This window comes from Haliotis cracherodii, unplaced genomic scaffold (assembly GCF_022045235.1).
Source record: "Haliotis cracherodii isolate W230 unplaced genomic scaffold, xgHalCrac1.p SCAF_10, whole genome shotgun sequence".
In the NCBI taxonomy this organism is placed as follows: Eukaryota; Metazoa; Mollusca; class Gastropoda; order Lepetellida; family Haliotidae; genus Haliotis; species Haliotis cracherodii.
Genome location: NW_027266265.1, coordinates 34,636,157 through 34,697,104, shown reverse-complemented (window position 1 = coordinate 34,697,104; position 60,948 = coordinate 34,636,157). Strand labels below are relative to the sequence as shown.

The 60,948-nt window shown below is 40.3% G+C and overlaps 4 protein-coding genes and 1 pseudogene across 4 annotated transcripts in view; 3 read left to right on the top strand and 2 right to left on the bottom strand.

Moving 5' to 3' along the window:
* Positions 1 to 2,256: 2,256 nt before the first annotated feature.
* LOC139449730 (growth hormone secretagogue receptor type 1-like) lies at positions 2,257 to 25,884 on the bottom strand. Its single transcript, XM_071231253.1, has 3 exons — positions 25,805 to 25,884; positions 6,783 to 7,104; positions 2,257 to 3,122 (listed from the first exon to the last, which is right to left on the bottom strand). The coding sequence occupies exons 2-3, from the start codon at positions 7,093 to 7,095 to the stop codon at positions 2,257 to 2,259; spliced, it is 1,179 nt and encodes a 392-aa protein (XP_071087354.1). The 5' UTR covers positions 7,096 to 7,104; positions 25,805 to 25,884.
* Positions 12,783 to 13,943, top strand: LOC139453741 (accessory gland protein Acp36DE-like). Its single transcript, XM_071235209.1, has 2 exons — positions 12,783 to 12,978; positions 13,282 to 13,943. Exons 1-2 carry the CDS (start codon positions 12,783 to 12,785, stop codon positions 13,941 to 13,943), a joined length of 858 nt encoding a protein of 285 aa, XP_071091310.1.
* LOC139453740 (golgin subfamily A member 6-like protein 7) lies at positions 14,050 to 15,354 on the top strand. The gene is made up of 2 exons (XM_071235208.1): positions 14,050 to 14,163; positions 14,254 to 15,354. Exons 1-2 carry the CDS (start codon positions 14,050 to 14,052, stop codon positions 15,352 to 15,354), a joined length of 1,215 nt encoding a protein of 404 aa, XP_071091309.1.
* Positions 25,885 to 30,039: 4,155 nt separating the features above from the next.
* LOC139453739 (uncharacterized) lies at positions 30,040 to 34,459 on the top strand (annotated as a pseudogene).
* A 23,642-nt stretch (positions 34,460 to 58,101) lies between these two features.
* LOC139449722 (growth hormone secretagogue receptor type 1-like) overlaps positions 58,102 to 60,948 on the bottom strand; it is a 3,911-nt gene continuing 1,064 nt past the window's right edge. Inside the window, exon 2 of the mRNA XM_071231240.1 lies at positions 58,102 to 58,967. Within this exon, the coding sequence (XP_071087341.1) occupies positions 58,102 to 58,967 (866 nt within the window). The remainder of the gene's footprint in view (positions 58,968 to 60,948) is intronic.

Genomic DNA, 60,948 nt, shown 5'->3' with positions numbered 1-60,948 from the left:
ATGTCATCTTTAATCGTTGTCTTCAAAGTATAAACTCATATGTGATGGTGGCTAGAATGAAACAATCAAGAAATGGTTATGAAATGGTCATGTCCATTGATTCGTTTTGGGACTGAGTCTACAATGTCTCGGCGACCGCTTTCCGCCTAGTAACGTTTTGATAACGTTTGTAATTATTTGATCAAATCCAACTTTCAAGTGTGTATTGTCTTTTGTCCGGCAGTTTAGATGGATTGTGACTCCACCCAAACATAGTCAACACTTTAAGGGAATATAGAATTTTAGTATTTTAAAAAATACATTTGACCAAATTGTCGTACAGATCTGAAAATGCCGGTTAGTATCTCCATCTCCATGATGATTGGTGTGCCCCTTATACACTCTTCAAAAAAAGAAACGCATAGTTAAAAAATTAGGATATTTTTTAAGCGGATGAAAAAGTATCTATACAGAATATGCGAGAACACAATCAAATGAAATTAGAGACAAAAGCATTGTCAGCATTAATTCAGTTCAATCATTGTACATGTGTAGCCAAAAGGGGGCGTCATGGTCAGTACTTGGTCACACCACCTCTTGCAGTCGTCGCTGCTCGACACCTCCTTGGCACAGATTGCACAAGTCGTCGGATTTTCTTCGCCATTCCTCCTGTAAGGCGTTGGCGAGTTGTGCCAGTGTGTGGGGACGCTGGTGACGTTGAGGGACGCGTCGATCAAGTTCGTCCCACAAATGTTTAATCGGGGTGAGATCAGGCGATTTGGACGACCATGGAAGGACATTGATGTTCTCAATGAAGGAAATTAACTGTTGCACGGGCTGTGTGGGGCCGAAAGTTGGGAGGAGGTGAGGACGCAGAATTTGGTCTAAGATTGTCCTGGACAACCACTAACTGTGATCTACCCGTGTAGGATATGGCTTCCCACACCATGACACTCCCTCCACTAAATCGGTCCACCTGTCAAAAGCAGTTCGACGCAAAACGTTCATGTCGACGTCGGTATACACATTGTCTTCCATCCCGTCGTTGAAGAAGAAAACGTGACTCATCGCTGAACCAAACGCGTCACCAGTTCCTGAGATCTCATGCATGTACTCTGTCGCACCACCAGACACGTCGTTGACGGTGTAGACGTCGCAAGACAGGTCCATCTTTTGGTCGTCTCGCTCGAATTCCCACTTCCCTCAGACGATTTCTGACGGTTTGGTCGGAAATTCTTCGCATACCAGGCACTTCTCCTGCAGTGTCCGTTGCTGTAGCAAATCGATTCCGAAGGTGATGCAACTGGATGTACCGATCCTGAGCAGGGGTGGTCACTCTTGGTCTTCCACTTCTGGGATGATCTTGAGTCCAATCTGCAGTTAATCTTGACATTTTTCGATCTCTGTTCACCTCAGAAAATTCGTAATGAACTGATGAATTTTGTACGGTCTTTTATAGTCAGTGTATCTACTCTTGTTTCGAAAATTTTGCACGTGCATTGTTGCTGAAAACTTTTTCTGAAAGCAATTTCCGTGCCTCCTTGCAATGCACAACAAACATGACATGATTAACGGGAATCAAACATAAGAATTGTCTTTATGACGATTGCTGGGGAAAAACATCTAATTGGAATTCTCAAAACACCCATGCGTTTCTTTTTTTGAAGAGTGTAGTTAACACAGGCGATTAATTAAATCAGATAGATTTATATTCTGAGTGCCTGAGGGGGGCTGGTTTTTAGAACAGGTCAAGTTTTGCAGTATGTTTTTTTTATTCTCTTGACGAGATTGGTTACTTGAGGAAGCAAAACTATGTCCTATCTTTAAGAAAGGATCTCATATCCCTTGCTTTGTATCCCCAGGGCGTAACACGGATATGAAACGTAAAGTATACATTCTCCAAAGTTTAGAATTGTATGATAGATTCATTTTAGATTTCATCAATGAATTAAATAGTGTTTACCAATGTGAATCGATGGGTGAATCAATATGGGTGAAAACCCCAAAGTGACGTAAGTGTGACGTAGGCGTTTCCCTTGAAACGAACCAGTGACCCGCGTCAATTGGTTCGACTAAGGGATGCAAAGTGTAATATAATCAGGGGAATGATTAATGGCTTGACATTTTTCTTGCCAAACAGACCAGCAACAAACAATTATGTAGATAGTTACGATTACTCTAACTCTATCACAGTTTATCATAACTTACACGTCTTTAACAAATACAGAGGCCTCTCGTCGATCATTTAACAAGAAAGAACTTATGATTGTGATAATGTCATTCAATAAGGTTTTCATACAACATCAGAAAGTCATTTTGCCGATGCCGATGCCGGTGACGTGGTGAAAGACAATGCGTGTGCTCCAGACTTCGCAGTTGCCCACATCCGAGTCTGTTTTGTATCTCAACGGCGAAGTTCCTTTTTCTTGCTTCACGAAAGTCATTGAAAGATTTTCTTCGGAAGGCCCTGCAACAAATTGAGGTTAAGGCACGTCGAAACTTTCTGGACACGAAGTTATACAAAAACGGATTTATGGCGTGGTTTAAGTAAAGAAGTATCCTGGTAAAGTAGATCAAACTTAAATAGCCGACAAAACCGAGATTCCGAACACTTTTTGTTGTGTCAAACAACATCCATAAAACAATGGCACGATATGGTGTCTGGCACACAAAGAACGCTAGCACCACAGTTAAGACAATAAGGAGAAGTTGTTTCTTTAGACGGTTCACCTCCTTCATCTGTGCAGGAATCTCCTCCATACTACTTCGTCTGGACGACAGAACCCTCAAACACATTTTCGAGTACAGAAACACCAGCACAACGAAAGGGATGAGAAAGAAAAGCACTGTCGATAACAGAACGTATATTTTATGCCATGAGAGATGTAACGTTGTTTTACAGACTTTGACAGAAGTTCCATCCAAGAGTAGGGCACTTTTGTACTTGGTTATAAACAGAATGGGGGACGCCACTGTGGCTGAGATGACCCAGATCATCACCATTGTCTTGACAGCAGCATTGCAGCTCCCGCCGTGTTGACTGAGGGGCCGGCTGGCCACGCGATACCGCTCTATGCTGACAGCCAGAATTGACAAGATGGAAGCGTTGGCTACCATGTTCTCTACGAAAGCCACCGTTTTGCCTGAAAAAAAGAGTATTTGGAGTATTCCTATTCGTATGTCACAAGGATTTTTTTAAATGTAACATTTCAAACTTCTTTAAAGGTATATTCAATGCAGATGAGTTTCGGTTTATTGCAAAGAAGTGTTCCTGTGTTGCCTAAGTTGCCGAAATTCTCAGAATTTCCTTTACCTTGGTGAGCCAGAAAGCTATGATCAACGTTTCAAATCCCCAATTTGCCTTCATTATATTATTTGGTTTCACCAAAATGGTGAAAGTATAAGGCCTTCAACTGCTCCTCTTCCGGAAGACAGAATATCAAATACCTTGTATAATAATGTCATTGATTAACTTTTCGAAATATGATTTGAGAGCCTTCTTGTGTCTATAGTTATTATGTAGCTAAACCCGGCAGCCGACTTACATTTCATAACTACATCCCTTCATATGGCGCTCTACAGATAATAGCATAAAACGTGTTTGCTAATATAATTATATAAAAATTAGATTGTGAGGAAATGTCATAAGATTGATTTTCATGTCGAATTAACCCAAAAAGGTATCTAACTGAGATAAAAATCCCAACGAGCTCTCATTTATCAATTAGTGTAATTATTACTTTAAAGATATTGTCGGATGAAGACTGTTTTAGTAAGAATAGAATAGTATCAAAGAGGTAATTTTTGTATTGAGTTTCAAACAACATGGAATCTAATGCTTCTTCTGTGAATAGTGGTAATGACGGGCATTAAGAAATGATTATTCATATTTAATAAAATATTTTAAGACAGATGCAAAGGTAACTGTGAAAGTCACCGGCAGATGTCTGGAAGTAGCAACAGCATCAGCTTAAAGTCTTAATGGAGTCATAGAGATGCATCAATTAATTATCGTATTGTGAATGGTAGGTATATGTTTTTGGCAACGTGTATGTCGGTGATCATTATGTTTTGTCGTATAGGTCTTTCAAGAAAATACTGAGTGTACGTACATATGTAAATGGTCAAGAATAGAAATTTTGTAAGCCACTTGTGAGTCAATATTTGCTTCTGACATGCATGGAGTGTTGGAAGTACGTTTGCTGGTCTGCATACTGTTAATCCAAATCCAAAACATAAGGGCAAATTTAATTGTGCTGGGTGTAGTTATATTGTAGGGTGTAGGGCGAAAGAAAGAATACATGTAGAAGTTCGATTTAACTTAAAAATTACAGTGAAACACTGCAAGCTTAGGCCCTGTCAGTTTAGTATTCTTCAGAATGAATCCATCGGGCAATAAACCACGAGGGTTTCTGGAATTAAGCATTGTGCTTCACAATACCTACATGAACAGCCAACTTCTCATGCCTGATAGTATCTAAGGGATATACCATAATCTCATGCTTCACCTTATCCGATGTATAATTCACCTTCCAGATGTACCGGTCACCTAACCCTGTGTACGGTTTACCTGACCCGATGGAAAGTTCACGAAACCGATATACAGTTAACAAAACCGATGAACAATTCGACTAATCCGATGTGCAGGTCATCTGAACCACTCATCAGTATCGATATTTTTTGGGATGTGTTTGGTAGGATGTCATTGGGACCTGACAGGCAACATGTCTTGTCTCATGATCTACCGTACCTCATGACATACAGCATGGCATATAACGACACCTTAGGAATCCCATTTTAGCTGGGGGGCACGGGTGGCCCAGTCATCTAAGGCGCCGCGATTCGCTGTGCAGAGTTGCGTCCCTTGGACACGCCAGAAACCTATGATAGTTGGTTCGAATCCCGTTTCGCCCCGACTATGTTTCTAGGTTTGTCAGCACCATACCCGTGCTCATGGGTTTCACCGAACTGGAAAAGGTCTGAGACCTGCATTACTTCGGGCTTTCCTCCCACATTACTCTGACACGACGTGATATAATTGAAAAACTGTTAAAACCCAACTCACTCACTCACTCACTCACTCACTCACTCACTCACTCACTCACTCACTCACTCACTCTCATTTTAGCTGTGAAATAGAAGAAATCGCTGTTGACATGAGTATGAGTGTGATTGTTTAGTTCTGTTTGCTTATAACTGATTTATGACAACGTCCAAAGAGGATTGCCATGTACAAATTTGTTTTGGCATAACACACTGCACAAATCCAGTAGCATAAAACAAATGTCGGTATTGATGTCTCTCTGTAATCAATTTTCTAAGCTCTAGAGAACATTGCGCGGTAACAGAATATGGGATAATATGTGACATACAGAAATAGACAATATTGATTATTGTGCGTAATCTCTTAGTAAGAGCAGATGCTGTACTGGTAATGGAGCCATAGGATGCATCAATTAATTGTCATATTTGACGGTAAGTTTTTTTCACTAAATCGGTGTCAACTCTAATGATGCATATTTTACCATAACTTGAACGCCACATCAATAAACTGTTACTGAGTGTACACGAAAAGGTCCTGGTCAAACTGCTGAATTGTCAATGACAAAGTGTTTTAAAATTCAGTTGGTTGTGAAGCAGACTGATGCTATTATAAGGTTTTAATAAATCATTGCTAAAGGAAGAGCGTTGCGATCTACTGTGACTTAGCACTAAGATCGCTTTGTTGAACATGACCTGGCTCGTTTACATGTTATACACAGTCTTCGGTACCGATCATAATGGTTTGGACTAAACTGCCGGGCAAAGGAAAGTATACACTTGAAAATTGGATTTGGCTAAAACATTGCGAACATTATCAACACTTTACTAGGCTGACAACATTCGCCGAAACAATGCAAACTTAAGGTCCTAAACACAACTCTGCCATCCTCGTCTAATATATTCATCGAATTACCATTTATTGTTTGATTCAGTTTTGGGCACCATGAAACATGGGTCTAAACTTTATTTGTCCGGCAATTTAGTATCAGTTAGGCAAGAAGAAACCTTTACTCGCTGGTTCGAATCCTGATGACGTTGCACCATACCCTTGGAACGTTGGTGAAAATACTTTACAATAATACCTATGGGACTGGCATAATTGTGTCTATGTGCAAAAATGCAATTAGAGGACAGACAACATTGATCATACTGCTGTAAGATAATTATTCGATATTGTTCAAAGCTTCGTTAAACCATGCTCACTCACTCAGTCTACACTAGTTTATGGGTATATAGACATTCATCTTTCAGAGGCAAAAGCGCCTACTAGCCTTTCTATCAAAGTCTTGTTTCCACTCTTGCCACGTCAAGCCCACTTTTCTGTTCTAAATATGATTGGACTATCGCACATATCTATAGTCCAATCAGAGAACATTTAACAAAATCAACATCCACGAATGGTACACCATCGTATGAATGTGATTTACCGCTGCCTGCCTTTGTTGACACGTCTTTTTCTTCGAAAAAGGATTGCCTATGTTTTTGTGTCAAGGATGAATTTGCGAATGATTTCGTTATCTCATCGACTAGATCTTCGACTACTGGGGTCGCCATCTTTGTAAAGCTATACGAGATAAGAACAGCGATCTTTTTGGATATCGCATTTACATTACAAGCGGGACAACTCGTGATCTATGCGAGGTGGCGCCAGGATCGAGCCAAGAAAAGTGGCCTTGATGTGGCAAGTGTAGAAAATAGGCTTTGACATAGGCAAGTGGACGCGATTGCATCGCGAAGAAGACAGACATTGATCTACGTACACATGACTCCTCCAAGGTACCACACCTCCATGGCATAGATATCCAACACCGCAGTCGGTCCGCTGATCAGCAGGACAAGGAAGTCAGCTAGGCACAGATTCAGGAAGAGGGAGTTGATGAAGGTGCGAAGAGAGCGACAGGACAGGAAGACGAGCAGCACGAGCAGATTCCCGCCGATGCCCAAGAGGAAGATGATGACGTAGAATGCCGTAGTTGCCACGAGGAGGTGGTCGGGAGGTTCCGGATATGGAATGCTGGTGAGGTTGGCGTACTGCCGTACTCTCAATGGCACTGTGGTGTCAGACAGGTTCATCTCGAGGACCTATTGAACAAAACAACATTTTGAGTACAACATTAATTCAATTATAAGTTCCATGAACCACTGTTTTCTTTTTATTGACGTTTCAGCTTCCCTTCACAAGATGACCCTTATTGAATTATATACATGGTTATATTATGTTAACATAAGGTTGGATTAATGTGCAAAAATAATGATGACATTTCCTGGCAACAAACCAAAGGTCTCCAGACCAATATCAATCACTGGAAAAAGGGGAACTTCAAACAAAAACTACTGAAATACAAAGATGGAAGCCAGCCATTCAGAGAGACCAATGCTTCAAAATTACGAAAGTTTCATTTCTATGTTATTGTTTGTTAGTTTGTTGTTTAACACCGCACTCAGCAATATTCCAACTGTATGACGGCGGTCTGTAAATAATAGAGTTTGTACTCGATCTACGCAATTGGGACACGATGACATGCATCAACCAAGTCAGCGAGGATGACCACCTGATCCCGTTAGTTGCCTTTTGCGACAAGCATCGGTCGCTGAAGACCTATTCTAATTCGGATCTTTACGGGTCTTTTATGTCATTGAAATAGTTCTTATAATCATGATCATGATTATGAGAGATACTCAATCATAAACCACTGAAGTTTAATGCAACATTTAGTATTCTAAATGTTTTTGTAAATGTAAATGTATTTTCTATCGTAATGGTAAAGTTTTACACGGCTAAATATGTTATAAATATTCTGGTAAATAATGTAATTATATTTTCTGCATTACAAAAAAACATTTTAAAATTAAATCCTTCGCCTTAACGCGTGTAATTTAATAACTATTTCATATTTTTCACTCTTTACGATGGATTAAAGCTCATTACGGCAACTCTTTTTCCTTCTCAAGTGATCTGACGAAAAATCATAAAGTAAATTATCAGCTTTAATTACGTATTGGATGTTATCTGAAACACCTTTTTCTGCGCCATCTGAACAGTGACAATAGGCCTTAGGTATATGCTTCGGGAGCGTGTACACGCCGTAACATGTTTTCACCTGAAGATCCACCGCTCAGCTCATGCAAATCAAGGGCAGATAAGTATGTTTTTAATAGAGCTTATAACTCAAATGTCACTGAACATACTCTGAAATAATGACAAAACACAAATGTATTATATTACTGATCACAACATGTATATAACTCTCTTCTTCCAAGTCTTCTGAGCGTATATAAACATGATGCATTTCTATTCTATATATAACAAGATCTTTAACGCGCTTTTCTGCATGACAAATGCCATTTTAGAATTGAAAAGTTTACATTAAAGGGTGTAATTCAATCCAAACTATTTGACTTTATCGCTACTTTCGTTGGTACTTTCTTTTTAGCGTTTTGGCCTTTTCAACAGATTTGCCAAAGAAATCACGGTATGAAATATCAGTTTTGATGTTACTGATTGGGTGTTATCTCAATCTACCCCACATGCCTACCAGTTATGTATACCCGGTTATGGTTATTATGTTCGTTCTAGTCTGTTGTGGGGGGCACGGGTGGCTCAGTCGTCTAAGGCGCCGCGATTCGCTGTGCAGAGTTGCGTCCCTTGGGCACCTATGATTGTGGGTTCGAATCCCGGTTCGCCCCGATTATGTTTCTAGGTTTGTCAGCACAATACCCGTGCTCGTGGGTTTCACCGAAGTGGTAAACGTCTGAGACCTGCATCACTTCGGGCTTTCCTCCCACATTAAGCTGGGCGCAGCGATATAACTGGAATACTGTTAAAAGCGGCGATAAACCCAACTCACTCTCTCACTCGTCTGTTGTGTATTGGGGTACAGTCCAAATAACTGTACTAATGCGTTCTGCTGAATCCATCACGGACTGGCGTAAGGTCCATAAAATAGTGCATGGATGGTTCATAGATTAGTGCATACATTATTGCATGAATTAATAAATAGTGGTTTATACAAAGCAGACGTGCATAAAATAGTTCCTACATCAGTGCATACATCAATACCTAAATTAGAACATAAAGTAGTGCATCATTAGCTAAAAAAGAAGTTCATGATTATTTAGTAGTAACATATAAGTAAATAAAAAGTTCATAAGGTAGTGCACAAATTCGTACATTGGACCTTTATGCTAAGCATGACTATAGAAATGATTTTGTTGCTTTTATTTGCTGCCGCAAATGAAGTAGTACATGAATTTGTTTTGTACATAAAGTGCATAAAGTAGTGCATACATAAGTGTATTATGTAGTACACAAATCAGTGCACTATGCGCTGAAATGTATTGTGTTTTCACATAAACTTTGTGGTTTAATGGAACTTTATTCATCTTACGCATTTGTCCTCACTGACTTCATGATGATAAACATGTTGATCACTTCATAGTCATTTTTCTAAATCTCTTGCATAATGTAGTGCACACATTAGTGTATTATGTAGTACCTAAACTTGCACAAATAGCAATGCAAAGTGGTACAACTATCTATAATCAATACATAAACATGTGAAGAATGTAATGCATAAAGTAGTGAGTGAGTGAGTTTGGTTTTACGCCGATTTTAGCAATATTCCAGCAATATCACGGCGGGGGACACCAGAAATGGGCTTCACACATTGTACCCATGTCGGGACTCGAACCCGGGTCTTCGGCGTGACGAGCGAACGCTTTAACCACTAGGCTACCCGACCGCCCCGCATAAAGTAGTGCATTCATTGATGCAAAATAGTCAATGATGTACTATAAAATGTATCAATGGTGTATTATGCCGTACATAAACGAGTACACGTTGTCAATAATGCAGTACATAAACTAGTGCATACGTTAGCGTATAATGCAGTACATAAATTAGTGCAAATAGAAATGCATGAAGTAGTATAACTAGTCCATAATGCTGTACATAACATTGTACAAAAGTAGTGCATAAAGTTAGTTCGTAGTGATCGATGAAAGTCGATAAGATCAGAGAGGAATAAGGTGACACGGAGGCGGTAGGTCGTTTGACAGAGTGAGATGTATCTTGGCGCTGAGTGCCCCTACAGGAAGTAAGGCATGACAAATCTGATGAGGCAGACTTATATTTCCAGGCAGTATGGGAAACTGAAAGACCCTTATGAGGTCCATCTTCGCTTGAGCTGAACACCAGTACACATCAAAAATAACAAAATACTTATCCGTTTTGGTGTTTTAATGAAGCATAAACAAAAACAATATACACACATGCTACAGTTCCCTAACGTTGGATATTCGAGATGACATCCTCAGCAAGCTAACAATAAGTCAAGTGGACTTAACGGGCTTCGTGTACTCAATTTGTCTTGATGTGTGCACGTGGGCATGTCATAAACGAATGATTGAAACTGACAAGTATGGCTTACTCTGCCCACGCGGATGTAGCTGGTGCAAAGTGTACGTTAAACTGCCTTTGATCCGTTGGAAGTTGTTACGTGGAACCAAACTGCCACATATCTGACATGGCATACGTAGACGCATCATCACATGACAGTTTCACCTTCGCATCAGGTTATATGCCTTAACGTTTTGTGTTGGTTACAACATTATACCACTTACGAGCATGAATATCAAAATCAACCAATTGGATTGCAGAGCTACACTCCCATTTTACAGTTCGTTATTCGTGACTTTTTTGTGTTGCATGTAACAGACGGTTACAGTCATTCTTAATTCTGTTAACCTGAGAGCAAACCCTTTTCCATCCACCAGAATAAGTGCATGGGTCAAATGCTGGACGTGATGTCCTTTCCACGAAGAAATAATGAAGAAAGACGAAGTACGCTATTTTATAAATCGAGTATGCTCGTTGGGAGTGATCCGTATTTCGGAATAAAACAACTATGGGAACAAGTATTCTCAAATATGTGCTTGTACAATATGCCAACACACTACACTTGAACCATCTCGCGTCTCAATCTTGACAACGGAACAGGCAAGTGCCTGCTGCATATTATATTCACACTTGTGAGATTTACCTAAGTTCCAAATAGCAGCCTTACATGTACATGTACATAATACCCCAATATAACTGGATACGTCAGTGTAAAAAAAACATTAATATATATTTTGGGCAATAATATATTTTAAAAATTCTTTTCAGGATAAAAATGAATATATTCAATACATGACGGATATTCTAATATTGCATGTTATAGAAAACATGTGTTGATGATTGTTATTCACTTATCTGCATCTGTAGTAGTGTTGGTACACGAAATGACCGCAGTTACGAGCAATATATCAAGACAAGTTATTATTCTTAATATATTTTACATTCAACGACAGAAATTTAAAACGTATTTTTTTTGTCAAGGCGTGACTCTCATACATAGACCAGATATGTATGGTCTATGATTTTAATCCCCCTGACTTAGATTTACGGTTTAACACTTCCATACCAGGTGGCAACGCCCACGACCTGCATCAGTGTGGCCTTTTCACGTCACTGTATAAGTGCATTAATCTTGAACGCTATCTTAAATCCCATTTCACCTCGCCCCCATAGCCTTCATTGTATTGCAATTCTATTTAAAGCGACGTTTAACCCAAATCAGTCACTATCCGATACAAATGTCATCTGTCTGTGTTAACTGGTTAAAACAGAGCAGTATTTCTTCACCACTCATTATTGATTGATGGAGCAATTACTCCATTGGGAAGATGAATCCAGTGGGTCACATTCGTTTTATTATTCTGTCATTTTGAGCTGATGAAATGCGTAATGCATTTCTGATAATAGTATCCTGGTAGTATTTGATCAAACTTATGATTTAAGATATCCATTTTCATGATTCAATATGTATGTACGTCTACCACTGATGGAAACACATGTCAGAGTCAGGTGAAATCATATTGGAAGCGTGAGTGAGTGAGTGAGTGAGTGAGTGAGTGAAATGTAACGTCACTTTAAACAACATTTAAGTAATTTCGAGTGTCAGCTCGATGTGTGAGAAAAGTTAAAACAGGTATTATACGTTTACCACTTTCGTCACACGGACGAGCCCGTGTATGGTGCAGACAAACCTAGATATCGAGATTTAAACCCACACCTATAAGTGACTCAGGACGTATATGACAAGGATAAGATGGTCACTGCGCGCCACTGATCCAAACATCCTCCATCTAAGAATTCCCACAACTCAACCTGAATTCCCTGTATTCCCACAGCACAGTGATACATCGTTTGCTACCAATACTATAATGAGAGTAGCACGCGCTGCTGTCCTCCCTTGGACCAAGGATCTTTAATAATTGGTTTGAAGACATGTTCCGTTCAATTGATAACCTCTGTCACGCATGCCATGTGGGGGCAACTGTCAATTAAGCTCAGAGATAACACTTGCAAATACCGTCATCCACTAATTACTTCAAAGAGAAATATTTGTCGCAGATTTTCTCTCCTGTCAACTCTAACGCACGATGCGTGTTGCCATTCACTGAACATCTAGTTGTTTCATTGCAGGGAAGACCTTTCAATCTGCTATGAGGTTCAAGACTTTAAGCTTAATTGATTTCCTAAAAAGGCAGTTGCTCTTTATCCTCGACAGATACCTAGAAGGTATTGATTCGGCGAAATGAGGTTTGAGGGCCTAATGTCAAATGAAAACACAAACGCATACAGGCAGATGGAGGGACGTAGAGAGGCATGCACACAGACATAGATGGAGGGACAAAGAGAGACATGCATACAGACCATGATTGAGGGACATATAGAGACCCACATACAGACCCAGATTGAGGGACATCTAGAGACCCACACACAGAGCCAGATTGTGGAACAGATACATACACAGAGTGAGGGACAAAGAGAGACATGCATACAGACCCAGATTGAGGGACATATAGAGACCCACACACAGAGCCAGATTGTGGAACAGAAACAGACACAGAGTGAGGGACAAAGAGAGACATGCATACAGACCAAGATTGAGGGACAGAAAGAGACTCACACACAGAGCCAGATTGAGGGACATATAGAGACCCACATACAAAGCCAGATCGAGGGACAGAAAGAGACCCACATACAAAGCCAGACTGAGGGACAGAAAGAGACCCATATACAGAGCCAGATTTAGGGACTTATAGAGACCCACATACAAAGCCAGATCGAGGGACATATAGAGACCCACATACAAAGCCAGATTAAGGGACATCTAGAGACCCACATACAAAGCCAGATTTAGGGACATCTAGAGACCCACATACAAAGCCAGATCGAGGGACATATAGAGGCCCACATACAAAGCCAGATCGAGGGACATATAGATACCCACATACAAAGCCAGATTGAGGGACATCTAGAGACCCACATACAAAGCCAGATTGTGGAACAGATACAGACCAAGATTGAGGGACAGAAAGAGACCAATATACAGATTGAGGGACATATAGAGACCATCATACAGACCCAGATTGAGGGAAATCTAGAGACCCACACACAGAGCCAGATTGTGGAACAGAAACAGACACAGAGTGAGGGACAAAGAGAGACATACAAACAGACCAAGATTGAGGGACAGAAAGAGACCCATATACAGAGCCAGATTGAGGGACGTATAGAGACCCACATACAAAGCCAGATCGAGGGACATATAGAGACCCAAATACAGAGCCAGATTGAGGAACATACAGAGACCCAAATACAGAGCCAGATCGAGGGACATATAGAGACCCACATACAAAGCCAGATCGAGGGACATATAGAGACCCACATACAGAGCCAGATCGAGGGACATCTAGAGACCCACATACAGAGCCAGGTTGATGGATATATAGAGACCCACATGCAGAGCCAGATGGAGGGAAATATGGAGACATGTGGAGGTACAGATACAGAAGGAGGGACAAATATGTAGACAAGTGGAGGTACAGATACAGAAGGAGGGACAAGTATGGAGACATGTGGAGGTACAGATACAGAAGGAGGGACACATATGGAGACATGTGGAGGTACAGATACAGATGGAGGGACAAGTATGGGAACATGTGGAGGTACAGATACAGATGGAGGGACAAGTTTGGGAACATGTGGAGGTACAGATACAGATGGAGGGATATGTATGGGAACATGTGGAGGTACAGATACAGAAGGAGTGACAAATATGGAGACATGTGGAGGTACAGATACAGAAGGAGTGACAAATATGGAAACATGTGGAGGTACAGATACAGAAGGAGGGACAAGTATGGAGACATGTGGAGGTACAGATACAGAAGGAGGGACACATATGGAGACATGTGGAGGCACAGATACAGATTGAGGGACACATATGGAGACATGTGGAGGTACAGATACAGAAGGAGGGACACATATGGAGACATGTGGAGGTACAGATACAGAAGGAGGGACAAGTATGGAGACATGTGGAGGTACAGATACAGAAGGAGGGACAAATATGGAGACATGTGGAGGTACAGATACAGATTGAGGGACACATATGGAGACATGTGGAGGCACAGATACAGATTGAGGGACACATATGGAGACATGTGGAGGTACAGATACAGAAGGAGGGACAAATATGGAGACATGTGGAGGCACAGATACAGAAGGAGGGACAAGTATGGAGACATGTGGAGGCACAGATACAGATGGAGGGACAAATATGGGAACATGTGGAGGTACAGATACAGATGGAGGGACAAATATGGGAACATGTGGAGGTACAGATACAGAAGGAGGGACAAGTATGGGAACATGTGGAGGTACAGATACAGAAGGAGGGACAAATATGGAGACATGTGGAGGTACAGATACAGATGGAGGGACAAGTATGGGAACATGTGGAGGTACAGATACAGAAGGAGGGACACATATGGAGACATGTGGAGGCACAGATACAGAAGGAGGGACACATATGGAGACATGTGGAGGCACAGATACAGAAGGAGGGACAAGTATGGAGACATTTGGAGGTACAGATACAGATGGAGGGACAAATATGGGAACATGTGGAGGTACAGATACAGATGGAGGGACAAATATGGGAACATGTGGAGGTACAGATACAGAAGGAGGGACAAGTATGGGAACATGTGGAGGTACAGATACAGAAGGAGGGACAAATATGGAGACATGTGGAGGTACAGATACAGATGGAGGGACAAGTATGGGAACATGTGGAGGTACAGATACAGAAGGAGGGACACATATGGAGACATGTGGAGGTACAGATACAGAAGGAGGGACAAATATGGAGACATGTGGAGGTACAGATACAGATTGAGGGACACATATGGAATCATGTGGAGACACAAAGGCTATGAGAGTCAGTAAATTGCAAGGTATTTCTTATCCTGTGACACATTCTTCTTAAGCGATGTATTTATAAATTATTGATTTTCTGCAAAGTTTGAGGGTCTTATTTCAAATCGGCGTTTTCGGATTAGCTGGCATCTAAACTGCGTATTTCAGTGATTGTCAGAATACCTAAACGTTAATATTTCTGAAATGCAATGCTGTACTTTATTGTCAGTGGGTTTGATGATGACGGAGAAGACCCTTTTCGATTTTTGAATTGAGCATCCCTGACATGTTTTCTGTTTTATCACATTTCTGTTTGAACGAACCATAATACCACAGCCAAGTCATCACATGTCATAGTACCATCTGCATAATGAGAAATATAGTTCAACTTATATCTTAATGCCAGGCTTTTGTTACGATATTGATGTCGTATTTATGTCGCAAGAAATCAACTCATATCTTAATGTCAGGCTTATAACGATCTTGATCTCATATTTATGTCGCACAAAGTCAGCAATGTACAATATATACCTACAGGCATAGATATCGTTCTCAGCAAAAACTACTAAAAGAGTTGATTAAAACTGGTTAAATTTCAAATCTATATTGTACTACATACAATCAATTTCGTTATCTCGAAACTGCATGTAAGTGAAAGTATGAAGGCCTAGATGTACTTAAATGTGGACATTTATGTGTGTCAGAGTCGATTTTTCTTTCTCTTTGGGTTGGAAAACTACAATATACTAATATTTGATGCATTTTGTGATCAAAAACACAAGAAAAAGATAATTGAGTGGCATATTACGAGGGGTGGCAGAAAGGTTCTTACACTAACTAGGTAGGATGAATGGTACACCCATAAAAGTTTGCACGTACATGTATTGTCATATGTACAATACATTATACACTCACAGGCTGCCTTTGACCCAATACATAACCAGGCAGCAAATGTCTTCAGTCATCAACCTGACATTGTTTGGTTTGTTTGTTTTGTTGTTCAACGCCGCACTCAGCAGTATTCCAGCTATATGACGGCGGTCTGTAAAATAATCGAGTCGGGACCAGACAATACCGTGATCAGACATCATGATCATCGATCCACGTAATCGGGATACGATGACATGCATTAACCAAGTCAGCGAGCCTGACCACCCGATCTCGAAAACTATTCTCCTCTCACACAAACGGTACCCAAACATAACACGTTTTCCTTGAATGGACGCATTAATATATCAGGTCAAGAGGTCTTTGATTAATCACTCGGACAGTTACAACAGGAAATATAGTTCGAACTAAAATCTGTTGCTTTGACACTGATTTTACGTATCTTATACTATTATGTTGATATTGTGACAAACGCATGGTTTGTTTGTTTGTTGTTTAACGCCGAACTCAGCAATAGTCCAGCTATATAACGGTGGTCTGTAAATAATCGAGTCTGGACCAGACAATCCAGTGATTGACATCATGAGCATCGATCCACGCATTTGGCATACGATAACATGCATCAAACCATGTCAGCGAGCCTGACCACCAGATCCCGTAAGTTGCCTTTAACGACAATCATAGTCGCCTTTAACAGCAAGGATGGGATGCTGAAGAGCTATTCTCACCCGACTCTTCACGGGTCAGAGCACTATGAACCCGCGGGGAAACATGCATTTTGGACAATTCATGATCAGTTACGAATAGGTATCACCACCATCGACATGGGCGGAAGTCCTCTGCGGCTACGCAAATGGGATACGATGACATACATTACCCAAATCAGCGAGCCTGACCACACGATCTCCTTTAAGTCGCCTCTTACGACAAGCATAGTCGCCTTGTTCAGCAAGCATTGGTTGCTGAAGACCTATTCTACCCCGGATGTTCACGGGTCAAGTGACTTGGTAGTGTCTGTTAAAGAAAATGGACAAAAGGGGGACGCCTCCTACATACGTGGGATCCAGGCACTCCAGTATCTTTGGCAGAAGTGTGTGGACCTCGGAGGGGATTATGTTGATAAATAATTAGCAACAAGCTCTTCAACGCAGCCCATCATTGCTCAGAACTTTTCAGCCACATTTCGTAATTGAGTGTGTCAAGCTGTAGTGCTTCAGTATCTCTGTCTTTACTCCCATACATTATTTGTGTATATCTCTGCATAAAAAATCACTATTACGTAGGACAAGATCGAGGAATAACTAGATGAGTGTCAACCAGGTAAGTGAGTTGTGTTTAACAGTATTACAATTATATGTAAGTTCACCTTAATGTGGGAGGAAAGCCGGAAGTGATCCAGGTCTTCGACGTTTAACACTTCGGTGAAACCCACAAGCACGGGTATGGTGCTGACAAACCTAGAAACATAATCGGGGCGAACTGGGGTTCGAACCCACAATCATAGGTTTCTGGCGTGCCCAAGGAACGCAACTCTGCACAGCGAATCGCGGCGCCTTAGACGACAGGGCCACCCGTGCCCCCAAACAGGTGAAGTCCATGACCAAAACTGTTCTTTGAGAAGGTTTCGTGGAATCTACTACACTGTGCTAATTAAACTATATGTGGTGATTCATAAACACATGCTCATGATACAGTCGGGGCCGTACAATCGATTATGATTATGGATTGAATATCGTCGCTTGCATTTTAAAAATGAATTGTTTACCTACAACGGGTGCGAGTTGAGAAATGCCCTTTGAAACTAAAGCAAGATACATACAACTACACGACTGTACTGAACAATGCTAAGGGTAGTTTGGCTGAGGTTTCGTTTTGTAATGTACGATACTATGCATATCAATGCCATCCTTCTGCTTGTTTCCTGCGTGGGATGATCAATGCGTATCTAACCTGTGGGATGCTGGGACTGGATAACCAATGCGTTTATAACTTGTATGGACTACATAAAATTCAACGGGTGGATAAACCGATTATTTTTAATTTAGTTAAATTTAAGTTCAATATTATTTAATTATAGTCATGACTGGTAATAAACCCACTTTTCAGAATGAAGTGATCATAAATACTTACGCCGATATCTATTCAATTTCATCTCACAGAATAGCTGATACAATTTATTTCTCAAATGTATTTGAAACGTCAGCGCCAGAGTATAACCAGTCTCGATTATCCGACGAAACAGATTCAATTGGGACAAAACAGCTGTGCCAATTATACGAATGTGTCAGTGGAAATATTTTCGCCTAAAGGGTAAACGTGTCCCGCCCCACAAACGTTATAAAATAATAATAATAATAATAATAATAATAATAATAATAATAATAATAATAATAATAATGATAAAAAAATTAAAATAATTAAAAAAATAAAATAATAATAAAATAAATAAATAATAATAATAATTATACTTTAGTGAGTTTAAACTTATGTATCGTGCCAGTTGGTATGAGGGAGTGAGAGGGTGAGTTTGATTTTACGCCGCTTTTAGCAATATTCCAGCACTAGAAATGGCCTTCACACATACTACCCATGTCGTGAATCAAACGCGGGTCTTCGGCGTGACGAGCGAACGCTTTAACCACTAGGCTACCCCACCGCGCCCAGTTGGTATGAACTCCTCAACAGACTCAATGACTAAGGCTGAACGTGCTCGGACAAACAATGAAGTTACTGCCTATGGCTGCCAAAATAGTTGTTCAAGGTGACAGTGCCTTTACAAATTACATGACAACTCAAATCTGTTATTATGTTCTGATGGTAAATAGCCTGCTGGCACATCCTCGTTACCAACGAAACTACTCTGAAGTATGGCCTTGGCCTACTACCGCAGTCTTTGACCTGAAGACGAGTCGGCATTATACGACATGAAAGAAAATATTTTCATAATTCCACGGCTATCGCCGCCAGCATGTCACAGAAGTGTGACTATTGTGGACCTGAAACAGTGGTTCGTGTACGTTTTATATGTTCCGATGTTGGACGAAAACAGTTGTAATTAGTTATCGGCAGCTATTGTTATATGCAACAATAGGCTATCGATATATCGATGTAAAGGGCTTGTTCATCTTGTTTTCACATATTGACCAAAGATAATTAAGCGTTCTTCAGGCAGTGTCGAATACGTTGATGACCTGCTAAAGGCGAGTTTCAGATTAATAGTGTGTGATTAATCTGCTGGATGCATTGCTGGGTAAATCCAAAGGAAATGCGTTTCTATCTTGTAACAAACAAACAAAGAAAGGGACAAACAGTCCATCTCATACAAAGAAAGGGACAAACAGTCCATCTCAAACTTTTAACACGTTTAACACGAACCCCAAACCATCAATGTAGTCATGGCTGTTAAGGAAAATAATAGTCCAAACACTATTGACTCGTGAATATGTACCAGCCAAAAGGGTTATTAAACGCCTTTGGATCATGATTAATAAACGCTACTGTTAATGAATATTTGATATTGTTAACATATGGAATCATGTTTCACTGATTCATTGGTTTTTAACGTGAACCGTGTAGCTGTCCTAAAAAATATTGACAGATGTTTTGCATTTTTGACTTGAAAGAGAGAAATGATACATTTGATACACAGTCATGATACTGAACAACAGATACTTAGTGGGGCACAGCTGGAGGAACGAAGAGACACACGTACAGACACAATTGGAGGAACACGTCGACACATTCAGATACAGATGGAGGAACACGTTGCATTGACACACATACAGTGAGTGAGTGAGTGAGTGAGTGAGTATGGTTTTACGCCGCATTTAGCAATATTCCAGCAATATCACGGTCCGGGACACCAGAAATATGCTTCAGACATTGTACCTATGTTGGGAATCGAACCCGGATCTTCGGCGTGACGAGCGAACGCTTTAACCACTAGGCTACCCGAACGCCTCGACATACATACACAGGTGGAGGAACACGTTGACACACAGACACAGATGGAGGAACACGTGGACACATACAGACACAGATGATGAACATGTTGACACATACAGACACATATGGAGGAACACGTGGACACACATATAGACACAGATGGAGGAACTCGTTGACACACACATAGACACAGATGGAGGAACCCGTGGACACACGGACACAGATGGAGGAACACGTGGACACACATATAGACACAGATGGAGGAACACGTGGACACACATATAGACACAGATGGAGGAACACGTGGACACACATATAGACACAGATGGAGGAATACGTTGACACACATATAAACACAGAGTGAATGAAGGCTTGCAGAAACAAATACAGACGCGGGTAGAAGAACAAATTTACTTCCAAAGAGACACAGATGGAACACAATAACACTCCTGCAAACACAGACGGACGAACATGTACATGAGACACAGTGGCAAAGAGATGGAGAAACACGTTGCGACACATAACGACACACCGAGTGTGAGTCACAGAGACCTCCAAACTGTACATACAGATAAAGGTTGAGACACAGACACACGCATACAGACATATAGATGGAGAAACATATAGAAACACATTTTGACACAGTTAAAATCCAGTCATCATCAATGTGTTCAAAACTTCAGAACTGAGAATGTGGTTTCAACAAAACACTCCCGGTTTGTCAAGGATACGTGTTACGACCTGTCATATACCGTAAACGAAGCGGAGCAAGTGATTGTGCCAACTAGGTCGCTATTGCGTTTCGTATTGTGTTGTCACGGAGTTAGATCCATTCGACCTTTAATTCGTCTATGATAAAAAATTTGGTGATCTTCACGTGACCAGATTTCAATGCACTTCGGTTTTGAGATACATGTTACCCTATAGCTACATCTCAGTAATATGACCCCTTGCCATACATTTCTGAAATATAAATGACCCCATACCCTACATACATTTCTGAAATATATATGACCCCATACCCTACATACATTTCTGAAATATATATGACCCCATACCCTACATACATTTCTGAAATATATATGACCCCATACCCTACATACATTTCTGAAATATATATGACCCCATACCCTACATACATTTTTGAAATATATATGACCCCATACCCTACATACATTTCTGAAATATATATGACCCCATACCCTTCATACATTTCTGAAATATATATGACCCCATACCCTACATACATTTCTGAAATATATATGACCCATACCCTACATACATTTCTGAAATATATATGACCCCATACCCTACATACATTTCTGAAATATATATGACCCCATACCCTACATACATTTCTGAAATATATATGACCCCATACCCTACATACATTTCTGAAATATATATGACCCCATACCCTACATACATTTCTGAAATATATATGACCCCATACCCTACATACATTTCTGAAATATATATGACCCCATACCCTACATACATTTCTTGAATAAGGCCCCTGCTTTTGTACAGGTCGTGGATTTAGGTGTAAATGAATCATTCTGAAATAAGTAGACACTGACATAGAATGATACACATTCTACCAGGAAATTGTCATTGATTCTAATTTGTGAATCCGATGTTTCAAGTTACAATTACCATCTCTGTTTGAAACATTATATGTGACGACCCCATCACAGAGGAAGCTATGATTTATAGAAAAGGACGTCGTTACTAATTGGTGGTATACAAGAAAAGTATAAATGTCGGTAACACAAAGCAAATATTCGTTTGCTACAACATTCAATGTATGTGTGCCAATGCATTTTTGGAAGTAAACAAGAAAGAAATGGATTAAAATAGTGTATTTCAAGGACAAGGGAATGTTCGAAATATGGCATTTTTCTATATTCGACAAATTTCTTTTTACGTCACTAAACTTGGCATGGGTAACTTATATTTTCGTTATGGATGCCCACTTATTACAAAAAGCGGGACTATCGGTGCCAGTCAGATGTGCGAAGAATGTAGTTATCATATAAATAAAAAGACAATGTTTGAGTATTGGCACCGTTATGCTTCGTTTAAGGGTTGACCTTGTAGCGTATGACTGTCATTTATTGATTTCTCCGTTTTCATCAATACAACGGCTTGATCGCTGAACGTTGATGCATCGTATTATCAGCAGCTGCCATACTTGACACATTGATAATATCATACAATATGAGAGCAGTTGAGGTTTTGGGTAAACTGAGGACGTCAACACCCGATGTTTGTCATATGGATATTGAAGACTGTGTGATCACAATGTGTCTTCTGGCTGTCCTCGAAGCTCGACGGTGTGTCTGTGGAGCGTTGTTGATACTCGAACCGCTTGTGTGCCTGGCCCATATTAGACTTGCACAGTCATTTGTGTCACAGCTGAAGTATTGCTGATGGGACCACCTCCGTGGTCGTGTGGTAGAGCGTCCGCCCGGAGAGCGGAAGGTCCGGGATTCGATCCCCGGCCGCGTCATACAAAAAGACGTTAAAAGATTGTACTTGTTGTTACCCTGTCTGGCGCTCGGCATGAAGGGGATAAAACAAGGGCTGGTCGGCTCGGAGTCAGTATACTGTGTCTGAGTGGGGTATTCATGTTAAACTGCGGCATGTTATCTCAGTGAGCTAGCACTATACATCGGCATCAGTCCGGACTAGTACAAGCAGCCACACACACACATACACGTCGCTATATAAGTGCAATAATCTTGGACGCGACGTTAAACCCAATTTCACCTCACCTCAGCTATTGCTGATGGTGACTGAAAACAACATTTATTCTCACCTATCTGCTGCCCTCGCTAATTGGCTCGTCACGCCAAAGACCCGGGTTCGTTCACCACATCTGGTGCCCCCACGTCTCCGATAATGCTAAAAAATACTAAAAGCGGCGTAAAACCATACTCATTCACTTATTATCAGGTGACTGTGAGTATAGTTTAGACCGTGTTTAGCAATATTCCAGCAATATCACAGTAGGGGACACAAGATAGGGTTTCACATATTGTACCCATGTTGGGAATGAAACCGGCCTTCGGCATAACGAGCGAACGGTATACTACCCCATCACTCCTACAAAGTCTTTATGTTAGTCCTCTGATGCCAAGCTATAGTACCACAAAGCAACGTCCAGTAGTCCAATGTATATTCACGATCGTGTTTCAAGATAAGACGTAATTATGCTTGATGCCTCGTTACTGGAAATAACATGGGTAATAAAAGCAACACCACCCTGCGATTAGACCACGTCGTCAGTGTCTGTGTGCAGATGATCGCGGCCACCTCGGTGTACGAATATGTCACGTACAAATGCAAATTTATCAATACTCTGTTCCACAAATACATGTACGTATACGTATACAGAAATTATCACGCGGCGTATTTTGGGATGGTAGTTATCTTGTATTAGAAATATATAATCAGGACATTTATCATCACCAAACACACAAGCGTGATATCAGAGTGAGTTGGTACCTCTTTATCATATAATATTCTTAAATTCTATATCTTCGAAAACTATTCTCCTCTCTCACAAACAGTACCCAAACATAGCACGTTTTCCTTGAATGCGCGCATTAATATATCACGTCACGAGGTCTTTGATTAATCAGTCGGACAGGTACAAAAGGAAATATAGTTCCAACTAAAACGTGTTGCTTTGACACTGATTTTAAGTATATTGTACTATTATGTTGATATTGTGACAAAAGCATGGTTTGTTCAAGCTATGTGACGGTGGTCTGCAAATAATCGAGTCTTGCCCAGACAACCCAGTGATTGATATCATGAGCAACAATCCACTCAATTGGGATACAATGACATGCATCAACCACGTCAGCTGGCCTGACCGCCCGATCTCGTTGGGTCTCCTTTTATGTCAAGCGTGGGTTGCTGAAGACCTATTCTTAACCGGATCTTCACGGGTTTCGCTGTGATGAGATTTGAATTGACGTAGCGTCACTCTCTGGTTGAGGTTATAGAAATTGCTGGCCATGCTTAGAGAACATCGATTGGTATTTGATAAAAACATATCAGCGACTTACATTGAAGCTAATTACTGCACTTGTTGTATAAAATGGACCGATGTAAATTATCAATGACGAGGAATGGCTTGACAGCTAAAGCAACACAGGATACATAGTTAAACACACTCAATGGATGTTAGTGTTTCTCGGGGCGCGTTTCTGTAGATTCTGAGACAAAATTGACAATAAAGTGCATCTCCTCGCTGTAAATTAGTAATGTTTTGTGTAATAGTGAGTGAGTGAGTGAGTTGGGTCTTCAGCAACCCATGCTTGCCGTTAAAGGCGACTAACCGGACCGGGTACTCAGGATCGCTGATTTGGTTGATGCATGTCATTGTAACCCAATTGAGTGGATCGATGATCATGATAAAAAATCACGGTGGCGTGAAAATAATCGAGTATGGACCAGATACACAAGTGATTGACATCATGACCTTCGATGTTCGCAATCGGGATAAGATGGCATGCATCAAACCAATTGCAAGTCAGCGAGCCTGACCACCCGATCCCGTTAGTCGCCTTTTGCGACAAGTATAGCTTGCTGAAGACCAATTCTAACCTGGATCTTTAGGAATCTGTTCTAAAGTCCGCATAATGAAATACTGTTCAAAGCGGTATTACACCAAATCCACTCACTCAACAATGGATCCGGATGTCTTCAGTGCGGCTAAGGAAGATTGTCGTCTAGTTCATGGCATTATTGTTAACATGAAAGTTGCGTTGCGGTTGCCTTGAAAATCGCAAGATTAATCATTAATCGATCATATTTGAAACAAAGCAATAACTTTATCCCTAAATTGTTTCCAAGAAATGATCCAGATGGTTGTCATCCACGTGTTTTTACTTCGCAGGTGTGATGTTGGTTCTACGTCCCATTTAACAATGTTCCAGCAACAAAATTTCGTTCGTTCGACTGTTGTTTAACGCCGCAGTGAGCAATATGACGGCGGTCTGTAAATAATCGAGTCTTGAACAGACGAACCAGTGATTGACATCATTAGCATCGATCCACGCAATTGGGATACGATGACATGCATCAACCAAGTCAGCGAGTCTGTCCACCCGATCCCGTTAGTCGCCTTTTACGACAATCATAGTCGCCTTTCACGGCAAGAATGGGTTGCGGAAGACCTATTCTACCCCGGATCTTCACGGGCCCCAGCAACATCAAGAAGGTAGACACCAGACAACATCAAGATGCTAAACACCAGAAATAGGCTTCACACTCATCACCTAAGTGGGATATCGCACCTGGTAGCTGGATGATGAAAGAACTCTTTAACCACCAGGTTACCGATTCGCCCCTATGTAATAATGTGAGAGTGTACGTTTTCCTAAGTAAATAAACCGTCAGCGGAAGCATAATATTACTTTGTATACAACTGAATCGACAGATCATAACGGATTCGTGTGACAAGACTAGCTGAGATGAAAACGATAAAATACATGGGTCCGGAGCTGATTAAATTAAATTGTACCAAGGCTTTAACTAACGTTGCAAGAAACATCCCGGAAAATCAGGAAATTCTAATTTACAAGGACAATGGTGAAACTAAAAAGTAAAATAAAAACTCACCTAAATAACGGCAAAATTATCTGTTCACCATCGTGGCCACAATGCGTCTGTCAGCGTAGCAGCTTGTATATCCAGTTAGACGGAAACCTACAAATAAGAAGAGAAGCTGTCACTGCTTATGACACTGGCGGCATGGCACGCTCTTGGGGAAAATCGATGGAGCAAGATGGTGGTAGGGTGTGAGCGGGCGTCCGTCGCTGTCATCAACACTGGATTGGTGTTTACCTTGTCTGTGGGCGCTGTACGTGACATCGGGAGATTATTTGACATTGGTAGTTGACCAATCTAGGCTTGTTGTGTTTCTGAGATCCCAGACTTGTTATTCGACCCCCGGGTGTGACTGTCGTAGTTAATCAGAGATTATCACGCGGAAAGAAAGAATGGTGATTTACTCCATGCTTATCATCTCCGTTATCTCACTTTCCCAACTTTCCCAACTACAATTGGCGTCATCTTGTCTGTTTGTTGTTTAACGTCGCACTCAGCAATATCCCAGCTATATGACGTCGGTCTGTAGATAATCGAGGCTGGACCATACAATACAGTGATTGACATCATGAGCATCGATTCCCGCAATTGCGATACGATGACATGCATCAACCAAGTCAGCGAGCCTGACCATCCGATCCCATTAGTCGCATCGTACGGCAAGCAAAGTCGCCTTTTACGACAAGCATGGGTTGCTGAAGTTGTGAATAGCCGGAACCTTCCAAGTTCACTAATGCAACTGCATTATTAAACTGAATGACATTTTATAATGCAACTGCATTATTAAACTGAATGACATTTTATAATGCAGCTGCATTATTAAACTGAATGACAATTTATAATGCAACTGCATTATCAAACTGAATGCCATTTTATAATGCAACTGCATTAATAAACTGAATGACATTTAATTATTCATTCATAAAGTTTGGGGTTTATGGGAAAAAAGTCCGGATCGAGCCATAGTTTAGACCGAATTGCGTATTTATTCTTAAGATAAATATTATGTCTATTTGTGCATCTCAAACTATGATCGCTTTATTCCTGTTAGCCGCTGGTCCGTCTTGCGGTGATGATTCACTGAGACATAATTGTGTTCTTTGTGGTTACAGTCTTAAAAAACATTTACTCTTTCTTATGACAACCTCCGTCATTGAGACATTTTTGGCTAGATGTGTAATACAATTATCGCCAACGAAAGACAAAGAGACGAGCAACAAAACTAATCAGTTATCGATCACTATGTTAGGTGCGCCGTGATCCATCAGGACATATTTCCTTTGGGAACAAAATATACGAACATCAACAGTGCTTAAAAAATGTAACCCATAGCAAACAACTAGCGAGTGTGAAATCGTTATTCTTTCATCCGATCCAATTTCAAACATGGCCCCGTGGGAGTATTCAGAGTATCATTGCCTTGCCAATAATGTATACTATCAATACTACATTAGATTTGACCCGTGAAGATCCGGGGTAGAATAGGTCTTCAGCAACCAATGCTTGTCGTAAAAGGCGACTATGCTTGTCGTAAGAGGCGACTTACGGGATCAGGTGGTCAGGCTCGCTGACTTGGTTGATGCATGTCATCGTATCCCAAATGCAGGGATCGATGCTCATGATGTCAATCACTGGATTGTGTGGTCCAGACTCGATTATTTACAGACCGCCTTCATATAGCTGGAATATTGCTGAGTGAAGCGTTAAACAACAAACAAACAAATTTAATGTTTGTGTCTTTGTTTGTTATTTAACCTGGATCTTAAAGTACATACCACATTAGAAACATACGTGATACATATGTATGCTTCCGTTCTGTGTGAAGCCCATTTCTGGTGTCCCCCGCCGTGATATTGCTGGAATATTGCTAAAAGCGGCGTAAAACCATACTCACTCACTATGCTTCCGTTCGACATCGCAAGAATAAATGAATTAAAAAATATGTTCCGCACCTTACATGACTGACTAGTTGTAATATGTTAAAAACAATATTCCTGTCTCTCTCAATCTAAAAAAATATTTTTGACACGTCCCGTAAAACCACCTGTACTCGAATTAGAAATTAGACATGTGCGTGGATGATTCTGGTCATGGTACAATGGATATATTCTTCCAAAATCTTAGATTTGATTTGTCACTGTGACGTTTAAATTTAATAAATGCTACAATATTTTTGTAATTGAAATGCTAAAGCATTGTCAAGTATTATTCAAAATAATATTGTAAGACCTAAGCCACACAAATGACCTACATCGTGTACATACTGTATGACGAGAGATCGTTTTAACCAAAAGGCGAACCTATGACATACAGTAATAGAATACAAATGGGATAACTCTAGCCTAAACATGACGTCTCCACTACATTTCGATGTTATAATTTCGGCACATATCTCCAACACTCCAAACTAGTGTAATATCCTTCACTTACCCGTGAAGATCCGGGATCGGATGATCAGGTTTGCTGACTTGGTTGATGCATGTGATCGTTTCCCTATTGCGTGTATCTACACACAAATACCAATCGCTGGATTGTCTGGTTCAGACTCAATTATTTACAGACCGACGTAATATACAAGTAGCTGGCATATTGCTGAGTGCGCCGTTAAACAACAAACTAATCAAACCTAGAAGTGGCAAGGCCGTAGCAAGTAGATCAGTTGAGTTACAAAGAGAGGGAGTAATTGGGCATATTTTGGACGATCAGGACTATGCATATTTGGTAATGCAAATCGGGGAATGAATACCCACAAACAAGAATAGCTTCGGGCAGAATATATATCTCGTTTAATGAAAACTGGAGTTCAGAGCGTAATCCTTGAAGTTAGGTCAAACCACCACTACATGTGGCATGACTGTCCTTTTGTATTCCGGTGGGGTGGTTAGTTGGACAACAAGATATAAAGAGTCTTGACCGCCTCACAAAATTACCATGTATGATAATAGAGCTCATAACACTCGTTCGCCTCTTAATCCTTATACTAATCAATTCTGGGGGTCGGCGTGTGATTAATGTAGAAGGTTATCAGGATTTTAGATTGTACATATTTATTTGTCGGATGATCAACACACATAATGAAAGCAAGGGACTTCCACGCCTAATGAAAATGTACCTCTGGATAGAATCTCGTTTATGATGTTAATTTTAATTTGTTGATGTCTACTGATGCACGGCACTGAGATGAGTCAACCAGTTGAAGTCCATGACCAAAGCTTCTCTGAATCAGCTCTTTGATGAGACGCTTTCTGGGAAACCACTTCATCGTGTTTATATGCAGTGTGTCGAACATAGTAGCAATGTGACTGACTTCGTGGCCTAGATGAAGTCGGCTCGTCTCAAACATGAGAGAGAGAGGGCTTTCTTTGGCTGCCCAGGACCTGTCACTTCCAACTCCATCTCCAAAATGTCAATGCCCCATGAAGAACCGCGTCAATTAGTCTTCCGCAACTCATGCTTGTCGCAAGATGCGATAAACGGGATCGGGTGGTATAAGTCAGATACATGTCATCGTTCCCCAACTGCGTAGAGCGATGCTCACTAGCTTTTTTTGTCCTGACTCTTTCATTTCATTTAACCTCATATGGATAGAATATTGCTCAGTGCGACGTAAAACAAAAAACAAACAAAATATGTTATTCTTTAGGATTGTGCAGTGAATGTAATTTGCATCCAAAGTATACAGCTGCAGACGTCAGATTTCCAATTGTTCTCGGTGACCTCGGTTTGATACCTCTTGATTTCTATTGGGCAAATGCCCAGGTTTCGGCTCTTCATAGGAGTACCATGTGCTGTCTGGGTTGCGTGTCGAAGGCGCTAGAGCCCTGAGCTAAGCCTGACCACCCTGATGTGTCAGGACCACCCACCCCCTCTGCTGCATTTTTAGTTTAATCTCCATATACTACTACTACTGCTACTACTACTACTACTACTACTACTACCCCAACGACCCCTCAGAAAACAACAATAGAGCACTGTGAATCTATACTATCCCAACGAGCCCACGGGAAAACACAAAAAGAGCACTATGATTTGTTTGTTGTTTAACGCCGCACTCAGCAATAGTCCAGCTATATGACGGCGGTCTGTAAATAATCGAGTCTGGACCAGACAATCCAGTGATTGACATCATGAGCATCGATCCACGCATTTGGGATACGATAACATGCATCAAACCATGTCAGCGAACCTGACCACCAGATCCCGTAAGTTGCCTTTAACGACAATCATAGTCGCCTTTAACAGCAAGGATGGGATGCTGTAGAGCTATTCTCACCCGACTCTTCACGGGTCAGAGCACTATGAACCTGCGGGGAAACATGCATTTTGGACAATTCATGATCAGTTACGAATAGGTATCACCACCATCGACATGGGCGGAAGTCCTCTGTGGCTTCCAGTCCTTTGTAATTAAGATAGCCAACCCCTCAATCTGGCACACTACCACTATCTGGCAACCGGAAATGGAAGCCGCCAACAAAATCAGATACGATCAATCAAGTGAAAAGTAGCACGCTGGGGCTCTATAAAATAATGTCATTCAGCCATACTATTGCCTTAAGGGTATGTAAAGTACATGTACCGAAAACTAAACTTGAAGTTTCATTCATAAAAAATGCCGCCGAGTTGCCATACGCACACATGTTAAGGAAAATACGAGCATTACCAATGCTTTTAGAAGCTGTATTACCAATCAAAACAGAGTCGACTTATGAATTTCAACGTTATGATAATAATATTGCTAAATTAGTGGGTAACAAAACTAAACACGATATCTGAGGTTGAAGGAAAAAAGCTGCTGAATTCGGAAGCGAGGACAGAGCTTGTAATTATCAGTAAATCTCTAGCTGTCACCAGTGTTTAGTATTATCACATAGGTAGCCTCCCCAACTACTCCCCAAGACCCCATACTCAGCCAAGACCTCTCGCTCCTTTCCTGCTCTCTCTCCAGTCAGACAACATATGTGGTAACATTGGAGACCTGTTGACATACTCAATCTCTGTATTTTCTTTCCTTGTTTCATTGTTACTCTGGTGATTAGAGGGGAGGATTTCTGAAAGTTTTGTATTGCTGGGTAAGAATAATAGGAACACGGATGAACGTATTACTTTATTGCTGATGACAGCAAACATCATCCGTCCAAATCAAAAGACAGTCATTGGAATGTACTTAAATGGTAAATGTATTGTTTTACTCTCTGACCGGGAGTGGAAAATCATTGACATTTGATCTTTCTCTCTATTTTAACAAGTCATGCTACTGTCATTGTTGTGTCACCCTTGATCGCATTATTGAAGAAACAAACGGAGAAATGTTTGTCATAGGGGCTCAAAAGCTGTGTAGCTGAATGATGCCACACAGGAAGAAACACTGACGAATGATGACAGTCTAGCTGGTATCTACTATAGAGAATATGATTGTCCATGTTATATGAGATGGAGAAATTAATATAATATGCACCAGTCCAGAATCGATTCGTGGACATCATCCGAACTTAGTTACTGGATTGGAAAAAGAAAAAAACATGTTTTCATTGATGAAGCAAGCTGTATTTCCAACTTGTAAGTATACAAGATGGCATCTCTCTCTTTCGAGGGGGCACGGGTGGCCCAGTCATCTAAGGCGCCGCGATTCGCTGTGCAGAGTTGCATCCATTGGCCATGCCAGAAACCAATCCTCGTGGGTTCGAATCCCGGTTCGCCCCGATGATGTTTCTTGGTTTGTCAGCACCATACCCGTGCTCGTGGGTTTCACCGAAGTGGTAAACGTCTGAGACCTGCTCCACTTCGGGCTTCCCTCCTACATTAAGCTGACTCACTCTCTTGCGAGGGAAATTACTTTTCGAAATTTGCGCTAGCCCTTTGGGATAGGTTTAGTTTGTTTGATTGTTGTTAAACGCCACACTCAGCCATATTCCAGCTATATGACAGGGGTCTGTAAATAATCAAGTCTGGACCAGACAATCCAGTGATTTTAATCATGAGCATCGATCCACACAATTGGGATATGATTACATGCATCAACCAAGTTAGCGAGCCTGACCACATGATCCCGTTAGTCGCCTTTTACGGCAAGCATAGTCGCCTGGATAGGGATGTGATGGGAGGAGTCTAAACGTAACTAAACGTATACGTGTATTTGATAAATCCATTGTCTTAACACTAGTAATAAAGACACAGACATCACACAGTAGCTGAAATAACACATGCACAGAGGAGTTTCTTTTCATAATTGAAATGTCAGCTCTTTTGTTTACACAAAAGTCAAATCATTTCGAACAAAATAAAAGGCAATACGTAAAATTGAAATCTGAACCAGGTGCAACTCTTAATAATACAAGTGTATAATTATGTGCATGATAATATGTGTAGATTGTCAGTCGGATAGTGCATTATCTCGCGATCGGAACACATACTTGTACCAGACGTTTATCTGTAATGCTTTGGACATTATACTAGATCCTCATCATGTTCCTAACTTATACACCTTTAAAACACTTTTACCGACACAAAGTCACACAACATGAGCACGTAAGAACTCTCATACCTAAAGCAGAGTAAGCGTCAACACGACACTAGGACACTTTCAAAAAGTATTTGACATTTGAATTAACTGTACAAGTCATATCAATACAACTCTGAAATTAAAATTTAGAGCTAGTTCATGTTTTCATTGAGTATAGACTGTAATACACTTGTCACATGTCTTTACAGTGGAATGTCCACTGCATGTACAAAAGCACGGGCAACAATAAGGGAGATTGTGCAATCTAAAATGTGTAGAAGTTATTGTAAGTCCAATTAATGCCTTATCAAATATTTGTTGTGTGCTACTAAACACAACCTAACTGAAGACTTTGCATGGTTTGTAGATGTACTTGTTGAAAAGGGCCAGAACACTCTAAGAATGATAATTTCTTTTCAGAACGCGTCAGACAGGTGATGTTAAGGAAGATCTGAATTATTCTCTTCGTGACAAGGCTTAATCAAAGTTTAAGCTGAGGGCCCCAATGGTGACCGAAGTAAACCATTTGACATGTTTCACTCTAAAAAAGACTTTGAAGTCAAAGACAGTATTTGTTCTACATTCACGGATCCGAAGGGTACAGAGCGTGTTGTTTTAGTATCAAGGCCCTTCAGCATGGGCCTAGATGTTCAAGGTGTAGATCATGTCATTCACTGAGGGCCGCTCGGGTAGCCTAGTTGTTAAAGCGTTCGCTCGTCACGCCGAAGACCCGGGTTGGATTCCTGACATGGGTGCAATGTGTGAAGCCCATTTCTGGTGTCCCCCGCCGTGATATTGCGGGAATATTGCTGAAAGTGGCGCAAAACCATACTCACTCACTAAGGACAAGTGCAAGAGGATTATATACAGGAAACTGAAAGACGTGATCCGCCGGGTGATGGGGACGTATCCAGTGATAGTGAGGTTGATGAGGATACCAGGAGAGAACCTATTGTCTTGACGTACGGTTCATATAAGGTACTGTTTATTGCTACCCTTTTTCAAACTGCTGATATCCAAGTTTGGATGTCTTCCACGCTAAGGGATAGTAATGGGTCTTTTTTTTATTTGAAAAGTGATCATGAACTCTGTGATCATGTCGTCAATATGAAACACATTTCCATAGTGTGAAGTTGTTCTGCCAGTAGTGGAATGTCCTCTGACACATAAGTTTTCTTGTGGTTCATGGAGCTTTGTCACTAGACACATTATTAGACGTCTTGTTTGTTTGTTTAATGTCGCACTCAGCCATATTCGGTGCTGTCGGGTAGCCTAGCGGTTATAACTTTCATTGCTTATTTTTATTTACAATTGACAAACTATAATAATATGAAGTGTTTGAAAGGCATTTAGGTGTGATAAACACTAACGTTCTTAGTCCATTATCCCCCCAAACCACAGATGATGGATTAAAAACATCAGTGTACCTCAAGCCTACACACACAGACCAGTACATCCACTACAACTCTACTGCCACCAGTAACTCTACTTTTCATCCACCACTTCTGCCACCATCCCAAGATCAAACAAACCATCATCACCACCCTCAACCGACGTACCAAATCCATTTGCCACCCTGATGTCCGCAACAGTGAATTGGACCCCTTCCAGACAACCTTCAAGTCCCTCAACAGTCCCCTGCCCACCTAGTCTCCAAAACCATCCGCAAGACCCTCAAGAACTCCTACCCCAGGCCCAAACCAGCTCCATCGCCAATCAGAATCACCATACCCTACCATCAGATTTTCCGCCTCATCAAGAACAAAGCCATCATAGATGTCACCATTTCCAGCGTCAAGTCCATCAAGACCCATCTACAAGCCAATGGCAGAGGCACAAGCAGTGTACGTTCGAACCGCCGAGAATGTATATACCAGATCCCCTGCAACTGTGGCCACCAGTACATTGAAGAAACCCTCAAACCCCTCAACACCAGACTCAAAGGACATCAGAACAAACTAAACCTGAAATCCGCTATTTCCGAACACATCCTCAAGAACAAAGACCACAACATCATGTGGGAAGCCACCAAAGTCCTGTCTGCCAACAACAACAACTGGCGACAAAGGAAACTACAAGAAGCCATTGACATCAGGAGACTCCAGCCAGCCATGAACCGTGACCAGGGAACCCATCTGCCTAGTGCTTGGGACTTATTGCATTGACCTTTGTCAGTGCCAATTATCTACCTGGCTTTCATTTGCCTATTGCTATATATATTCCTTCACCTATCAGTGCAAATTATCTCCGGCCTCCCGTTTCCCCATTGTTCATTGCCATTTACCTATCAGTGATAATTTAGTTCTGGGTTCCATTTGTCCATACCTATCAGCGCTAATTACTGTACATGGTTGGCTTCCATTGTCTGTATTACAGTTGCTAATCGCCTATCAGCGCCAATCATCTGTTGGCTTCCCTTGATTAGTTTCCATCTTGTGTTATCTTATTACTCTTGTTGTTCCTACGTGTACGTATATTAGGCCCACTGCCTCATATCATTCATTCATCTGACGAAGGAGTAAGCATATACCCCGAAACGTTGTGTTCCTCATAATAAAGAAGAATACATCCATAAATTATCTTCCTTGTGGAAATATGAATATCAAAAGTCATCATCACTTGTCAAGTTCACTAAAATGTCACATGCTGAAAGTTGTATTAGATGAACGCGGATTGCAGCCAAGTTTGACCTTCTTTGACCTAGAATACAGAAACAATTTGAGTGACTTCCTTCCCTCAGCTTGAAAGAAATGATTAAAAATCTTAGAGATATCAAATCTACATGGTGTTTAGCATTCACTACCAATTTCCTCATATAATAAACTGTTACCTTTGGTATCCCCGAGCAATACTCAGTATGCACATCAGGCTATTAAAAAAAATTCACAAACCCTAATGAGATCATGTCTACATGGTCACATCCAGTGATTATTAAGATCACAAATTCTATTCTTATGAAATATCCTCTTATAAATAATACTAAACGTTATAGAGACCGCACAACGTTTCCTATTACAAAGTGTGTGGGGACATGTACAACTTGAGTGCACTCATGTGCATATTCATAGCAAAATTACTGTCACGAAAGTGAAAATGATTACTCCTATTTCATGTTTGTCATGCGCCAGTTTAATAATATTTTGTAATCTACTTTCTCTGACGGTGTCGGTATCCTTGAGGTATGTAAAAGCAGATGAAGAGCCTGTAACTTCAGTTCCATGGGATTGTTAGAAATAAATAACAGTCTTAACAAATGATGTCACAAGTCGGCTTAAATATTGTCCACTCGAGGTCCTTCACCTAGGCATTTTGCACACAAGTTTTCTCCTGTACAATACTACATCAATGAAACTGCCACATATTGTGCAAACAAGACCTTAAGACTTTGGAGGAATATTGAGCGACTTTGGTATCTTTGGAGTTTTCGAGAGGTCAAGTGGTATCACATAGGAATCCATAGGAATCACATAGGAATGCTTTCCCTAAGCCGGTACCCCTGATCTTGGTCTCAAAATAGAATTTTAGACATTCGACACTTACTGCCCTCTAAACTGACCCCCAGCTGCCAGTGATGGGGGCCAAAAATCTTACCACTTTCAGTGGCATGTGAGTAATGGGCGACAGGAACCTTTACACGTGTTGTGAAATTCCAAGCAATAATAACGCTGCAGATTGTTTAGTCTCCGAACTTTTGTTGAGATAATGTTAGTCTAGTTCCCTCCCATCACCTGACAAATACTTTATCCAAACCTTACCCGGTGATGGAACAGACTTTTGCCAACTTCTTTAGAGCATGCGTTAGATGTTTCCACTACTTTGCGTGTTGTTTAGTCTCTAGGTGATTGTGGTGAACCCAGACTCATTTATAGTTACAAATTGACCAGTTGACCTTTGATATGCCCAGTTCATTCCTCAGAATTTCCTCAACTATTTTATGAGAGAAGCCTACTGTATTGGCTATGTCACATGTCGTGAGCCCATAATCATGTCCTTAGTGGTGGAGTAGAAGGTCATTCGGATCTTGGATCATCGTCGAGGCTCTCTCCTCTCCATTTCACCTCACCACACCTCACCTCGGTGGGAAGGGACGGCGCATCATAGGCCTTAAGTTGACACTATGTCCGCACGTATGGCCATCCTCGTTCGCTCTTTCAGTTGGAGATACATGATGACAATTTGATCCATTGAAGCCAATCTTGTCCATTATCATCAACAGAAAATACCCAGTCACTTTGATGCCGGCAGAAATATTCTGTCTGGTTTCGTATTTTGGTTTAATGCAGCATGTAAACATGGGGCGTATTGTTCTTAATACAACCAAAGTGTTAAGTGTGTACTAGTTCGTAGTTTGGCTCAGAACTTTTCAGTCACCTCCATATGCGCAGACGTGGTATATTAACTTTAAAAATTTGCCGTGTTAGATGTACAACTACAGAATCTGCATAATTTAAGAATTCAACAATGCAAATTGTTGTGGAAGTTATGATATATCTTCATGTTAATAAGAACTAAACCTTTTCCATTCCAATAACTGCACGTCATGACCAATTACAACACTAAATGTATGCTAGGTAAGGACAAAATGTGTCGACAAGGCTGATTGTAAAGGTTTTCATCACAATCATGTTTTTTCCATATATTCTCGTGTGATTTTCATAGGAATTGTACATAAAAACATCACAAACAGTATGATTTTAAAATCATCTTGGTCCACGACTTGCTCATACGTAGATTTTCAAGTTCTGACATGATGCGAGTTTTACCCATATTAGCAATATTTGTGTATACGACCACGTCAGCCATTGGAGCATGTCTGATAACTTTCATACAAATATTTCCATTGACATTTCCATCGGGCCACGAACAGCCCTACCACCTCCTCTCAAACGGTGTATTAAACTGAAGAGTAAAAGGTCAGGCACTGCACACACAACACTGTATATTAAACATTCTGTGTGTAAACCCATTGCTTATGGGGGACAGGAAAGGCCATGTTGTCAAGGCACCAAAATATGTCATTTGGAATCTTGGTCGGTTCTTAGTTTACCAGTACATTTCAAAATAGGTGGTTTTTTTTAGCAACTTGAGCATAATTCGTCAGGACATCAGCCAGACCACACATTTGACCTTGTGTTGTTTTCTTTCCTCACTGTCCTGTAATACCCACGTAATTATCTTTTGATAACCTGGTACGGACACCTGTTTCGGCTCAGGAAGAAATGTGTGTAAGCTAGATTACATTAAGAAAGACCAAGACCTTTCTTTCTCACAGAATGGGTGCCAGGATGCTCACTGTGTAAGAGGAATATTATCAGCTTTGGAAATTTGTGAAACTTAGACATCACAATTATGTTTGAAACCAGGCTACCACCAGGCTATTGCCATCTGTATGCATCAAGCTATCTGTATTCTGGGAAAACATTAAAGAAAAAAAGAGAATAATACAGGTGTATATACAGAACAACAAAAGTTAGGGACCATGAATATTTTTGGGGATATGTTTATGAAAATGTGTGTTCAGTCTTCACAACAAAATGTGTCACCCCCGCCAAAAAGAATTTTTTATTCAGCTAGAATAAATACCCGGGACCTACTTGCCCCCCATAAGAAACGTCATCTTTCTCCATCTGTCTTATCACTCACAATGCCGCTTATGTTAGTATATTCGATGGCTTTTTACAGCATCGTATCATATAAGTAGGACTCAAAACGAAACTATCGTGGCGTCCTTATATAATCTACATTTATTCCTTTTGTGTGCTGGAATGGTCGAAGTAAAGAGTACGGATATGTAGTCAACGTGTATGCACATTAATGCAAAATACTTGTTTCGTGATGTCTTCGTGCACATATCACAAAGAATAGATCTATATTTTTGACATTAGGTACCCCGGTATTTTCGTCCAGGAATGAGAAGTAATTCGGCAGTGTTTACGTCATTTCTAATGTCGAGGAAATGAAAGACGTGAACGTCATCGTTTTTTTCTGATCAGCATATCTGACTTATTTTATCTCGAAAACGAACTTAAACCGCCAGATCCGAATGTAAATAATATAAGCCGCGACATTATAATGTTGTTGACATTTTATACATCCTGTCGCTACAGGGCGCCATTGTCATCTGCACTTAAAAGGGCATACATCCAACGCATATCTGTATTCTGTGTGGTTTGTCTTAAGTTTGTTAAAAGACATGATAAGGAACTGAACCCGATTCATTTGAGAAAACTGACATCTGATCGCCTCAAGACCATGACGCGATCTTCTATGGAGGGGTTACCAGATCTTCTCACAGGGACGCATTGTATCGGAGTAGAAGATCTGGGTCCTGTTTCAAAAAGCAACCTTAGATTGTTTCGATTGGTTCAAATTCATACGCGTATAAACGTTAATTTCGGGGCTACGAAACTGGTCTGTCACGGAAGGGGTAATTGGTGCAAACTTCATATGAAAAATTATTTAATTAAAGTGTTTGTTGAAAACATTATCAAACGCGAGAAATTGTTCCATGTCCGTTTCTCAAACACTCGTAATTTTATGTATGAAGACTTTCTGCATACCATGTTTAATGCTTAGTGGTGAGGCTAGAATGAACACAATACAAAATATTTGAGTTCCACAGTTCCAAACAATGGCCCCGAACATCGTAGCTTGATCAACAGATGGACTGATATTCTGGCTTGGCAGAATGGGTAATGCTATTGAAAGTAATGAGAACCGGCAGTGTACAAATCCTCAGGGGCAGGGGGTCATTACATGTAGTATTGTTGTGTGTAACTATTACATCAAATTGATGAACTCCAGAGATTTGCAACACAAGTATTCATCCAGCACCGAGCGTAATGATGACACTCATGAATACTGCAAATCAACTCCCACGTGTCTACTCCAAGCTTGTGATCATGGTGGTGATCCTCTGTGAACGCGAAACTTGACACTTAATTCTTCTGAAACACGATTATCTAGTTCAAACGACACATAACCAGACTTAGTGTTTTCTTGTGTCCGTTGACACCGGGTTGAACTAAATTTGGTAGTATTTTCACATTAGATAGTATGCAATGGAGCAGGACCCACTTTGTGGTGTCGTGGACAGAGCTTCTGCACAGAGAACGGATGGTAGGTGGTTTGCTCCCCGCCCGCCCGCATCACACCAAAAGACGTTAAGATAGGGTACGTGTTGTTACCCTGCCTGGCGCTCGGCATTAAGTAGATACAAGAAGGACCGGTGGGCTCGGAGTCAGTATATTGCGCATGAGAGGGTATAAATTTTTAAATGTGGCATGATATCTCAGTGGTCTAGAACTATAAACCCGGCATAAGTCCGACTGACACATGCAGCCACACAAACAGACGTGCATGCACGCCGCTATGCAAGTGCAATAATATTGAACGCGATATTTAACCCTTTTTCCTTCCATCCGGGCTGGTGGCCATGGTTCACTGTGTTTTACCAAGACTATAATCCCTAGAATATGTTTTTCATCAGTGCATTCAGTAGAGCTACTTTCGTGGAAGACTTTTTTTTGGGTCATTGTGTGCACTTTGCCTGAGATGGATTATATAGGTTTCAAGAATCTATAAATATTAATAAATATATTCCAAGGACAGTATTGCACATTATGTAAAGGGAAACTTAATACCACTCATCATTCACGACCACATGGGGTTATTTTTGAAAACACATTCTATTATGTAAGCTCGTCAACCAAAGACTCTTTGGAGTGTTTTATAATTATATATAAATAACTGCACGCTAAGGGGCTATGAAGAAATCATTTATTCGGACCAGCGAGAGACTTGAGAAACAACTGAAAATATTAATAGGAAGTAGCAGGGCCACTCAATGTCATATGACGTCACAAAAATGAAGAACAAACAATTTCTTTTCACAAGTCTATGCTCGATGGGGGACAGGTCGGAAGATTAAGCAGGCCAGGGTAGAACATTAACCCTATTCTGCACAAGACTTTGCTGTGTCAATGAGGTCGTCTTGCTGGAAAATCACGCCAGGGCCATGTTGGTAAGGAAAGGCAGCTCCACAATCTGGATTATCACATCTCTGTAACGGTGGGAGATTTCCGGTAAGAACCACCAACTGTGATCTTTTCTTTGCTTTTCTCCCTCCCCATACCGAACCAGCTCCCCCACCGACCTTCCTCCTTGACAGTTATTGGCATGACGTTGACCATAACGTCAGCTCACTCGAATACGTCCATGAGATTGGTGGAGGCGAAACCGAGATTTGTTTGTAAACATCACCTCCACTTATCCACTGATAAGCAGCCCAGCATACACGTGGCCTGTACCACTTTCAACGCTGTCAACGCTGATCAGGAGTCAAAATCAGTCGTCCTGCAATAACGTCGCAAACGGCGTCGAACTGTCGATATATTGCCCTTGGATCGTATTGGTATTAATCGTTGGAACCGTTGTCGTAGGTTGATGGTTTGAATCCACCTGCCCTGTCTAATGGTGTTTGTTTCTTTGTTTGTTGTTGAACGCCGCGCACAGCAATATTCCAGCTATATGACGGCTGTCTAAATAATCAAGTCTGGACCAGACAATCCAGTGATTGACATCATGAGCATTTTGGATACGATGACATGCATCAACCTGACCACCCGATCCCGTTAGTCGCCTCTTACGACAATAATAGGCGCCTTATACGGCACGAATGGGTTGCTGAAGACCTATTCTACCCCGTATCTACAAGGGTCCTGTTTGATGATGGTGACAGGTGGTCTTCAACTACGGGGTCTGTCCCTTACATGGTTTTGTTGTTGCCAACGTTGCCAGAGGTTCCTGATTGCGTTCATATGAACGTTGAACGTATGAACTGTTGAGACGCTCCCGAATCCATCAGTGATGGTTACGGTTATTTTCGGACAAGCGTGGTATCCTTATGCTTAATTGTGTTGGATAAATCGACCGTTTTCCCGATGGTTAATGGTTTCCCATAAAGTGTAAAAGCTTACATGCCAGGCATGATTTATTTATCCAACAATCTTTCCAATTATTCATGATTTTTATCCCTACCTTATATCATTGCAGTTGGTGTGTTTTAGCGGTATGTTTCAAACATTACCTTTGATGTTTCCAACCAAAAACACATTTTCATTAAAATTATTTAAAAACTTGGACTCTGTTGTTGCTGAGTATATAATGTTTTGTATGGAATGTTGACAATAGTGTATGTTAACTAAATTAACCTAATTGGTTCTATTGCCTTATTTTCAACAGTTAAAAACAAATAATAACGACTGGTCAGTATGGACGAGATGCTAAAGACGAAACGAATTTATATGGGTAGATTTTATCATTGCGATCTGCAAGGTTGTCCGCAAAGATATTTATTTCTCCATATTTGTAATTCAGGTTCCAAGACAAACCAGAACAAGGAACCAGAAATACATTATTCGGATCGTGCTAATTTTCACGTGGTACATATAGGAGTAAAGATACCAATAGCGAAACCCCATCTACTCAAGGGGCGATGAGGAAGCTTAGCGGCGTAAGGGGTTCGATTCCCGATTTTTGACGTTCCTCGTTGTGATATTGCTGGAATGAAAATTGCACAGTGCGGGGAAAACCAAACTCTTCCCCTCTATCAAATCGATGTATCAGGAACGAAAATGATACGGAATCGCCAGGGTTAAATCCTAACAGAGATTGTAGTCTGAGCGGAGATTCCGACTTTCGAGGTATTTCTATGGTCAGTAGTATTGTCTATGCCTTTCGTGGGGACTTCCAAAGCGCCGCTTGCCAGAAAATGGCCACTAGTTTGATTACCCACATTCAGGCTGAGTATGTATCGGGGTTTGTCACCACTTGATCTCGTTTGTTACAGTACCTGACACCTGAACAGTTACCGGTGTTCACCTATGATCTGTATGACGTTCATAACAAAAACAGTTAAATCACCACATTCAAGTTACCTATACACCAACATGCTGCTACCAGTAGAGCGGGTCATCCTCCTCCTCCGTCCCTTTCTCCTCCTCCTCCTCCTCCCCCTCATCCATGACGTGTGTCTCAGATGTCTGAGGCGCCGCAGTTTCTGAAACCTTTACTTGTTTGTGCGAATGCCAGATTTGTTTAATATGTTTCCTGGTTTCAGTGGTAAACGTCTGATTATAATAGCTGCATCACTTCGGAATTTCCTCCCGACATACCGTGATAAATGAAATGTTGTTCAAAGAGTCCTTAAACCAAAGTCACTCACACAAATAGTTATCTTTGAAAACCAATCACTGCGGAATGTAATGACAGTGTATACATTTCAAACGATTACACGACTGATGCGAAATGTTCTGATTTCCTACAAATAAGTTGTTATTTCTGGAAAGGCAACCTACTTTTCGTGATTAATATCGTTTAATGTGGCTGCTTCGGTCTGCCCGCAGAATAGGTTTGAGTTCAGTGCAATTCTACCCTATTTTAGTTCGGTCACTCGTCATTATCCGAGCTGTAAATGAAACCACGCCTACACAAATATGCGTGAAAAACATTGCCACGCGTTCTGCACGTTCTGTTCCAAATTCAGTTTAGCGCACTTAAATCTGCTGGTAACATAGCTCCAAATGGTTTTTCTCCTATATAACAAATAGATACACAGTCAGGCCTGTTAAAACAACGTTGCAATCAACATGATCATATTTAATGAATCTTTATGCCCGGTCGCGTCATACCAAAAGACGTTAAAAGATAGCACTTGTTGTTGCCATGCCTCGCGCTTGACATTAAGGGGCTTCAACATCAAGGCTCGGAGTCAGTATACTGTGTCTTAAAGGGGTATTCACACACACACACACACACACACACACACACACACACACACACACACACACACACACACACACACACACAAGCACGTCGCAGTATAAGCGCAATAATCTTGAACGCGACGTTAAACCCCATTTCACCTCACCTCAATATGTTTACTAAACCGTACTCTACCTAACCATTTTATATTATTTGTTTATTTATTTACTTCACTTGTTTAACAATATTATTGAAAAAAGACTTTACAGGAAAAGAAAATTTAAAGCAAACGTGGCCTCTCTAGAGATGAAACCTGATAGAGAACTGCATCCTTTCGGAATTGTATGAGAACTGATATGTCTTATGTTATCGGTTAACCAGCTGAGGATCAGGAAAGCGACCAGGCAACCAATCAATATTTGCGAAAAGAAGTATAACAGCTGCAGGATATATACAGCGATATCGCCACCGAAAATCATTATTACTTGAGTATATATAAATAATAAATGTGCATGTATCAATATAATGATGTTCACAAGTGCTACATATATATTTTAAGCTGTTAAAAGGAACGCATTTGTGTATAACGAGATACGCTACGATGCTGTATCATAAGTGTTTATGAAATATAAAATCACCTACAATATTTCTGTGTCACCATTAAGTAAGTTAACTACTCTCTTCAATCGTTTCATGCTTCGTGTATCGTGATCATCGCTGTTTGTTGCAATTATCGAAGGCTGAACGCGTATACAGAATCTTACAGACTCTGGCGGTTGGGAGGCGTGCGTAGGAACCGTATAACGGAAGACAGAGATAATGTGTTGCATGGCCAGGCAATTATAACGAAGATACCATGGCGTGACACTATTAAAGTCACTGCACAGTTGGACATACATCAATCCAATTACAACAAGGTGGTATCGGTTAAAAAGCAACAGTGCTTATTTGATTGGCATCAGTCTTTTGAAATCACTAATACCTTAGATGGACACGGACCTCGGAGTGTTTTTTCAGAATATTGACGTAAACGACGACCATAACAAAACGATCATGCACATTTTTGTAAATTTGAAGGTTAGCCGACTGAGAGAGCTGATTCACAGTGACGTCTTTGATATGACATTGGAAGTTGGAAGAACATGAATACACAACACTTTTTATGGATAGCAACTTCTTTTATTCTTTGTCTTCGTGACAAGACATAAAAGATCTTGCAATGCACATAAACACTTGTTATGGATAGAAAATTCTTTCATTCATTATCTATGTGACAAGACATAAAAGATGTTGCAATGCATAAAAACACTTGTTATAGATAGCAAATTCTTTTATGCATTATCTTTGGGACAAGAAATAAAAGGATTTGCTACCCAGAAAAGGGTCAAGCTTTCATGATACACAATCGTTCCTCCCGTGGAACCCGATTGCTGCCATGCCTACCTGTTTCAATAAAAGATGGGGAGCACGGGTGGTCCAGTCGTCACAATCCATGTGTAAAAACGAGGTAAGTGGTCAAAGTGATTGACAGATGTCAACTTACAAAACAACATTTAACTTGACATCTGTATAATCAGAAGACGGACACTCTTGGAGGTGACTGCAGCGTCCAATTAGCCTTATTTTCTATTGAAGAAATGGGGGCACGGGCGGCCCAGTCGTCTAAGGCGCCTCAGTTCACTGTGCAAATTTGCGTCCCTTGTGCACGCCAGAAATCAATGATTTTTGGGTTCGAATCCCGGCTCGCCCCGATAATGTTTCTGGGTTTGTCAGCATCATAACCGAGCTCGTGAGTTTCACCGAAGTGTTGGACGTCTGGGACCAGCATCACTTGGGGTTTTAAAAACCACGTTAAACTGACACGCCGTGATGTAGTGGAATACTGTTCAAAGCGGCGTTGTACCAACTTACTCATTCACGCAACAAACAGTGAGTGCGACACCCAAGTGCAAAATCGGACGCACGTGAAGCGCTTGAAAAATCGTTATTACAGAAGACGAATGTATTTGATAGTTATGAAATTGAACATTGGAACAAGCTACAAATTGAAACATTGATACATACATTAATTGCAGCAAAATAGCTGCATTAATGTAGGTATCACAGGTAACAGTTGTGGTATGTTGCTTTTATTTCGAATTTTGATAATGTAAGTTAAGTAAAGCAGCGTTGTTGCCTGAGAGGTGGGCCATAAAAGCATTAATAAGTGTAAGTAATATTTTGTTGTAGCAAATAATAATTTAAAAGAACGTGTACGAACTAAAATAGTCCTTTTGTTGAAATATGTCATGAAAGTTTATAACATTTTATAGATACTGTTTTAACGCTATTTCCAAACCTTTTGAAACTGACTTATGTAAAACGAAACTGCTATGAATAGAGACCCAATCTTTACATATCGCATCAATATACATACAGTCAACACCCTAATTTCTTAATTGTATAAGACTAAGTGTGGATGACAAAATGGCAAATCAAATGAAACTAAAATGCCCGACTGAGGGATTAAATGATCTGAATTATATTATGACTAACACATTTTATGATTTTTATGAATAATGACATTTACTCTCAAGCCAATAAAGCTCTAAAGTTATAAATAACTCGAGTTGACATTTCCATCTTGAACCACGCGATATCATGGAGTTTTCCGAAAGGCCTGTCACATTAACGATTCAAGTAAAGATGCACTGTGTAGTTCCCTGTGGTGCGAGGTCGCCCAGTTTCTGATATAAAACATACACCTTTAGTCCCGAAGAGTTTCATCGCAATTGTAATAAGCCGGATCGATCGAGATGTAAAATCAGTGTGTATTCGCAACATCAACTAGGCTTTAGGGGAATAACTTTGGTTTTATACTACTAAAACACATAAATAATACAACCAAGACAGAGTTCTGAATATAAGAGTGTTCCAGTATTCGCGTTCTTAGAACCTCCTCTCAGATATTAATATTATGCCTTGAAGAGTTCTGAATATAAGTGTGTTCCAGTATTCGCGTTCTTAGAACCTCCTCTCAGATATTTACATTATTCCTTGAAGAGTTCTGAATATAAGCGTTTTTCATTATTCGGTTCTCAGAAAACCGTTCTGAGGTGTGATGATATGATGACTTTCAACAACGGATCTGCTAGAAAACACATGAACACGTAGACATATTTATATGTATGGTTGTGTTATGTTATGTTGTGGAATGACCAAATGTACAAAAGTAACAGTGATCATATAAAAATTGATATGAAGTTGACGATATTGATTCGCAGATTGATCAATCTTCCAATTGTTATTGGTGTAAAAAAGATGAGCCAGCCCTAATCATTTACCTTAATTTAAAAGATAATGTCCACTGCAATTCCCAACTTTTACTTGTACTATATATTCAGATGAACAACTGACTTTCCTTTGCATGTGTTTGTGACGGGTGCCACCGTGGGACAAGATCCGCTCACCTTTTCGCAAACACCAGCCATCATCACTATATATTTGAAAGTGATTCATAAACACATGCTCATGTTGTAGTCGGAATCGTACAAGTTACTATGGTATATATTTATTATTTTCAACTCTGACTTAATATCCTGTTCTTAACCTTTCAGGTACGTGTACATATTGTTACACTTTTCGAGCGCGAGAGCAAGTTTACTTTATCACCATTAACGTCATTTCAGTTATAGCATGTCAAAATCATTTTTGAGGAAAGCCATTTTTGTTATACCATGTCATAATCATTTGTGGAAACCCCGAAACAAGCAGCTGGTTTTAGAGGTTTACAAATTAGAGAACACACACGCGTACGGTGTAGACAAGCGAAGGGTCACACTCGTTGCAATTCTTGCAGTTGCCATGCACAGTTAATTCAAGAAACATGGACAATTTGGCAAGTCTTGCACCTGAATCATGTTTTGAGCTTTCCCTTTTTTATATTAATATTGTGGACGATAACCATTTTGACATAAGAGACGATTTTTGTATGAATCTTTGTTCGTCCGAGCCAAGCAACAATACTATAATCTGAATAATCTGTATGTATTAAGTTCTATGTCTCACTTGTTGAAAGCCGTTGTCAGGAAAGTGATAATGTGTCAGTGGAGACTGCAATAATCTAATCTGTTATGCTGATCGAAGTAGGTCATATCTGTTCCACTGACAGTATGTGTGCTTATCACTTGCAATTAAGAAAACTGTTGTCATCATAGAATTCAGGAAAGGAATATCAATAAAAGCACTTCGTCGTTATAAAAACAGTTTGTTATCTGTATGCTCCAAATCATCCAGTACACAACAGAATGAACATGTCTTCGGGTTTTATTGGTGGATTTGGCAGATGTTTTCCTTAGTTAACACGATGGTCTTGTTTGATATGTCCCTTATACCATATCCTTTAATCAAACAATTAATGCTTACATATTATGGTCTTGTGGTTCTGTTTCCCCTTAATCAGTCGATGCCTTCTACCGATGACGCCATCATGTTCTGACTTGGCCAAATGTTTAAAAGCAACATCAAGAACGATACTCACAAGACCAGATACTGTTGGCTCTTACTCTTTGTTGTCCCATTCATCAGCAAAACGTGCTGATTTCTTTTGATTTCTTTCAACGACACATTGTATAGTCTGGCTCTCACTGTGAGGGGCAACAAATAGTACAAAGCAATGGTGTCATTTTGCCATCGACCTTCCTTGTTACCATAGCTGCGGCGGCGAATTGGATGCTCGTAACATTGACGCCCGTGAAGATCCGGGGCAGAATAGGTTTTCAGCAACCCACGCTTACCGTTAAAGGCGACTGTGCTTGTCGTAAGAGGCGACTAACAGGATCGAGTGGTTAGGCTCGCTGACTTGGTTGATGCATGTCATCGTATTCCAATTTCGTGGATCGATGCTCATGATGTCAATCACTGGGTTGTCTGGTCCAGACTCGAATATTTACAGACCGCCGTCATATAGCTGGAGTTTTGCTGAGTGCAGCGTTAAACAAACAACAACAATAGACATTGTTCATGTGCAGTCTCGTATATAAAGTAACAACAAAGGAACAAACATTGCATTGGTCATGACAATTTGTCTTGGTCATTACAGTCATTTGTCATTGCGGTACAACAGTCGAATACGATGATTTGATGTATACTTCCTTTAAGGTCAACTGCATTGAAGGTTGTCATAAGTAGATCGAAATTAATGAACTTGAAAATTACTGCAATAAATGGAAGCTAACAGTAAACATGAGTAAAACAAAAGTTTTGGTATTTAAGAATGGAGGTAATTTTAATGGAGGATTTAATTGAGCAAGTAAAGAATATTGGACCTTTAAAGGACAAAAAATAGAAACTACAGGATGTTATAAATATCTTGGTGTTTACTTCAGTAGAAACTTGTCATGGCATAAACATTTGTATCAAGCTGTTTTACAAGCAAGAAAGGTCTTTGTAAGTATCCATAAGAGTTTGAAAGTTTTAGAAACCATTTCTCATCAATCATTTTTTTAAATATTTGATATAAAGATACTCCCCATTTTGTTGTATGGGGCAGAAGTCTGGGGTTTATAGTACTTTGAAGCCATAGAAAAGATTCATTTATATGTTTGCAAAACGTATCTAGGTGTTAAAATAAACACTTCCAGCTTGGTGGTGTATGGAAAATGTGGAAGATTCCCTTTCTATGTATATTCAAATATAAAAGTTATTAAATACTGGCTGAGACTTATTGACATGCCCTCATATAGACTGCCAAAAAAGTGTTATAATATGATGATAGTTTATGATAATAATGGGAAAAGAAACTGGGTTACAGGTGTTAGAGAATTACTTTTCAGTTGTGGCTTTGGTGATATTTGGCAAAACCAAAATGTGTATTCCAAATCAATGTTTATACTTTCATTAACCCAGAGATTAAAGGATATTTATTTACAATCTTGGACTGCATCATTGACTCTAACAAACAAGCGCTCTTATTACAAAATGTTTAAATCAGAAATGATTATGGAAGATTATTTATCAAAAATTAATGTTAAAAGATTTCGAACGGCTCTTTCACGTCAATAGAAACAGGGCGTTATGCAAACATTCCTCGTGAAGAAAGAATCTATAATCTATGTAGTTTAAACTCAGTAGAAGATGAATTTCATTTCTTACTTGTATGTCCAGTGTATTTACACCTTAGAGAAAAATACCTGCAAGCTTATTATTACAGGTACCCTAATATTATTAAATGTGTTACACTGCTGTCAAACACAAAAAGAAGTATCTTACAAAATGTTTCCATGTACATATATTATGCCTCTTTATACTGACATAACCTTATGAAAGAATAATCTTAGCTGCTTGGTATTAGGAAACTATTGTGTATATACATTAAGTACACTTTTATAGATATTTGCCATTTGAATAAACTACAAACAAAAGAGTTAGAAATGGTATTAAACTATTAGGCTGTCATATGATATTGTGGGACGTGATATTACAAATGGTTTAGTATAGTTATATGTATATGAAATGATATGATGTGTCATGACATGATGTGATATGATATAATAAGTGTTGTGGTGTGATATGATACATGAGGGGATATGATGCAATATGTTATGTATATTATAGAAATTGGGTAAATACTGTTTTTTAGTGTACAAATTATATGGCTTGCGGTCGTCCAGTGTTGAATAAATATTCATTGATTGATATGATATAAATTGGCATGGAATGACATGGCATTATATGGTATGATATGATAAGATATGATGGGACAAGCTATGAAATTGCTAATGTGTTGTGTGGTATGACATAATGAAATGTGATATAATATAGGTGTGATATATGGAACGATGGTATGTATGGTATGTTATGATATGATAATGGTACATGAAATAATACTATATAGTATGATCTTATAATAATGATACAATATGACATGATGTTATAGAATATGTTGTATGATATAACAAGTTGTGATATGGTAAAATAGAAATTATGAAATTACAGGGTATGGTATTGTACTGTATGTGTGAAATTATGTGACTGTGTTGAGATGCGATGTGGAATGACGTGAGGTGATTTGGTGAGATATGTACATAAATTGTATAAAATTGTATATTCTTCAAATTGTACTATAGGCCAGTGGCCTCTTCAGTACGTGAAATAAAGATTGAAGTAGATCGATGGTAAATTTTCTGTAATTACATAAATATAACTTGCCATAAGCCATGTCCCGTATAAAACAGGCATCAGTTGTCACTGAATTGCCTGCACGCCTAACATAATTTCTGTGAACATGAATAACATTACATCAAACTGTGATAATATCTCTAATGCAACGTAATGTTTCGCTGTGACTTAATTAGCGCCGTTCGAGCTACATCTGATCTCTTGCATGAATGAAATGTCAAATTACTGGAGGACTAATCAACAACATTGCTTTAATCCTTAACTCCTCCGCCGTTCATCGAGATGGAGCTAAACTTCAAGGTTTCCAGATATTGTATGAAGGTCAACGCCATGTTCGACGTTCTTACAGTTTTGCCCTCACACCAGTGAACTTATACAAAGTGAGAATCAAATCTTAAATAAATATCATTGATAGTCAGTAACTGTCCCAGCACATGTTTGTTTGATTTTTTGTTTCCTGTAAAACGCACTCAACAATATTCCAGCTATATGACGGAGGTCTGTAGTCTGGACCAGACAATCCAGTGATTGATATTGATATTGATTATTTCATGAGCATCGAGTGCCTCTGAAAACTACAAGACAATATAACAAAACTGAATTTTTCAGTATTTTTCATCGGCAGATATTGACACAAATTGTATTGATGTTAGGGAATTGCACAGGAAGAAAGAGCGTTATTTGTCAGCATTTCATGCACGTGGAATGAAGACTTCAAGATTCCATGTCCGGAGTAAACACTAAACATACATGTGTAAATAATATCGTATATCTTCCTTTCAAAGAATATTTCCAGATGTTGATTGCAGTCGAGTACATTGGGATTGGTCGTTCTCTTCGGATGGTGTTGGTTTAAATTGTTCGATAGGTATTACTTAGAAGTTGACGGTTGACAAAGTAGACACAATTTATGGACACCAACGTCTTTAATACTGTAAAGGCGACGTTTCGGTATAGATCCGTATATCGTTGAGTAGCAAGACTGAATGAGGAACATTGTACAGAATATATAGTGGTGGAGGATTAACAGTAACAATTGCATACGCAACACGAGTAAGTAATGACAACAGAAGGATAATACTGTCACAACATGATGGACAGAAAACACATAGGTAGAAGCCAATGGGACATGAAGCCAATTGAACAGGACAAGTTGCATAGGTGTGGGAATTATTGCTTAATGAATTCATAGTAGGCGGATGGGATGAAATGGTCTCTGGTCTCTTGATCTCTGTTGACTGATGGCTTGTGGCAATTTGTTTTTCCACAAGACTATGATGTAAAAGAAGTATCCAGTTTAGTCAAACATGGTTCAGTTGTTGACACTGGTGAGATTCAGACATCGTTATATGGAGAACTGATGCTTCAAATATCATAAAATGTGTACATGTACTAATGCCCGTGTCTTCTAACGGATATAATTCGATGAATATTACAATCATGTACCCTTTAAAAAGCTGTGTGGACAAAGGTTTAAAAAGAAACAGTCTTATTTCGTCTTAGAGCTTCTATGGACTTTGATATACTTCTTCATCTGAACACTTTGATATTAAGTCTGCACCCGAACGTTCAAAATGCCGATAACGGTTTCTTGAAATGGAGAAACTTCAAATTCTCCTTTCATCCAGGCATAGAAAAAAATGACATTAAAACTGCCACACATACATGCTAGGCTTCAGCCCAGCGGCTTGATTGAATGACAACGAGGGAATACGGCGGAGACATCTACAATACGGATATGGTGCATGCTGACAAACCTAGAAACATAATCGGGATTCGAACTTATAATCATAGGTTTCTGGCGTGCCCAAGGGACGCGCATCTGCACAGCGAATTGCGGTGCCCTAGAGAACAGCCGTGCCCCAATTTGCTCAGTGACAGTTCAATAGAAAATTAGGTTAAGTGGAAGCTGCAGTCACCTCCAAGAGTGTCCGCCTTCTGAATACACTAATGTCTACATAAGTACTATGTTGACACTTGTCTATCACTTACGACCACTTATCTCGTTTTCTGACAAAGATTACTGTATGTACGAGACTTCACATGAGCAATATCGATTGCTGTAGTTTGTTTAACGCCCCATTCAGCGATGTTCCAGCTATATGACCACGGTCTGTAAATAATCGATTCTTGACCAGACAATCCAGTGGTTGACATCATGAGCATCGATCTACGCAATTGGGATAAGACGAAGTCAGCTATCCTGACCACCCGATCCCGTTAATCGCCAAGCGTAGTCGCCCCTTGCGACAAGCATGGGTTGCTGAAGACCAATTCTAAAACGGATCGTCACAGGTCTATCGATTACTGGCAAGGGCATTCATCTCATGATATTAGGTTACAATGTGTCATTCTGTTTGAGCGATGCTGTCTGCTTGATCGCATGACTGACAGTGTTGTAGGCATTACATTCAACCACTATTCCAAGCACATTTTTCTCACGAGGGCGGTTGGATTGAATGTGTATATTTTTTTCTTTATTGAAAGAGTGAGCGACTGGTTTTACGCCGCTTTTAGCAATATCCCAGCAACATCACGGCGGCGGACACCAGAAACGGGCTTCCACATGGGTACTATGTGTGACGCTTCAACCACTGGGCTAATCCACCTCCCGATGTATTGAAAAACATTTGTATGCGGGAGGAACACTTTTTATTTTACCCCCATATGACGTAGAATTATATTTTTTTGGCAATTAAAAGGACTGGATTTAAATGATTTAAAGTGACACATGCCGATCCTTGGGAAACATTTTTTTAGCCTTACTCGGAAAGGAAATAATGAGTACGTATTTGAACATAAGGCACTGCGTTAAACAAAATTAAGGCGACCTAATTCGTCAATCAAGTCGCATTCAGAATGGCAGTACTTCGCAATCGGAAATGACTTTCAACCGAACATCTCCTCACACCACTGATCAAAATGTCAAAGTCTAAAGGGGATGCAGACTCCTGTCTCACTCAAATGCAGATTCCAGATTAAGTTGAAGCATGCACTTCACGGAAATCTACCAAGCCTTGCTTGGAGCTAATCCTTCAACAGGGTTGCCACGGTGCGATATTGACCACCTATTTGTAGCATGCGATGGAAATTCCAAGTCATTTACATTCAGATTCACATGCAAACCTGTTACGAACCAGAATGGACTAGAATCTTGCATGCGGCAATATTGCAATCAGGTAAAAGATGCGTGTTTCGCAAATAAGACCACCTCATAGTTCTCGTACCACACTATCACCATTCTAGTGTTATCCACCAGAAGCTCATGCACCTTAAATTCAAACCGATAACGCCAAAGATTATTCAGTCTCGAATATCTGACAGATTCCATAGTGAGTTAAGGGCAAATTATTGAAGAAAATTATATGAAGGGATCATTACAAATAAGTGACATCAGGTGTTCGCGAAAATGGTAGGCTTGGCCTGCTCTACCGGCAGCACCCGCAATGATGAAACAGAACGGTGAGTACGCGAGGTATGAGGTGTGAAACGCCATGTAAATTTTATAACATTGTATAGCCTCCGTTACATGTGTGCAACATAGTGTACGGGTTGAGTGCATGTTCAAATGTCCATATTATCCCCAGTTCGGCTGGGGGCACGGGAAACCTAGTCGTTTAAGGCGCCGAGATTCTTTGGCAGACTGCAGAGTTGCGTCCCTTGGGCACACCAGAAACCTATGATTGTGGGTTCGAATCCCGGTTCACCCCGATTATGTTTCTCAGCAATAATCCAGCGATATGACGACGGTATTTAAATATTCTAGTCTGGACCAGACAATCACGAGCATTGATCCACGCATTTGGGATACAATGACATACATCAACCAAGTCAGTGAGCCTGACCACCCGATCGCCTCTTACGACAAGCATAGTCGCCTTTTACAGCAAGCATGGCTTCCTGAAGACCTATTCTACCCCGGATCTTCGCGGGTCTTTTCAAATGCTCAATGGTTTGTCCGCACCATACCCATGCTCTTGAGTTTCACCAAAATTTAAAGCGTTCACATCACTTTGCGCTTTTCTTCCACGTTAAGGTGACACGCGGAGATATTATTGAAATAATGTTCAAAGCTCACGCACTCATTCAGTTTATTATTTTTAGAGATCCTTCAGAAGTATGTTTGTAAGAATGTAATTTAACTCCCAGTTTGGTGAGTGTTCCAAAGTATTTAACAACATGAACAGCAGTGTTCTCGAAAGCGTGATATATTTAGATGTATGCGGAAAAGAGCTGTCAAACATTTCATCATGGAACACTGTATGCATGTTAAAACATAATCTTTTTTCAATCTACACCTTATATTTTCAGCATTAAAACTAATTGAACGAAACATAACACTTGGCGCCAGAGGAAACACAGCCTCGCTCATCTGCCGAAACAGACTCCAATGGGCGTAAACGTCAACATATCGGAGAAAGAGGATTTTAGAGCGATAAAGTCTATTTCCCACAGGAAGCAAATGTGTGTCCTTATGAGAACGTCATCGTTCGGTGTTTGACATAAATGAAAATCATCTTTGCGAACTGATTGCAGCTTTAGTGATATGGGCGTTGCCATCGAACTGAAGGATGTTCTGGGGATATTTCACAGACTCCTGTTCAAGCAAATACGAGTGTAATTGTCATTCTACAATTCTTCAGATGAACTTTCAAAACGTTTTTCAGTACTTCGTGGGAAGAGTAATCGCCCTTAGATGATCACCGACCATTGATAATATGCAGACAGATCTAGAACAGATAACGGAATACTCTCCCCTCACACCTCTTCCAACCAACTACAGAGTGTAAGGTAAAGAAATTGATTTAAAACAGTCCTGACACGCCCAAAGCTGACGTGGATGATCAAGAAAACTATTGTACTACAGTAAACTACGGTTATAACGAACACGCTTATAACGAACTTACTTTTTTGGTCCCGACTATTTGCTGTAGTTATGCTGTTTATATGCTTACAACGAACTATTGAGTTCGTTATAACCGTACTTTACTGTACTTCTTACCTGATATGACGAATCGAACGTGGTGGCATGTGGTCCTGCGCACAGCTCACAGGTCACAAATCAGGTGAAGTAAAGCAGCATTGTCCGCGCAGAGTCCTTGGTTGAACGTGTTTGGCAGCTTGGCTCATGAGAGTATCTAAGGCTTAGGTCCTGCCCTACACTGAAGCAATGTAATACATGTGTTGTCTCCTTTGGCAAGTGACTTTTTTCGAAATGTGCCTCTTTTCAGCCAGCAGTGAATGTGTACCCGGAGGATGAGATGGCAATGTGGCTGTTAACCTTCTAGAGCCTCACAGGCAGCTTGGGTTGTGTGCTCCCCGGGGATTTTCCTGAGAATGATTGTTGAGTGCACACTGATCCACTGCCCGGTGTAATAAGTGCGCTTCAAGCAACCCCATATTGGACGAAAAACAGCAGCTATCAAATGCACGTAGTTTATAATTATGATGATTGTTGTTGTTGCCTGTCGGCCATAAAGTGATACTACTATATGAATGATCTTCTTAAGGCAGTAGACACCGATGGATCATTTGAAACAACTGCAACTGCATAATTCGCACGAGCTCACAGGCTGTCAACTGCATAATTCCAACAAGCTCCCAGGCTGTCATCTGCATAATTCCCATATGATCACAGGCTGTCAACTGCATAATTCCCACATGATCACAGGCTGTCAACTGCATTATTCCCACACGCCCGCAGGCTGTCAACTGCATAATTCGCACGAGCTCACAGGCTGTCAACTGCATTAGTCCAACAAGCTCCCAGGCTGTCAACTGCATAATTCCCACATGATCACAGGCTGTCAACTGCATAATTCCCACATGATCACAGGCTGTCAACTGCATAATTACCACATGATCACAGGCTGTCAACTGCATAATTCCCACACGCCCACAGGCTCGCAAATCTTGAGTCACATGTCAGCACCATCTGCAGACTATCATATCATCATACCCGGAACATCTTTCTGATATGGAGGCACTTAAATCATCATTCAGCTTCGTCACTGATACAATCCAATATTACATCTTGGATAGACTGTTGCAATTCACTTCTCGTCGGCCTCCGGAACATTTTGCTAAACGAAATTGCAGTGGATACAAAATGCAGCAGTAAGAACTGCAAGTAAAACGAGAAATTACCACATCGCTCCAGTTGTAAAAAACTACACTGGCTGCCTGTGCAAAGTATTGATATATGTCTTCAAGTGAGTAAATGTACAAGCTCACGTGCAGCCTATTTGTCGACTGAATCAGCACCAACCGAATTTTTACCTCGTGTTTCTGCAAGTTTCGTCTCCACTCACATAAAACGTACGACGATCCACCATACCAATGGAACAAGGTCCCTCTTCACATCGGATCACAGCAACAATTAGTCCCAGCTGAAGACTCGCCTTTTCAAGATCGCCTTTACTTTAATGTTTGACATATTCCAGTCACAGGCTTGCCAGACAGGCCTCTCTCACTTGGGTCTCTGGTGATGTTTCAGTGACTTTTCTATTGTCGTTTGAGCAGTGCTAGCTGTAATGCTAGCGCTATATAGGTGTTTGTATGTATTTGTGTATGTTGACTATGACAGTCAATAAAGACGAAAACGTACATGGGTGGACAACGACCGTTTAATGTTCATTTCTTAGATGAAAATACACTTGCAGCTGAAACATTTTTCACCATAACGATTAAAAGATATATAATTCAAAATGTTACACAAAATAATCTTTACAAATTGAAAGATCATGTCTTCGATTGACAAATGTGTCTCTCTCCTGTAAGTCTGATGCAACATTTCAAAGGTATATACGTAAATACGTGTTCGTTCGTTTCTTATGTATCAATGGCAGACGTCATAACACTATAAGTAGTGACGAGTTAATGCTGCAATACCAGTCATTATATACCGTATGTTCAAGCTTTTGTGTGAATTTAATTAACATATACATTACGAAGAATATGTCCATGTAAAGATTATTTTCACAGTATAATTCTAAAACGGCACACATTAAATGAAAGAAAGCAAAACAGCACAAAATAGAATATAACTTCAAAATATCAGTATTGTCTTAAAGTACGTTCATGAAGTCAATCCACGTAAACACGCAAATAATGATGTAAAGTTTGCTTTGTTGTTCTGAATAAAAATGCAGTTATATCATGCCTGACAGCAAGGCCCGTACCGACGTGTTCTGATAAAAAACAAAAAACAAATATAGTTGTGATACTTTTGAGTACCTGATCACTTATCCTTCACCCTTAGTCCGTTGCCCATGTGCACACATTATCTGGCAGGACATCACACAGGCAAACATCCAAAAATAATGCATAACATCAGATGCACACAATTAATAAGCACTGCATCTGGATTGAATTGCGAAAATATGCCTTTCAAATGAAGCTATTATACAGAGAATCTCACCCGAGTGTCTTTTGATATCAAATATATCAACACGAGTTGATAAAAGTGGAAACATTCCGAGGCTTGCCGAGGATTTTTGCCACTTTTATCAAACGACACAAGGGTGAGATTTTATTTATCATCCAACACCATTCTTCCATCTTTTTCAATTTGTTGACAGTTATTAGCAGTGTCTTCAGTGTAAAAAAGTACTAACAGCTTCAGTAGCAGAGCCATTAGTGATGTCATTTGATTGTGACGTCATGGTAACCAGTGGCGTCACAATGGTCTGCAAAGCATTGGGATGTAATTTCACTGCAGCGATATCTACAGTTGATATCGCTCGATCTCACCCAAGCGATATATCCTGTGGGAGCCAGTTTTGGATGATAAATAAAGTTATAAGGATATATATTTACAATTGTCAATACTGACGTACATGTATGTGAAGAAACACATTTTCGACAAACTAGAGAAGAACGCCCTTTAGTTTAATAGGTTTTCGTATAATACTAAAAAATCGTTCCGCTGGGTGCGATTTGTGTGAACGATGTATTCTATCTCTTCCTTCGGAACACTGCCAAACCTAGCTAAACCATTTTGAAATTTCGACCCTCTTCTCGGTTGTAGTTCAGCCTGTTCATGTTTATTCATACGGGAAACATTGCGCCGTCGGTCACAACACACCCAAAGTAGAGCTCGTCGGAACTTCCGTGACACGAAATTATACACAAATGGATTAATAGCGTGATTGGAGTAGAGGAGGATACGAGGGAAATACAGCACGGCCAGATATCCTTCCAACCCCAATTTCCGTAGGGTTCCCCGATCCTCAAACATTGTCCAGATAACGAGAGCTCGGTAAGGCGTGTGACAGATGAAGAACACAAGAACCACCGTGACGATTATCTGAATCATCTGTCTCTTCAGCTTGACTATCTCCTTCGGGTAGGTCTCCAGCTTCTTACGCTCGATCCTGTACAGAGATATCAGCTTGGTTCCAACTTTGCTGTACAGGGTGAGGATGAAGAGAAGCGGGATGACGAAGAAGAAACTGGTGATGAGGACAATGTACACCCTATGCCAGGTCTTGTGGATTGGAGTTCGGCAGACCGGAACTAGAGTACCATCCACCAGGGGCAAGGTCTTGTACTCCGTGATGAAGAAGAACGGGATAGCCGAAATGATGGAAACTGTCCACACACATATGAAGGCCTTCACTATGACGCTGGTTCTGGTCGATAGCTGCGTTTGCGTCCGACATGCAACTCTGAATCTCTCTATACTGATAGCTAGAATCGTGGATACCGATGCGTGGCTGACGACATTTTCGAGGAATGTGATGAAGTGACCTGCAACATTTCGTAAAATAATGAGTGAGTTGGGTTTTAACTCTGCTTTTAACATTATTCCCGTTATATCACGGTGTGTCAACTTAATGTGGGAGGAAAGCCCGAAGTGATGCAGGTCTCAAACGTTTACCACTTCGAAGAAACCCACGAGCACGGGTATTGTGCTGACAAACCCAGAAACATAATCGGGGCGAACCGGGATACGAACCCACAATTATAGGTTTCCGGCGTGCCCAAGGGACGCAACTCTGCACAGCGAATTGCGGCGCCTTAGACGACTGGGCCACCCGTGCCCCCTGGTTAAATAGTGGGAAACGTGGGTTAACATAGAAATGAAATGAGTAAAGTAAGTGATAACTCTATTTCGACTGTATGTTACAGTTGTTGGTTGTTCATCGGCATTACGGAATATAGGAATGCTTTCATGTAATGTCACTGCATTCGCAGTTTGACAACCTGAAACCGTGAATACCAGATACTGCCGAAACGTTTTAGAAGTAACATTGCCCATAAACCACCTCCAACCTACTTTATCATCAGACATCCCCAGGTGTATTTGCGGATTTGTCAAATATGGTTATATTTTTGTTTGTTTGTTGTTTAATGCTGCACCCACCACCCACATAGACACACAGTACACACAGAACACTCAGCACACACAGAACACACAGCACACACAGAACACACACACACACACACACACACACACACACACACACACACACACACACGTGCATTCACGTCGCATTATGAGTGCAATAATCTTGAACGCGACGCTAAACTACTTGTCACCTCACCTACTACCAACAGGAAAACGGTCAAAATTTAAAATTAATAATATAGTTCACAAATAGTCTTTTAGAAATGATACATAACCTTAAGTCTCCGATAATTGAACCTATGGATAAACACCAACTTACCCTGAATGTAGCATTGCTCGAGAACCCATACATGTTGGAATTAGCTCCAAGTAACAATTGCTTAGAAAACATTTTCAAGCCCATATCAGTATTTCCTATTCGATATATATAATATGGTATATACGTATATACGTGTTCGTTCGTTTCTTATGCATCAATGGCAGACGTCATAACACTATAAGGAGTGACGAGTTAATGCTTGAAATACCAGTCATTTTATACCGTATGTTGAAGCTTTTGTTTGAATTTAATTAACATATACTTACGAAGAATATGTCCATGTAAAGATTATTTTCACAGTATAGTTGATTATTCTAAAACGGCACACATTTAATGAAAGAAAGCAAAACAGCACAAAATAGAATGTAATTTCAAAATATCAGTATTGTCTTAAAGTACGTTCATGAAGTCAATCCACGTAAACACGCAAATCATGATGTAAAGTTTGCTTTGTTGTTCTGAATAAAAATGCAGTTATATCATGCCTGGCCGATAAACGTGTTAGGACATATGTCAAAAAACATCATGTATCATTATTCAACAGTGTGTTTTGTATATGCGAATGAGAATACAACTCTATAAAGAAGTAACAGCAATATGCTATCCATCTGGTTTGAACTCGTCACTGAGGACACTGAAGGTATCCGGAAGCAAAATAAAGGTTGAATTTGAATATATCTTAATAACATGAACTAGGGAATGTTATCTCATTTTGCAGTGGTATGTTTCAGAAGATGTAATTCTGTTTTATTTCTTTTGAGCACCCCTGCTCTGTTATAATAGAAAACAAGAGGGATACAGAACGGCCTTAGGGTCATGAAGCAGATATACATCGCACTGAAGAAAGCCAACTGGATCTATTACCGGTTTCGCATTAATCGGACAGTGCTGTAAAACCATTCCATGCCAGACAGCCAATTATCCCCATGACTATACATAGTATTTATACACAGACATCCAATCTCAAGTTGGACGTTTGTTCCCTAAAAATCGATTGCACTGCAGTTTAGATATTTCTTCTTCCATGAATCTAAGACCCATGAGTCCCAGATTTGTCTCTG

Bases quoted from the DNA above. Each gene is read 5' to 3' on its own strand.
- LOC139453741 (XM_071235209.1), top strand. From the start codon at position 12,783: ATGATTGAGGGACATATAGAGACCCACATACAGACCCAGATTGAGGGA. The intron at 12,979-13,281 runs GTGAGGGACAAA...AGGGACATCTAG, and splicing joins GGAACAGAAACAGACACAGA to AGACCCACATACAAAGCCAG.
- LOC139453740 (XM_071235208.1), top strand. From the start codon at position 14,050: ATGGAGGGACAAGTATGGGAACATGTGGAGGTACAGATACAGATGGAG. The intron at 14,164-14,253 runs GTACAGATACAG...GTGGAGGTACAG, and splicing joins ATGTATGGGAACATGTGGAG to ATACAGAAGGAGGGACAAGT.
- LOC139449730 (XM_071231253.1), bottom strand. From the start codon at position 7,095: ATGAACCTGTCTGACACCACAGTGCCATTGAGAGTACGGCAGTACGCC. The intron at 3,123-6,782 runs GTACGTAGATCA...TCTTTTTTTCAG, and splicing joins GTACCTTGGAGGAGTCATGT to GCAAAACGGTGGCTTTCGTA.